Source organism: Hyla sarda, chromosome 1 (assembly GCF_029499605.1).
Source record: "Hyla sarda isolate aHylSar1 chromosome 1, aHylSar1.hap1, whole genome shotgun sequence".
Classification (NCBI taxonomy): Eukaryota; Metazoa; Chordata; class Amphibia; order Anura; family Hylidae; genus Hyla; species Hyla sarda.
This window is the reverse complement of record NC_079189.1, coordinates 177,846,066-177,915,766: the sequence shown is the minus strand read 5'-3', so window position 1 is coordinate 177,915,766 and position 69,701 is coordinate 177,846,066. Positions and strand designations below refer to the sequence as shown.

At 44.2% G+C, this 69,701-nt stretch overlaps 1 protein-coding gene across 1 annotated transcript; it reads left to right on the top strand.

Annotated features, from left to right (window-relative positions):
* Positions 1-17,841: 17,841 nt before the first annotated feature.
* On the top strand, positions 17,842-55,232 carry FAM241A (family with sequence similarity 241 member A). Its single transcript, XM_056551773.1, has 2 exons — positions 17,842-18,256; positions 54,831-55,232. Exons 1-2 carry the CDS (start codon positions 18,137-18,139, stop codon positions 55,074-55,076), a joined length of 366 nt encoding a protein of 121 aa, XP_056407748.1. The 5' UTR covers positions 17,842-18,136; the 3' UTR covers positions 55,077-55,232.
* Positions 55,233-69,701: the final 14,469 nt, after the last annotated feature.

The window sequence follows — 69,701 nt, the reverse complement described above, 5'->3', positions numbered from 1 at the left end:
GGAGCGTTTTTTGCACATCTGACCACTGTCACTTTAAACATTAATAACTCTGGAATGCTTTTAGTTATCATTCTGATTCCGAGATTGTTTTTTCGTGACATATTCTACTTTAACATAGTGGTAAATTTTTGTCGATACTTGCATCCTTTTTTGGTGAAAAATCCGTAAATTTGATGAAAAATTTGAAAATTTAGCATTTTTCTAACTTTGAAGCTTTCTGCTTGTAAGGAAAATGGATATTACGGATACATTTTTTTTTGGTTCACATATACAATATGTCTACTTTATATTTGCATCATAAAATTGATGAGTTTTTACTTTTGGAAGACACCAGAGGGCTTCAACGGTCAGCAGCAATTCACATAATTTTCAAACTCAGTATTTTTCAGGGACCAGTTCAGGTTTGAAGTGGATTTGAAGGGTCTTCATATTAGAAATACCCCATAAATGACCCCATTATAAAAACTACACCCCCCAAAGTATTCAAAATGACATTCAGTCAGCGTTTTAACCCTTTAGGTGTTTCACACGAATAGCAGCAAAGTGAAGGAGAAAATTCACAATCTTCATTTTTTACACTCACATGTTCTTGTAGACCCAATTTCTGAATTTTTACAAGGGGTAAAAGGACAACATTTTTACTTGTATTTGTAGCCCAATTTCTCTCGAGTAAGCACATACCTCATATGTCTATGTAAAGTGTTCGGCGGGCGCAGTAGAGGGCTCAGAAGGGAAGGAGCGACAAGGGGATTTTGGAGAGTACGTTTTTTTCTTGAAATGGTTTTTGGGGGGCATGTTACCTTTAGGAAGCCCTTATGGTGCCAGAACAGCAAAAAAAAACCACATGGCATACCATTTTGGAAACTAGACCCCTCGGGGAATGTAACATGGGATAAAGTGAACCTTAATACCCCACAGGTGTTTCACGACTTTTGCAAATGTAAAAAATAAATAAAAAATTTTACCTAAAATGCTTGTTTTCCCCAAAAAATTTTATTTTTAAAAAGAGTAATAGCAGAAAATACCCCTAAAAATTTGAAGCCCAATTTCTCCCGATTCAGAAAACACCCCATATGGGGGTGAAAAGTGCTCTGCTGGCGCACTACAGGTCTCAGAAGAGAAGGAGTCACATTTGGCTTTTTGAACGCAAATTTTGCTCTGGGGGCATGCCGCATTTAGGAAGCCCCTATGGTGCCAGGACAGCAAAAAAAAACACATGGCATACCATTTTGGAAACTAGACCCCTCGGGGAACGTAACAAGGGGTTAAGTGAACCTTTATACCCCACAGGTGTTTCACGACTTTTGCATATGTAAAAAAAATTTTTTTTTTTTACCTAAAATGCTTGTTTTCCCAAACATTTTACATTTTTAAAAAGGGTAAAAGCAGAAAATACCCCCCAAAATTTGTAACACAATTTCTCCCGAGTACGGCGATACCCCATATGTGACCCTAAACTGTTGCCTTGAAATACGACAGGGCTCCAAAGTGAGAGCGCCATGCGCATTTGAGGCCTAAATTAGGGACTTGCATAGGGGTGGACATAGGGGTATTCTACGCCAGTGATTCCCAAACAGGGTGCCTCCAGCTGTTGCAAAACTCCCAGCATGCCTGGACAGTCAACGGCTGTCCGACAATACTGGGAGTTGTTTTGCAACAGCTGGAGGCTCCGTTCTGGAAACAGTGGCGTACCAGACGTTTTTAATTTTTATTGGGGAGGGGGGCTGTGTAGGGGTATGTGTTTATGTAGTGTTTTTTACTTTTTATTTTATTTTTTGTGTTAGTGTAGTGTAGTGTTTTTAGGGTACAGTCACACGGGCGGGGGTTCACAGTAGTTTCTCGCTGGCAATTTGAGCTGCAGCAGAAAGTTTGCGGCAGCTCAAATTTGCAGCCCGATACTTACTGTAAGCCTCCGCCCATGTGAGTGTACCCTGTACGTTCACATTGGGGGGGGGGGGGGACATCCAGCTGTTGCATAACTACAACTCCCAGCATGCCCGTTGGCTGTCGGTGACTGCTGAGAGTTGCAGTTTTGTAACAACTGTAGGCACACTGGTTATGTATCACTGAGTTTGTGACCTAACTCGGTGTTTCACAACCAGTGTGCCTCCAGCTGTTGCAAAACTACAACTCCCAGCATGTACGGTGCATGGTGTACGGTGACTGCTGAGAGTTGTAGTTTGCAACAGCTGGAGGCACACCGGTCGTGAAACACTGAGTTAGGTAAAAAAAAACTCTGAGTTTCACAACCAGTGTGCCTTCAGCTGTTGCAAAACTACAACTCTCAGCAGTCACCGACAGCCAACGGGCATGCTGGGAGTTGTAGTTATGCAACCATCAGATGCACCACTACAACTCCCAGCATGCACTTTAGCTGTTTGTGCAAGCTGGGAGTTGTAGTTATACAACAGTTGAAGGTACACTTTTCCATAGAAAGAATGTGCCTCCAGCTGTTGCAAAACCATAAGTCCCAGCATGCCCATAAGGGAATGCTGGGAGTTGTGGTGGTCTGCCTCCTGCTGTTGCATAACTACAGCTCCCAGCATGCCCTTTTTGCATGCTGGGAGCTGTTGCTAAGCAACAGCAGGAGGCTGTCACTCACCTCCAACGATCCAGACGCTGCAGGTCAGTCCCTCGTCGTCTCCGCCGCCGCAGCTGCTCCTGGGGCCCCGATCCAAACAGGGGCGCCGGGGATCGGGGTCCCCAGCACCGGGGGGTCGTCTTCCCGCACCCGCTCACGTCCTCCAGAAGAGGGGCGGAGCGGGTGCGGGAGTGACACCCGCAGCAGGCGCCCTGATTGGTCGGCCGGTAATCCGGCCGACGAATCAGGGCGATCGTGAGGTGGCACCAGTGCCACCTCACCCCTGCAGGCTCTGGCTGTTCGGGGCCGTCAGAGACGGCCCCGAACAGCCAGTAATTCCGGGTCACCGGGTCACCGGAGACCCGATTGACCCGGAATCGCCGCAGATCGCTGGACTGAATTGTCCAGCGATCTGCGGCGATCGCCGACATGGGGGGGCATAATGACCCCCCTGGGCGATATGCCGGGATGCCTGCTGAACAATTTCAGCAGGCATCCGGCTCCGGTCCCCAACCGGCTAGCGGTGGGGGCCGGAATTCCCACGGGCGTATGGATACGCCCTCGGTCCTTAAGGACTCGGGATTCAGGGCGTATCCATACGCCCTATGTCCTGAAGAGGTTAAGGACCGGAGTGTTTTTTGCACATCTGACCACTGTCACTTTAAACATTAATAACTCTAGAATGCTTTTAGTTATCATTCTGATTCCGAGATTTTTTTTTCGTGACATATTCTACTTTAACATAGTGGTAAATTTTTGTCGATACTTGCATCCTTTCTTGGTGAAAAATCCGTAAATTTGATGAAAAATTGGAAAATTTAGAATTTTTCTAACTTTGAAGCTTTCTGCTTGTAAGGAAAATGGATATTACGAATAAATTTTTTTTTGGTTCACATATACAATATGTCTACTTTATGTATGCATCATAAAATTTATGAGTTTTTACTTTTGGAAGACACCAGAGGGCTTCAAAGTTTAGCAGCAATTTTCCGATTTTTCACAAAATTTTCAAAGTCAGTATTTTTCAGGGACCAGTTCAGGTTTGAAGTGGATTTGAAGGGTCTTCATATTAGAAATACCCCATAAATGACCCCATTATAAAAACGGCACCCCCCAAAGTATTCAAAATGACATTCAGTCAGCGTTTTAACCCTTTAGGTGTTTCACACGAATAGCAGCAAAGGGAAGGAGAAAATTCACAATCTTCATTTTTTACACTCACACGTTCTTGTAGACCCAATTTTTGAATTTTTACAAGGGGTAAAAGGAGAAAATTTTTACTTGTATTTGTAGCCCAATTGCTCTCGAGTAAGCACATACCTCATATGTCTATGTAAAGTGTTCGGCGGGCGCAGTAGAGGGCTCAGAAGCGAAGGAGCGACAAGGGGATTTTGGAGAGTACGTTTTTCTGAAACGGTTTTTGGGGGGCATGTTGCATTTAGGAAGCCCTTATGGTGCCAGAACAGCAAACAAAACCCACATGGCATATCATTTTGGAAACTAGACCCCTCGGGGAATGTAACAAGGGGTAAAGTGAGCCTTTATACCCCACAGGTGTTTCACGGCTTTTGCAAATGTTAAAAAAATATAATAATTTTTACCTAAAATGCTTGTTTTCCCAAAAATTTTACATTTTTAAAAAGTGTAATAGCAGAAAATACCCCTAAAAATTTGAAGCTCAATTTATCCCGATTCAGAAAACACCCCATATGGGGGTGAAAAGTGCTCTACTGGCGCACTACAGGTCTCGGAAGAGAAGGAGTCACATTTGGTTTTTTGAAAGCAAATTTTGCTGTGGGGGCATGCCGCATTTAGGAAGCCCCTATGGTGCCAGGACAGCAAAAAAAAAAAAAAAACACATCGCATACCATTTTGGAAACTAGACCCCTCGGGGAACGTAACAAGGGGTTAAGTGAACCTTTATACCCCACAGGTGTTTCACGACTTTTGCATATGTAAAAAAAAAATTTTTTTTTTTACCTAAAATGCTTGTTTTCCCAAAAATTTTACATTTTTTAAAAGGGTAAAAGCAGAAAATACCCCCCAAAATTTGTAACACAATTTCTCCCGAGTACGGCGATACCTCATATGTGACCCTAAACTGTTGCCTTGAAATACGACAGGGCTCCAAAGTGAGAGCGCCATGCCCATTTGAGGCCTAAATTAGCGACTTGCATAGGGGTGGACATAGGGGAATTCTACGCCAGTGATTCCCAAACAGGGTGCCTCCAGCTGTTGCAAAACTCCCAGCATGCCTGGACAGTCAACAGCTGTCCGACAATACTGGGAGTTGTTGTTTTGCAACAGCTGGAGGCTCCGTTTTGGAAACAGTGGAGTACCAGACGTTTTTCACTTTTATTGGGGAGGGGAGGGGGGTTGTATAGGGGTATGTGTATATGTAGTGTTTTTTACTTTTTATTTTATTTTTTGTTAGTGTAGTGTAGTGTTTTTAGGGTACAGTCACCTGGGCGGGGGGGTTCACAGTAGTTTCTCGCTGGCAGTTTGAGCTGCGACAGAAAATTTGCCGCAGCTCAAACTTGCAGCCAGATACTTGCTGTAAACCTCCGCCCATGTGAGTGTACCCTGTACATTCACATTGGGGGGGGGGGACGGACATCCAGCTGTTGCAAAACTACAACTCCCAGCATGCGCTGACAGACTGAACATGCTGAGAGTTTTAGTTTTGCAACAGCTGTAGGCACACTGGTTATGTATCACTGAGTTTGTGACCTAACTCGGTGTTTCACAACCAGTGTGCCTCCAGCTGTTGCAAAACTACAACTCCCAGCATGTACGGTGCATGGTGTACATTGACTGCTGAGAGTTGGAGTTTGCAACAGCTGGAGGCACACCGGTCGTGAAACACTGAGTTAGGTAAAAAAAAAAAAACTCTAAGTTTCACAACCAGTGTGCCTTCAGCTGTTGCAAAACTACAACTCTCAGCAGTCACCGACAGCCAACGGGCATCCTGGGAGTTGTAGTTATGCAACCAGCAGATGCACCACTACAACTCCCAGCATGCACTTTAGCTGTTTGTGCAAGCTGGGAGTTGTAGTTATACAACAGCTGAAGGTACACTTTTCCATAGAAAAAATGTGCCTCCAGCTGTTGCAAAACCATAAGTCCCAGCATGCCCATAAGGGAATGCTGGGAGTTGTGGTGGTCTGCCTCCTGCTGTTGCATAACTACAGCTCCCAGCATGCCCTTTTTGCATGCTGAGAGCTGTTGCTAAGCAACAGCAGGAGGCTGTCACTCACCTCCAACGATCCACGCCGCACAGGTCAGTCCCTCGTCGTCGCCGCCGCTGCTCCTGGGGCCCCGATCCCAACATTCACGCCAGGGATCGGGGTCCCCAGCACCCGGGGTGCACGTACCGCACCCGCTCACGTCCTCCGGAAGAGGGGCGGAGCGGGTGCGGGAGTGACACCCGCAGCAGGCGCCCTGATTGGTCGGCCGACGAATCAGGGCGATCGTGAGGTGGCACCAGTGCCACCTCACCCCTGCAGGCTCTGGCTGTTCGGGGCCGTCAGAGACGGCCCCGAACAGCCAGTAATTCCGGGTCACCGGGTCACTGGAGACCCAATTGACCCGGAATCGCCGTAGATCGCTGGATTGAATTGTCCGATCGCCGACATGGGGGGGCATAATGACCCCCCTGGGCGATATGCCGGGATGCCTGCTGAACGATTTCTGCAGGCATCCGGCTCCGGTCCCCAACCGGCTAGCGGTGGGGACCGGAATTCCCACGGGCGTATGGATACGCCCTCGGTCCTTAAGGACTCGGAATGCAGGGCGTATCCATACGCCCTATGTCCTGAAGAGGTTAAGGACGCAGGGCTTTTGGATACGCTCGTGGGAATTCCGGTCCCCGCCGCTAGCTGGTTGGGGACCGGATCGGGATGCCTGCTGAAATCATTCAGCCGGCACATCGCCCAGGGGGGTCCTGAGACCCCCCCCCCCCCCCCCCATGTCAATTCAGACATGCGATTTTCTCCAATTCCGGGCTGATCGGGTCTCTGGTGACCCGATCACCTGGAAAATAGGGCTAATCGGCGTTGTCAGCGACAGCCCCAATCAGCCTAAGGTATAGGAGTGAGGTCGCAGAGCTGCGATCTCCTCCTATCCCCTGCCATTAGCACGGAGTTCTGACCGATGGCAGCATGGGACATGGGGTTGCCATGGCAACCCCCTGTTCTGCCCGCCCCTGGATATCAAGGGAATCGTGGGAAGAAGGTGGAGGCCGTACTTGCAGGAGAAGATGCCTGGGGACCCGGGATCTTCGCTGGAGACTGCTGGATACTGGATCAGGTAGGGAATCGACGGTGGGGGGGATTTAAAGTGAAAGTAAAAGGCCCGTAAAGGCTGTCTGGGCATGCTGGGAGTTGTAGTTTTGCAACATCTGGAGAGTCACAGTTTGGAGATCACTGTTACAGTGGTGCCCAAACGGTAGCCCTCCACATGTTGCCAAACTACAACTCTCAGCATGCCTGGACTGCCCAGGCATGCTGGGAGTTGTAGTTCTGTAACATCTGTCCCTTCAGATTTAGCAATTTTCATGAATTTTTTTGAAAATTGCTGCTCTAATTTTAAGCAAAAATATGTCCATTTTATGATGCCAACATAAAGTGGACATATTGTATTTGTGAAGAAAAATAACATTTATTGTGAATATCCATTTTCCTTACAAGTAGAGAGCTTCAAAGTTAGAAAAATGCAAAATTTTCAAAATTTTCATGAAATTTTGGGGATTTTTCACCAAAAAAGGATGCAAGTAACGCCGAAAACTTACCACCAAAATAAAGTAGAATATGTCACGAAAAAACAGTCTCAGAATCAGAATATTCGGTAAAAGCATTTTCGCGTTATTAATTCGTAAAGTGACGGTGGTCAGAATTGCGAAAAAGGGCTCAGTCCTTAAGGTGAAAAAGGGCTGTGTCCTTAAGGAGTTAAAGAGTCACTCCTGGCAAAAAATTAAACTGTCAACTTTTAGCCAAAGGCAAGAAGCAATACATGAATTTGTTGAGGCATAAACTTCAGGAATGATAAACAATATTCTTCATCATGTGATTCCAAGTTTTTCAAGGAGAAGCTGACAAATCAACTTTACAGGATGGAGTTTTATCATCTCTGGCCAAAAAATTGAGATTTTGAACAGGGGATGACTTCTAATATCTTATAATTCCCTAACTGGTTATAAACAAGGCTTTACTGAACCAGACAACCCCTTTAAAATTAGTAGGGATGCACCGATATATCGGCGGCCGATACATATCGGCCGAAAATAGCTATTTCGGCAAAATGCCGAAACAACTAAAAATCTGCCGATAATGACCCACCTCCCCTGCCCGCCCACAGCACTCGTGGGCGGTGCAGGGGGGGCCGGCCGCAACATCTGGGGGGGGGGGTTGCGCTCTCCGGGATAGGATTAGGAATACTTCTTTTTATGTGCCCGGGCCGGCTCCTGTGTGTGGCTGCAGGCGGGGGCCGACCAGAGCATATAAAAACTAATACTGTGTACTAAAAACCAGGGGGCCTCCAGCTGTTGTGAAACTACAACTCCCAGCATGCCTGGACCGGCAAAGTCTGTCCGGGCATGCTGGGATTTGTAGTTTCACAACAGCTGGAGGCCCCCTGGTTTTTAGCATACAGTATTAGTTTTTATATGCTCTGGTCGGCCCCCGCCTGCAGCCACACACAAGAGCCGGCCCGGGCACATAAAAAGAAGTATTCCTAATCCTATCCCGGACATCCCTGTGTCCTGAAAAATCTTTTCGGGACATAAGGATGTCCGGCGGTCACTCACCATTCCCCGGCTTCTTCCTGCGATCCTTCCGCGATCCTCCTTCGGTTCTTCGCTTCTCCGCCTCTATGGTCGTACGCACGGGACGTCACTGACGTCCCGTGCGTACAACCATAGAGACGCAGGAGGACCGCAGGATCGTCGCAGGAGAACGCACGCCGGCCGGGGCCTGGTAAGTGGCCGCGTCATCTTCTTCAGTGTTCCGGTCATCGCTCCTCCGGTCCCGGCACCGGCACCTACTGCTATGGTCCATGGGCCATAGCAGTAGATGTGACCCCGGGCCGGTGGAGCGGTGACCGGAACACTGTGGGGGCAGCAGTACAGACATACAGCCTCCAGCCATACACTGTATTTGGCTGGAAGCTGTATGTCTGTGGGGTGGGGGAACTGCTGACCTAATGTGGGGGGGAGCTGCCTACAAATGTGTGTGTGTGTGGGGGGGGGGGGAGCTGCCTAATATTGTGGGGGGGAGCTGCCTAATATTGTGGGGGGGGGGTGCTGCCTAATATTGTGGGGGGGGGGAGCTGCCTGATATTGTGGGGGGGGGAGCTGCCTAATATTGTGGGGGGGGGGAGCTGCCTGATATTGTGTGGGGGGAGCTGCCTAATATTGTTGGGGGGAGCTGCCTGATATTGGGGGGGGGGCGGGAGCTGCCTACAAATGTGGGGGGAGCTGCCTAATATTGTTGGGGGGAGCTGCCTAATATTGTGTGGGAACTGCCTACTATTGTTGGGGGGAGCTGCCTACTATTGTGGGGGAAATGCTGACCTAATGTGAGGAACCTGCCTACTATTGTGGGGGAACTGCTGACCTAATGTGGGGGGAGCTGCCTAATATTGTGGGGGGGGGAGCTGCCTAATATTGTTGGGGGGAGCTGCCTAACATTGTGGGGGGAGCTGCCTAATATTGTTGGGGGGAGCTGCCTGATATTGGGGGGGGGGGGCGGGAGCTGCCTACAAATGTGGGGGGAGCTGCCTAATATTGTTGGGGGGAGCTGCCTAATATTGTGTGGGAACTGCCTACTATTGTTGGGGGGAGCTGCCTACTATTGTGGGGGAAATGCTGACCTAATGTGAGGAACCTGCCTACTATTGTGGGGGAACTGCTGACCTAATGTGGGGGGAGCTGCCTAATATTGTGGGGGGGGGGAGCTGCCTAATATTGTTGGGGGGAGCTGCCTGATATTGGGGGGGGGGCGGGAGCTGCCTACAAATGTGGGGGGAGCTGCCTAATATTGTTGGGGGGAGCTGCCTAATATTGTGTGGGAACTGCCTACTATTGTTGGGGGGGAGCTGCCTACTATTGTGGGGGAAATGCTGACCTAATGTGAGGAACCTGCCTACTATTGTGGGGGAACTGCTGACCTAATGTGGGGGGAGCTGCCTAATATTGTGGGGGGGGGGGGAGCTGCCTAATATTGTTGGGGGGAGCTGCCTAATATTGTGGGGGGAGCTGCCTAATATTGTTGGGGGGAGCTGCCTGATATTGGGGGGGGGGGGGGGGCGGGAGCTGACTACAAATGTGGGGGGAGCTGCCTAATATTGTTGGGGGGAGCTGCCTAATATTGTGTGGGAACTGCCTACTATTGTTGGGGGGAGCTGCCTACTATTGTGGGGGAAATGCTGACCTAATGTGAGGAACCTGCCTACTATTGTGGGGGAACTGCTGACCTAATGTGGGGGGAGCTGCCTAATATTGTGGGGGGGGGGAGCTGCCTAATATTGTTGGGGGGAGCTGCCTAATATTGTGGGGGGAGCTGCCTACAAATGTGGGGGGAGCTGCCTAATATTGTTGGGGGGAGCTGCCTGATATTGTGGGGGGGGGGCTGCCTACAAATGTGGGGGGAGCTACCTAATATTGTTGGGGGGAGCTGCCTAATATTGTGTGGGAACTGCCTACTATTGTTGGGGGAAACTGCCTACTATTGTGGGGGAAATGCTGACCTAATTTGGGAACCTGCCTACTGTTGTGGGGGAGCTGCCTACTATTGTGGGGGAGCTGCCTACTATTGTGGGGGAACTCCCGACCTAATGTGGGGGGAGCTGGCAATCTAATGTGGGGGAATCTAATCTAATGAGCGGAGCGCTGCATTTTACCAGAAGACGGGGAGAAGTCATTTTCGGTATCGGTATCGGTTTCGGCCAGACATTTTTTTTAATTTCGGTTTCGTTTCGGTTCTGAAATTTCCATTTCGGTGCACCTCTAAAAATTAGTTATATTGTTTAAGAGGTATTCCAACCTAATTATCCCCTATCCATAGAATGGGTGCCCAAGTCTCACTTTGAAATCGAGCTTTGAGAGGCACACATGCCCCACCACTTCATTTACTGTCTATGGAGCTGCTGCTCTGACAGCTCCATAGACTTACCCCTATCCTGTGGATAAGGGTTAAGTGTTATAAGGTAAAATACCACTTCAAAGATTGCATGGACATTTTAAAGCATGTGCCGACGTGTAAATCCGGCCTTATAATTTCAGACTTATTAGCATTTTTAAATTTACCCTGGTATTTATTTCAGAACTGAAAATTGAAGGGTGATTCCATGAGGTCCCCCCCCCCCCCCCCAGGAAATTATGCCAGTTCTGTAGTGTACAACAACAAAAAAAAACTTTACTCACCTCCTGAACTCCTGTGATGCCTCTGGGCCCTGCAGCGATCGTCTTCTTGAGCAGCAGCCTGATTTGTAGGATCCGGGAAGCACCCACATCCAGTATGTGATACTGCCACTGCCACAGGTGCTTCTTGGGCCCGACAGTCAAGCTGGAGCGCAGTAGGTGAGTAAGGTTTTGTTTTATGCTAAAGAATAGGAATACTTTTGAAAAGAAAAAAACTAAAAACAAACCGCTGCTGGATAACCTCTTTAAATGATACTTGCTGTGGTCGCTAAAAAGTGCCCTATGAGGACTGTAGTGTAAAAAAGAATAAAAACATTTTTTTTAATTATATAAAAGCCCCTCCCCTAGCAAAAATAACACTGAAGAGGCTATAGAAGCTGAAAAAAGTTTTAATAAAGACCTATGTAGAAACTGTTTTATTTTTCACTGACAAAGTTGTATTAGGGCTTCTTTTTTTGTAAAACTTGCTGTAATTTTTATTGGCATGCTTCATTTTATCATATAATGTATTACAGAGCCAGAAAAAAATATATGTAAGACAAAATTGAAAAAAGCATGGAATTGCGCAATTTTGTGGGGCAATAATTTTATCAGGGATCAGAATAATGTAAATCTGACATGCCATCTTTATTCTGTGGGCCAGTATGATTTCAATGATACCAAACTTAGATAATTTTTGTTTGGTTTTAAGGTAAAAAAAATATTGAAAAAGAAAAAGGTTTGTTGAATGCCATGTTCTGACCATTATAACTTTTTTATTTTTAAACCTAAGGAGGCTTATTTTTTTTGCCCCATGAGCTGTAGTTTTTAACTGTACCACCTTTGCGCATATATGACTTTTTGATCATTTTTTATTATGTTTTTCTGGGACGTGATGTGACCAAAAATCAGCAATTTTGCTCTTTGGATTTTTTGTGTTTACGTCTTTCAGTGTGCAGCATCAGGAACATCATAATTTTATAGTTAGGACCATTACGCATGTGGCAATACCAAATATGTTTACTATTTTTTTTACAGCGTTTTATTTGAAAATTGGAAAAGGTGATTTGAACATACTTTATTTTTTTATAAAACTTTTTTTAACTTTTTTTACAATTTTAAAATGTTTACAATGTTTTCGGTGCTCGATTGCTAAGGGCTGCCGGGTACTCCCGTGGACTTTTTCTTTTTATAAATCAACTGGTGCCAGAAATGTAAACAGATTTGTGAATTACTTCTATAAAAAATCTTAATCTTTCCAGTACTTATGTTACGCCGAGCACTCCGGTTCCCTGCTCCTCCCCGGAGCGCTCGCGGCGTTCACCTTCTTGCAGCGCCCCGGTCAGACCTGCTGACCGGGAGCGCTGCATTAATGTTACCGGCGGGGATGCGACCCGCGTAGCGGGACGCGCCCGCTCGCGGCTCGCATCCCGGTCTCCTCACCCGTCCTGTTCCCCGACGGCTCAGTCCCGCCGCGCGCGGCCCCGCTCCCTAGGGCGCGCGCGCGGGCTCTCTGCGATTTAAAGGGCATATGCGCCACTGATTGGCGCCTGGCCCAATTAGTGCTCACACCTGTGCCCTCTCTATATAACCTCACTTCCCCTTCCCAGTATTGCCGGATCTTGTTGCCTTGTGCCAGTGAAAGCGTTTCCTTGTATGTCCCAAGCCAGTGTTCCAGACCCTCTGCCGTTGCCCCTGACTACGATCCTTGCTGCCTGCCCAGACCTTCTGCTACGTCCGACCTTGCTCTTGCCTAATCCCTTGTACCGCACCTGTCTCAGCCGTCAGTTGGGGTTGAGTCGCTATCGGGTGGAACGACCTGGGGGTTACCTGCCGCTGCAAGTCCATCCCGCTTTGCGGCGGGCTCTGGTGAAAACCAGTAACCCCTTAGATTCCGTTCCCCTGGTACGGCCCACGTCATCACCCCACTGACACAGAGGATCCACCACCAGTATCCTCCCAGTATCCGGATCCTGAAAACTTATTAGCTGCGCAATACTACAAAGGAAATGATTTTCTTTTTGGAACACAGCGCTCTCTGCTGACATTATGACCACAGTGCTCGCTGCTGACATCTCTGTCCATTTTAAGAACTGTCCAGAGTAGGAGAAAATCTCCATAGAAAACATATGCTGCTCTGGACAGTTCCTAAAATGGACAGAGATGTCAGCAGAGAGCACTGTGGTCATGATGTCAGCAGAGAGCTCTGTCTTCCAAAAAGAAAACCATTTCCTTTGTAGTTTACAGACCCTAAAAATTACTGGAATGATTAAGATTTTTAATAGAAGTAATTTACAAATCTGTTTAACTTTCTGGCACCAGTTGATTTAAAAAAAAAAAAAAGGTTTTCCACGGGAGTACCCCTTTAACCAATCATCGATGCACCGATGACCAGGAAGAACGGGTTAGTCCCCGTTCTTCCACACCAACCCATCTGCAGCCTGCTATTAGAACACGGAGCTGCAGATGTGACTGGCGTTTAATGGGGTATTCCACTGGAAAAAAAATATCTTAAATCAACTGGTGCCAGAAAGTTAAACAGATTTGTAAATTAGCAAAATTTAAACAAAAGCCAACCCCTCAAAGCTAGCATCAGTTACCTGATACAGAGATGAAAAAATATTGAAAATGACTGGATCGTGCTTCAATTATAACATGAAAATGTCAAATTTATTTCACAATATAAAATATGAAAAATTTATAATTATTATTATTTTTTTTTTAAACAGTTAGTCCTCAAAGCACAGGGCCCTTGTGCTGAGGGAATTATGATATAGAATAAAATATATTAAATGAAATGGCAATGTCAACAAACACCGATAGCTAGCATTAGGAAATTTCAACAATGTGGTATCACTTTAGATAATTCGGCCCCCGGTAGTCCGAAAATGAACTCAAGTCCCATAAATGGTAAAAGTTCCAAAATGATGGAAATAGAAAAGATGTGTTATAGTTACCAGCCTGCAATAAGTCCCGACAGCAGGTCACCTTGAGTTAAAGTGTGAAGTCCGCACATCTAAGATGGTACCAGACGCTGGCGTGCGTCTTCTCGGCGGTCTGCCTGGCACAGACCAGCTGGAAAGATAGCCGCTTTCGGAGTTGTTGCTGTAGATGGTAACCGAGCGATGTAGCAGGTGCGGACCTCTAAGTAACTCGGTGGTAGGTGACGTCACAGGCGCTGGGCAGCGCTGCCTGGAAGCTGATCTCAGGAGAAATATGCTGGTTTGCAGAGTTTGATCGGAAGTCACCGGTATGGAGTCAGGTATCGGTGATATGAAGATGATATATGTACACCTACTACATATATCATCTTCATATATCATCTTCATATCACCGATACCTGACTCCATACCGGTGACTTCTGATCCAGCTCTGCAAACCAGCATATTTCTCCTGAGATCAGCTTCCAGGCAGCGCTGCCCAGCGCCTGTGACGTCACCTACCACCGAGTTACTTAGAGGTCCGCACCTGCTACATCGCTCGGTTACCATCTACAGCGAACAACTCCAAAAGCGGCTATCTTTCCAGCTGGTCTGTGGCAGGCAGACCGCCGCAAAGACGCACGCCAGCGTCTGGTACAATCTTAGATGTGCGGACTTCACACTTTAACTCAAGGTGACCTGCTGTCGGGACTTATTGCAGGCTGGTAACTATAACACATCTTTTCTATTTCCATCATTTTGGAACTTTTACCATTTATGGGACTTGAGTTCATTTTCGGACTACCGGAGGCCGGATTATCTAAAGTGATACCACATTGTTGAAATTTCCTAATGCTAGCTATCGATGTTTGTTGATATTGCTATTTCATTTAATATATTTTATTCTATATCATAATTCCCTCAGCACAAGGGCCCTGTGCTTTGAGGACTAACTGTTTAAAAAAAATAATTATATTTTTTTTTGAATATTTTATATTGTGAAATAAATTTTACATTTTCATGTTATAATTGAAGCATGATCTAATCATTTTCAATATTTTTTCATCTCTGTATCAGGTAACTGATGCTAGCTTTGAGGGGTTGGCTTTTGTTTAAATTTTGCCATTTTAATTCCAACAGTAGGTGTAGGTGTATAGCCCTCTTACCTCGGCTAGTTAATTGTGAGCTGCACATTCCCTGTTTTGTTTTACAGATTTGTAAATTAATTCTATTATATAATCTTAATCCTTCCAGTAGTTATCAGCTGCCGCATGATCCACAGGAAGTTGTTTCTTTTTTGAATTTCCTTTCTGCCTGACCACAATGCTCTCTGCTGACACCTCTGTCCATTTTAGAAACTGTCCAGAGTAGGAGCAAATCCCCATAGAAAACCTCTCCTGCTCTGGATAGTTCCTAAAATGGACAGAGGTGTCAGCAGAGAGCACTGTGGTCAGGCAGAAAGGAAATTCAAAAAGAAAAGAACTTCCTGTGGATCATAACGTCAGCTGATAAATACTGGAAGGATTAAGATTTTTTTTTTTAATAGCAGTGATTTACAATTATGTTTATCTTTCTGGCACCAGTTTATAAAAAAAAAAATGTTTTCCAGTGGAGTACCCCTTTAGGCTAGGTTCAGACTACGGAATCTTCGGGCAGAAAATTATAGACTGCTATGTGTTCCGCTCGGATTTCCGCCTGAAGAAAGAGCAACCCCTTTCTTCAGGCGGAAATTTTCTAGCGGATTTTGAAAGCCGATTTTCCGCTTCACAAATTCTTAAGTGTGAATTTGTGAACGGAAAACCATTCACTACACTAGACATTTTAGCAAGCGGAATTTCTGACGGAAATTTTACATCTGAATTTCTGTCGGAAATTCCGTAGTCTGAACCTAGCCTTAATGTTTAAATGCCATGATCGCTATTGATCACTGAATTTAACCATTTAAATGACCAACATCGGAACCAGCTCCAATGTGCATCCTTCCCGGAAGATGTCAGCTGCTTAAAGCAGCGGGGATCTGCCGGTTATGACGTGGACCCAACCCGTGGACCTGCACCATATTCCCCTCACCCGATCCATGACCTACTGGTACGTCATAGGTCGAGAAGGGGTTAAAGGGACCTATAAGCTAAGTTTACACAGCGGAATTTCTGCACAAATTCCGTTCAGCAAAGCAAAGTGAAATTGCAATGTAAGGAAGAGATGGCCAGGCCAGCCTGTATATTGGACCTGACTGTTGAATAAATCTATTGGAAATCTATAGCAGAGCTTCAGATGATGTCACGCCAGCTGGGGAACACCCCTTCCCAGTCTTTGGAGCTCAGTAAGACTGAGCAGAAGATACACACAACATCAAGGTAGAAAACTAACAAAGAAAAATTATAAAAATAAAGGCAGGGGTGGTTTATTATTATGATGGGAATGAACTGGGAGTATTATACATTTTATCAAGCACATGACAGGTACTCCAAAGTTTTTAGAACCTCTAGTGTAGTGATTATTGGAGCTTTCCAGCGAATCATACATGTACAGGGCCGGCTCCACCTATAGGCAAAATAGGCAGCAGTCTAGAACGCCCTCTTGATGGAGGCGCTGTTCTGCCCTCTGTAACAGAGTTAATTCGCCAGGTCCTGACAGCCGCTAAGCTGTCACCCCAGTAGTGAGGTGATTACATAAGAAGGGGGTTTGTTACAGTGTGTCACCCCAGTAGTGAGGTGATTACATAAGAAGGGGGTTTGTTACAGTGTGTCACCCCGGTAGTAAGGAGATTACATGAGGAGGGGGTTTGTTACAGTGTGTCACCCCAGTAGTAAGGAGATTACATGAGGAGGAGCATTGTTACAGTGTGTCACCCCAGTAGTAGGGAGATTACATGAGGAGGAGCATTGTTACAGCGTGTCACCCCAGTAGTAAGGAGATTACATGAGGAGGTAGTTTGTTACAGTGTATAACCAAAGTAGTAAGGAGACTACATGAGGAGGGAGTTTGTTACAGTGTATAACCAAAGTAGTAAGGCCCCTTTCACACTATAAAAACACTTCCATTATGAACGCCCGTTAGGAAATCGGCAGTTATACGGCCGGTACAAAATCACTAACGGCCGTTAGAAAATCCAATTATAGTCTATGGGACTTTTCTAATAGCCATTTTAACCTGTTATTGCCCGTTATTAATAACGGCCATTATTATGGGACAGTTGATAGTAACGGTAGAATTAGTGCATGCACTATTACTCCCGTTCATTTGCCCACGGGTTGAAACTGCTATTACAAAAATCCCATAGACTATAATGGGATTTTCTAACGGCGGTTAGTGATTTTGTACCGGCCGTATAACTGCCGATTTCCTAACGGGCGTTCATAACGGAAGTGTTTTTATAGTGTGAAAGGGGCCTTAGATAATTACATAAGAAGGCGGTTTGCTACAGTGTGCCACCCCAGTAGTAAGGAGATTACATGAGGAGGAGGTTTGTTACAGTGTGTCACCCCAGTAGTAAGGGGATTATATGAGGAGGAGGTTTGTTACAGTGTGCCACCCCAGTAGTAAGGAGATTACATGAGGAGGAGGTTTGTTACAGTGTGTCTCCCCAGTAGTAAGGAGATTATATGAGGAGGAGGTTTGTTACTTTGTGTCACCAGAGTAGTAAGGTAATTACATGATGAGGTTTGTTACAGTGTGTCACCCCAGTAGTAAGGGGATTATATGAGGAGGAGGGTGGTTACTTTGTGTCACCAGAGTAGTAAGGTAATTACATGAGGAGGTTTGTTACAGTGTGTCACCCCAGTAACAAGGTGGGGCGTGTTAAGGGAGGAGTCAAGGGGGAGGTAAAAGTAACTTTTGCCTAGGGTGGCAAAAATCCTTGCACCAGTCCTGTACGTGTATTACCTATCCTGAGGACAGGGCTTATGAGGAGAATATGACAGCTGACTGGTGGATTCCTCCTCTCCGTCACTGATCATGACGCCTCACTCAGCGAAGCGGCACATTCCTCTACCTGCGCGGGAGCAGCGGAGGCCGGCATGACGTCAGTGTGATGATGTCACCGCCAGGACGAGCCTGCTGCGCGCTATAAAGCCCGTTTCCTCACAGCCCCGAGTGACAGGCGCGCCCCTGTGCAGGAAGGAAGCAGTCTGTTCCGTGCCCCGGAGTAACTCGCTGCGGCTATCGGGAACCTCCAGTGACTGCGGCCGGGTGCGGCTCTGTGTGTAGAGGCGGAGGAATGATACACTGACTGGCGGCATGGAGAGAGCAGGAAGGTCCGCTCTGGAGCAGCACAGCCCGGGCTGCAGGCAGCAGAACGAGTGCGGACACATGAGCGCCCAGCAGGCAGCCGGGGACAGCGGCTTAGTACGGGCGCAGGTGAGAGAGACTGTGTATGCTGTAGTGGCTTTACACAGCGGCACTACAAGTCCCAGCGTGCCCCCTGGTAGTGACAGCTGGAGTGTCACCTGTTCAAACAGCGTGCTGCTCCTCTGTGTACCAACACGTTATTTACTATGAGCACAGTTCACATTGTTCGTTTTATTACCATAAAGTTTAATAGAAAGTTCTGTTCATGTGATCTGCTTGTTACTTTCCTTATACATGACCTGGATACTTAAAGGGGCTGTCCATTATCTGTCCAAATAGTGTGTTCCTCCTCTGTTGAAGAACTGTCACTCAGGAACAGTGTCGCCCAACCAGAGTGCCTCGAACTTTTGGGAAACTACAACTCCCAGCATGCCCGGACAGCCAAAGGCTGTCCGGGCATGCTGGGAGTTGTAGTTTCCCAAAGCTGGAGATTGGCTGGTTGGGAAACCCTGTTCTGCAGGACCTGTATCCCATCAGTGTATGATCACTGTGGTGGCGTTGCTGGGATATATAAGCGGAATCTCTGCTCTAAATTTCCGTAGCACTTACACAGGGAAAACCAAAATAGCAAATTTGCGCCTGTGGGTGCAGATTTTATTGCTACTTTTCTTGTTTCCCCCACCCAGCAATGGCGCATGGTCATGTGTGACGCCATCCATAGCTGTTCCATGGGATTTTCATGTCGCCAAAGACTCCCGTATGCAGTCCAGCAGGTACCTGAGAGATGTTAGGCCTTGTTCATATGGCGGAATCCGATGGAAAAATTCTGCTGTACTGTTGAGCAGAATTTCTGCACCGGGAAACCTCTCGCGCGGAAATTCAAATTCCTGCCGCTGCAGAAAGAATTGACGCACCAGGGCTTTCAGCAGAATCTGCTTGGAAATGCATTGCCTTCTATGCAGACGGCATGTTTCTGAGTGGTCCTTCTGCCGGTACCCGCTGGCTGCGGAATATCTGGCAGGAAATTTTCCAATAGAAGATTCAGCCGTGTGAACATGGCCCCACAGAAATGCTTTTGGGGAGACGTTAGTATACTTTGTTTGTTCTTATTTGTGGGGTTTGTTGCAAATCTGCAACAACAATGTAAAATCTCTACCGCCAATTGACTTGTATAGCGTAAAACATTGTTTCCCAACCAGGGTTCCTCCAGATGTTGCAAAACTACAACTCCCAGCATGCCTGGATAGCCTTTGGCTGTTCAGGCATGCTGAGAGTTGTAGTTTTGCAACACCTAGAGGCACCCTGGTTGGGAAACACTGGGGTAAAAGGATGGTTGCACAAAGGATTGTTGGATGGTCCATGCAGCCACTAACTTCCATCATTGTCGGAAGCGCATCCCCTGTTTAGAGTGTTGTGCTGCCTACTAAACTGAATACTCCTGTCCTAGATGTATATTTTTCATCTATTTAGTATGCACACTGCAATAAGCAAGTGTGTGGTGAATACTTCTGCGCTAGACCTTCATCTAAGCGATATGAAGTGTGAAGTTTTCTTCATTACTCATTTAGGCTGGGTTCCCATCACGCTTTTCCCCATACGGGAGGGCATACGGCAGGGGGGAGCTAAAAACTTGCGCTCCCATATGTAATTAATTTTAAAGGGGTACTCCGGGGAAAACCTTTTTTCTTTTAAATCTACTGGTGGCAGAAAGTTAAACATATTTGTAAATTACTTCTTCCTGTACTTATTAGCTGCTGAATACTACAGAGGAAATTCTTTTCTTTTTGGAATGCTCTCTGATGACATCACGAGCACAGTTCTCTCTGCTGACGTTATTATAATAATAATAATAACGCTTTATTTATTGTTGTCCTTAGTGGGATTTGAACCCAAGTCCCCATCACTGCAAGGCAGCAGTGCTAACCACTGAGCCACCATGCTGCCCTTAGCATACATCTGCTCTGCATGGTTGCTAAAATGGACAGAGATGTCAGCAGATCACTGTGCTCGTGATGTCATCAGTGTTCCAAAAAGAAAGGAATTTCCTCTGTAGCATTCAGCAGCTAATAAGTACTGGAAGGAATAAGATTTTTTAATAGAAGTAATTTACAAATATGTTTAAATTTCTACCACCAGTTGATTTAAAAGAAAAAAGGTTTTCACCGGCGTACCCCTTTAATAAGCCGACCGGAGGGAAACGTTCGGTCGGCTCATTTTTGCCCCGTATGCGCTTTTACAAACGTAATGGGGAAAAACGTAATGGGAACCCAGCCTTAGTTGGTGAGCTACATGGAGATTTTACTGTATAAAAGCACATATACAGTGATGGGATGTATCGTCTATATAACTTGCGTTGATCCTCCAGAAGGAGAGCAATCGAAAGGGGGCCTCAGGGCCTCCTTAGTTTTTGCCCTAGTTTATATTGAAAGAAAAAAATGTAAACTGATTTTAAAGGGGTCTTTATTCAATTAACATATAGCAGACTAGGTACTAGACGACTGGGAGTACCACTACTGGGACTTACTAATTGTTACTCCTTGCTGCCCCCCTGCAGTTAAGAGGAGGAGCTCCTATTGAGTGAATAGTGGTTGGGAACAGTACGCAGAAGCAAAGGCACAGTTGACTTACTCCAGTGATGCAGCGGTTCAGCTCTGACCTTTATAGCTGAATGTGCCAGAGTTGTTATTGAGTGGCAAACCAGTACACCACATCTCCATACAAGGGATTTACAATGGCTGCAATGGAGAGGCCCACAATCTTTTAGTCAGCTAGATTATACACAGAATAGAGGACATGCAAAAAAAAGTGCATCAGTGTTTGACGTTTGCTACGGCCCATCACTCTGACCCCACTGACCATATAGACTGTTGTTTTAAAACAACAAAAAAGGCTCTCTAGTATAAAGTATTCTACAGGACCGTAGTTTACAGCATATTCTATTACTTGCTGGTAGAATCCCCTTAAGGGTTGTTTTTTCTGTATATTAATCCCTATGGGGACAGAATGCATTTTCTGCTCTGAGGAAATGGTGTACACTCCGCTGATCTAGCACTAATATGAGCGGGGGCCTTCTTCATGCCATAACCTGGAGAGCTGTGTCTTGTGATCAGTTCCCTTCAGCATTTGGATGGCATATTCACTTCAGGCCAAATGTACGTTATAGCAGTGTTGTTTTGCTTCTTTACACTACATGTGAGTCAACATATGTGAAGCTGAGTTAAACATTAATAGTATACCGTATATCCTCGATTATAAGCCAAGTTTTCTGCACAATTTTCCTGCTGGAAACTCCAACCTCGGCTTATACTCAAGTGAACTCTCCGCCTGTCAATCCCTTCTCAGTGGTCTTCAACCTGCGGACCTCCAGATGTTTCAAAACTACAACTCCCAGCATGTCCGGGCATGCTGGGTGTTGTAGTTTTGAAACCTCTGGAGGTCCGCAGGTTGAAGACCACTGTGGCGTTCGTCATCATCCAGCCCCCCCCCCCCCCCTTTTTGTTTTGTACTCCCCTCAGCGGGAAGTTAGGGTGAGCTGGTCCGGGCCATCTATGCTGCAGGGACCGTCCGGTGGGGAGGATTAGTCGTTGCGGGCTGTCCATTTTCACCGGGGGGGGGGGGCCTCCGGGCCTGGCCTCGGACTAGTGACGTTGCCTTGACGACGACGCACAGGGATGTTGCTGCCCCCCCTCGTGAAAATGGACAGCCCGCAACGACTAACCCTCCCACCGGACGGTCCCTGCAGCATAGATGGCCCGGACCAGCTCACCCTAACTTCCCGCTGAGGGGAGGCGAGTACAAAACAAAAAGGTGGGGGGGGGGGGGGGGCTGGATGATGACGAAGGGTGCAGTTGTCTTCAACCTGCGGACCTCCAGTGGTTTCAAAACTTCAACTCCCAGCATGCCTGGACAGCTGATGGCTGTGCGGGCATGCTGGGAGTTGTAGTTTTGCAACATCTGGAGGTCCGTAGGTTGAAGACCACTGATGAAGAAATTGACAGGCGGTGATGATGACGGGGGTCTGGATGATGACATGGGGGGGGGGGGGATGATTTATTTCCCACCCTAGGCTTATAGTTGAGTCAATTATTATTATTATTTTTTTTTTCCTGGGTTTTTGGGGTGAAATTGGGGGCCTCGGCTTATATTTGGGTCGGCTTATACTCGAGTATATACGGTAAGTAACAAGACAGTAGCCTGACTTTATTTAGGCAGCAGCCTTCATGTTGCTTTGCAGATGTTTTATGGTGTTTGTTTCCTACCTGGGCACAAATTGGGGCACATTTATACATATGGCTAGTTTAGACTTGCTGAATGTGACATGTTTTAGCAAACATGTAATATGCAAAGTGACTCCGAGCAAGTACTCCATATTGCTGCATACCCACGAAAAGTCCCTAGTAAGCGTGGTGGACCGCTGCGGTGATTTGTGGAACCACGGGTGTTGCAGTGAGTGGTGGGATCAGATGTTGTTAATCCCGGGGGTCGGATGGTATTAACCCCTATGTGTTCGGGACGCCAATGTGGTTTTTGGGTTCCGGAACACCACACGCCTGGATTCTCCGCTATCCCACGGGCTAGTAGGGAATAGAGTCCACAACCAGTTAGGGGTAAACGGAGGCTTGACTGAATAGAAGACAGGTGTCATTATCTTCACAGCTATGGCCAGAATTCCCAGAGAGGTGACCAGTATCCAGAGGACCTGCAGCTTGCTGGACCAATACTTGTAATATACTTTACTTTGCCTTGTAATTAGACTTGACTAGTTGTAGTGACAGCAGACATAGACTCGTAGACTTACTGGAGAGTTGTAGCTTTGTGGCCTCCAGATGCTGAACACTTGTCTCTAAGGCCTCTGGTGCTTGCTGCCTCAGCAGAGACTTGTTCTCAGCTGCAGGTGGTGTAGCTAAGAGCAGATGGAATCTCCGAGAAACTGTATTGACCACCCCTTTATATAGTGGGGGGGGGGGGGGGAACTGGACTAAAGCCCATTGGTCAAGCTGTGGGTCATAGCTTAAACCTGGTGCTCTCTGGGAGTACATGTTACAACAAATCATATAGCTGCATAACATGTGACAGGTCCTTGAGTCCTCCAAAGGTCCTGTATACTATCTAGACACAAGGATCATGCCTATGCTTTTAAAGGAACATACACACATTTATTAAACCAACAGGAGAACAAGGGGACTCCTTGCAGGGGAGCCCCCAGGTCACTGAGGGACTCAACCTGACAGGGCCTACAGGTAGTACAGGAACGTGTACCTGTACTGGGACATCACATAAGCAAAAAGATCAGGCTATAGTACCAGACATAACCACTAAACATCTGAGGCTGTGCTTGGTAAACAATGAAGGGGACCGGGGGGATTTATCAAAACCTGTACAAAAGAAAAGTCGTGCAGTTGTCCATAGCAACCAGTCAGATTGCCTCTTTCATTTTTAAAAAGGGTTCTGGAAAATAAGTGATCTGATTGGTAGGCAATTGAACCACTTTTGCTTTGCACAGGTTTTGAGAAATCTCCCCTTAAGTGCTTGTTGGAGCAGATGATCAGCCAGGGTGCCAAGAGTTATTCTACCAATCAAAATTAAGGACCTATCTATAGGATAGGCCACTGATAATATAAGTTCTGGATACTCCACCGGCCAGCGTTCGGAACCCAATGTTCTAAATGCTGTTTTCGCACTGTGGGGGGGGGGTCAGCCACACCCCTCGTGACGTCATGGCTGCACCCGCTCAATGAAAGTCTATGGGCCTGTGGAGTACCCCTTTAACCCCTTAAGGACTCAGCCCATTTGGGCATTAAAGCGTACCCGTCAGAGCCAACAAAATTTTTTTTTTAAATATATCACTCAGTACCTAATCCTGACCACGTACATCTAATTTTTATGTGTCTAGCACCTTTATTTTTTTTATTACACTTTTAACTTAGCTCACTAGTCTGAACTCCTCTCAAAGGGAGGGGGCGTGGCCTCACTGTGCAGGTCTCCGCCCCCTCCCTCAGTATGCTGTCTGCTCACATCTCCCCTAGCATTAGGTAAACTACAACTCCCAGCTTGTCCTCACTGACAGTAGCGGGACACAAGCTGACAGTGGAAGGATTTTTCCTCCAGCTCTGAGCCCTGTGCTCACATCTGTCAATCGAGGAAGTGTGTCCATGACATAGGTGATGACAAGTGGACACAGCAGGACTAGCATGTGTCCAAGCAGGCAGGGGGGCAGTTGTCTGACTGGCTTTTTCAGTATGAAATACTGAAAATTTTCTAATGAAGCAATTGCAAAACCTTTTGGTTTTGCATGCTTTACAACATATCAAAAGTTTTTGTATCTGACAGTGCCCATTTAAAGGGGTACTCCGCCCCTAGGATAGGGGATAAGATCTCAGATCGCTGTGGTCCCGCCGCTGGGGACCCCCGCAATATAGCAAGCAGCACCCATCTGTAACTGCTTCCGTAAGCGCTGGAGGATCTCAGGCTAATTCCTCCCAACCACAGGGACGCCCTCGTGTGACGCCACACCCCCTCAATGCAAGTCTATAGGAGGGGGCGTGACAGCCGTCGTGGTCGGGAAGAATTAGCCTGAGATCCCCCAGCGCTTCCAGAAGCAGTTACAGGTTGGTGCTGCTTGCTATATTGCTGGGGTCCCCAGCGGCGGCCAGGACCTGCCGCGCATGATCCGAGCATCGCTCCTTTGCTCGCGGTGATGTACAGGACGTAAATGTACATCCAGGTGCATTAAGTTCCACCTCACCAGGACGTACATTTACGTCCTGTTTCGTTAAGGGGTTAAGCTCTCTTCACACCTGCATTTATTTTATTTTTTTAAAGCAACTGAGGCTGCTTACAGCATCTTTAATGCAGATGTGACCATATTCTATATTCTGTTAAAACACATTGTAATGTAATCTCCCTATAAATATGGTGCAGTCTCATGTTGCTGCCCATATGAGAACAATGGTTGCCCGGCCTGCCCTGTGTTTTCGTTTTGTTACATAATAGCAAAAAAATTCTGAATAAAATGTTTAAAGTCTGTGCAAAGCTCACCGTGCAGTGCTAACACACAGCAGGATTCATATAGGAAAGTCACTTTATGAGCTTTACAGTAATTTCATTACAATTATCCACTTATCCCTGGTGGATTCATTAGTGTTCTGTGTCCCAGATAATAGATTTCCATGGCCACAGCACTTGTTGCCTGTACAACAGCCATAGAAGAACCATAGCAGTTACAAAAAAAATGTAATTGTCTCTCAGAAAAGAATGTCATTGACATTTTTAGGCCAAAATCCTCCGAATATTTCAGAGGTGTGTGTGTGTGTGGTAAATAAGCCCACAGTCAGATGTGACAGAATGTCATAGTGGAATTTACAGTATATTGTAAATATGGTCATGTTGTGGACTTTCATAATGTTGTAGAAAAGCCACATATTTAATCCTTTGAAGTCCATAGGCCTTTTGATAAGCTGGGTTTGCACTACTTTTTTTTTTCAGCACATCTTGGGTATACCAGCCAACCTGTTAAAAAAATAAGTATATTTTGCTGACGTGTACTGGCAGCGGGCCCATTCGGTTTAATGGCCTGAATGTAGTCAAGTACAATTTCCTGAGCGTATTTGTTTTGGGAGACTGAAGTCCCACTAAATAGTTCTTTAAAAAATTTGTGACTGTGGAATTCTAGATCTTATCTGTCTTGACATTTTCTTACCACACTGGTTACATAAATTTATTAACTTTTTTTTATTATTTTTTTTTTTTATTGACCTGTAGTACATTTTAAAAATAAGTTTTTAATAACCTCTTTATAGCTCCAATGTCCAGACTCTAAGGGTGTGTTCACACGGAGTACTTGCTGATTATGCTGCATATTCCACCTCAGTTTCAGTGTAAATTCAACCCGGAGTCTGACACCCATGGATTCAGTAAGATTTCCACAACCTTGTTCACACGTTTTCAGCATGTAAATTTATATGCTGATTTGAATTATGTCTGAATAATTGACATTCCCACTCTTGAGGCAGAATCGGCAAGCAAACATCCCATTGAAGCAGAAAGAGGATTTCGGCTCCAAAATTTCAGTAAGCTAATTTTCCTGTGTTAGGGTATGTTCACACATATTCCGCTGCATATTTGAAAGTGGGCGGGCTCTTCTTGGCTGTCCGCTGCAGATTTTCCGCGGTGGTATTTACACTGAGGAAAATCCGCCGCAGTCCCTACTGACTTCAAAGGGGCTTGCGGCGGATTTTCCGCAGCGCAAAATTCTGCTGCGGAAAATCTGCTACAGACAGCCAAGAAGAGCCCGCCCACTTTCAAATACACAGAGGAAAACACGCAAAAAAATCCGCTCGTGTGAACGTACCCTTAGGGTGCTTTCACATATTTTTTTGCTGCAGATTTGTTTCTGCAGTCAATGGGCAGCAACATCTGCGGCAAAAATAAGCACGTGTGAACGCACTCTTGGGGTACGGTCACAAGGGCGGATTACCTGTGGAATTTCCACAGTGTATTTGCTGCAGAAGGAAAATCTGCTTCTGTTGAGGGTTTTCTGCTGACCCATTGAAGTCGAAATTCAACAGGTAATCCGCCTGTGTGAATGTGTACCCTAAGGGCTCGTTCACACAAGCGGATTTTCCGCAGCTGATCTGCTGCTTTTTTATTTTTTTTTTATTTTTTTTTAAGATGTTGAAAATCCTCACAGCAAAATCTACTAGTGTGAACGAGCCCTAAGGGTGTTTTTACTTCCTTGCTACCAATACCTACCCCTGATTCCAGATATGGGGATTTTAATATTTGTTGACTACCTGTACTCTTCACTGTATTGTCAGATGGGCAAGAACAATATGATTCATGTCCCCTTAACCTCCTAAGGTAAAGACATTTATTTGAGATTAAAGTCCTCAGTGACTGCTGCCAGCATTTGGATGTTCTTTGTTGTAATGGGTGTTTTCATAGAGAAGGTATAGTACATTTAGTAAAGTAGGCTTACAGTAAATCTAATTGTAAATAGGTGTTCCTGTTTATGCCGCTCACATCCCTAATTGTAGCTTTCATCCATTAATTATTTATTATTGTTGTGCCTGCATCATAGTGACAGGGCAGAGGTGTGTCCTCGATTATTAGTGGCTGATTCACTCAACGTTTCCTTATTTCACTATTAACACTGTCATTCTATTTCCAAGAAAATAAGCCACAGTGATGGTCCAAAGTTAAAATGAATCTGGTTGTAATAATCATAAGTAAGTAAAGTACAATTTAGAGAGCAACCCCCTCCCTTTCTAGTCACCGCATCATCTAGAGGACTTCAGTCTACTGGAGCCTTTAATCAGTGTTCACATGGTGCATTTGTGTGCAATTTGTTCTATTCATTTGGCAAAGCAATATATTGTGGGTTTTTTAGGCGTTCCTAAAGCCCTGTTTCAACATCTCCCCACAGTGGATACATTCCTTAATGGAGTGCATGTAGCTTTAGCCTTGTATACAAATAACCTAGCCCAAGCAGAGGAGCTTTCTTTTGCCCCTGCATCCTCTAGGTCACTTGTTTTACCAGCATCCCACCTAGATATGCCCCTGGTAAAAAAGTAAAAAATAAGACCTTGACCTTAAACTAGAGGGTGTCAAATTTGTTTTCGCCAAGGACCTTTTATGGTTGCCTCTTTATACTCTTCTGAAATTGTGAGATCCAGCAGGCCTTGTGTTTGACGTGTGCTGTATAACCTTTATGACAACATTTTGTTTTCCCATAGTCTCCTCAGCAGCACAATGTGGGGGCGTCTCCACCCCAGTGAGCTAAATAGGACCGGGATTTTTTTAATGATTAAACAAAACTACAGGCTGGAAAAGGTGGATACAGTCCTAGGAGAATCTCCTCCCTGCTTACACCTGAATCAATGTCAACTTGTACTCTAGAAAGCCAGGCTTTCATAGCTTTTAATTACCTCAAGAGGCACAACCTACAGCACTTTGACTGGAGGCTGTAGTGTAGGACCGTCTCAGTCACCTCAATACGACGATCCATAGGATCTTTTAAAGGGGTTCTCCGGTGCTTACACATCTTATCCCCTATCCAAAGGATAGGGGATAAGATGCCTGATTGCGGGAGTCCCGCAGCTGGGGATGCCCGTGATCATGCACGCGGCACCCCGTTCATAATCAGTCCCCGGAGCGTGTTCGCTCCGGGTCTGATTACGGGCGACTACAGGGCCGGCGGTGTGTGACGTCACGCCTCCGCCCCCCCCGTGTGATGTCACGCTCCGCCCCTCAATGCAAGCCTACGGGAGGAGCGGGGCGGAGTGTGACGTCACACAGGGGCGGAGGCGTGACGTCACATGCCGCCGGCCCTGTAGTCCCCCGTAATCAGACCCGGAGCGAACACGCTCCAGGGACTGATTACAAACGGGGTGCCGCGTGCATGATCACGGGCGTCCCCAGCTGCGGGACTCCCGCGATCAGACATCTTATCCCCTATCCTTTAGATAGGGGAGGGGATAAGATGTGCAAGCACCGGAGAACCCCCTTTAAACTTGAACCGTCATCAGATGGAATAATGGTTCTCTTGGAAAGTTTTGCAATTGCAAAATCTACTTTAGGAGGGTTGATCCACTCTATCCTTTGGATCAGTCCAAGTCTAAATTTTTTTTTTTTTTTTTTTTTAAGCGTCTGTTCAAAACTGGAGCTTTTTCAGGATATACCAACTCTGACTACCAATAAATCTTGGAAATTTTTCAGCAGGAAAATGTCTTTCCCTGGACCTCTTCATCTTCTGAAGTGGATGATTTAGTCTCATCCACTACTCTAAACTCCTCGTCAGAATGAACTATCATGGAAGTCTCGCCCCGTCTAGGCCACTTTCTTGCAGGAGGGGCAACAGCCAAGGAATCCTTTTTGACTCTCTTTAACCTGCTGTACGCCCTCAGTATTTCCGATCACCACTGTTCACCGGGCGGTGATCGGACCGGGATGACTGCTGATATCTATCAGCAGGCATCCCGTGGCAATGTCTAGGAAGGGTACTGAGCCACCTCCTCCTATCCCCTGCTATTGGTCGATCAGGACTGACCGACCAATGTTAATTTCCCCCGCTCTGCCCACCGATTGAAGTCCCGTCAGAGCGACGGGGAGGTGGGGGGGGGGGGGGGGTGGTAACAAGTGCGGCGAGGGGGTAGCTTTGCTGGCTTACTGGAGCAGCAGCATTGGAGGCAGAAACATTGGGCGGCGGCAGGAGGAGGCAGGTCGGAAAGTGCAGCGATGGAGGAGGCTGCAGTGAAGATAAGGGTAAGTGATCTTCACTGTGACCTCCAAAAAGTTGCGAAACTACAACTCCCAGTTGGGAGTTGTAGTTTTGCAACATCTGGAGGGCATGAAATACGTATGGCAGTGTTTCCTAAACAGAGCCTCCAGCTGTTGCAAAACAACTCCCAGTATTGCCGGACAGCCATTGACTGTCCTGACAGGCTGGGAGTTCTGCAACAACTGGAGGCACCCTGTTTGAGAAACCCTGCCATAGGGTTTTAGTGGAGACAAGCGCCATCCTTGTATCCCGGTCCGCCACTATTGCATTTCCCTAATTTTGGCCTCAAATGCGCATGGCGCTCTCTCACTTCGGAGCCCTGTCATATTTCAAGGCAACAGTTTAGGGCCACATATGAGGTATTTCCGTACTCGGGAGAAATTGTTACAAATTTTGGGGGATCTTTCTCCTCTTACCCCATATGAAAAGGACAAGTTAGGGGCTACACCAGCATGTTAGTGTGTGTAAAAATTCTACATTAACATGCTGGTGTTGCTCCATACTTTTCATTTTCACAAGAGGTAAAAGGACAAAGACCCCCAAAATTTGTACCACAATTTCTCCTGAGTATGGAAATACCCCATATGTGGACTAAAAATGATCTGCGGACGCAAAACAGGGCTCAGGAGTGAGAGCGGCATGTACATTTGAGGCCTAAATTGCAAAAAGAAAACGCTGCGGCCAGATGTTAGCTGTAATTCAGTGAGAAATCGCAAAATTCTTTTTCCACTTGGTGTTTTTCAGTTTGGCTTTTTTGAATTTTTTTTATTTTGTAGGGTACCATTAAAAAAAAAATAAAGATACAGTAGTGATGGAAAAAATTGTATTTAACGAAATGTATCTTTATTTATTTATTACGATCCTCCTGTAAAATTTATAGATGCGGCCTGCCGCTCTTCTATGGTCTCCTGCACTGCCGTATATATACACCTATTCATATTACCCGCAGAGAGCTGTGATTGGCCAGATGGTTCCAGTCAGTCACGACTCTCTCTGGGAAATATGAATAGGTGTGTGTGTGACATATATGTGTATATGTCACGATGCCGGCTGGCAGGAGGTGGATCCTCTGTGCCAGAGAGGGATAGGCGTGGACCGTGCTAGTGGACCGGTTCTAAGTCACTACTGGTGTTCACCAGAGCCCGCCGCAAAGCGGGATGGTCTTGCTGCGGCGGTAGTGACCAGGTCGTATCCACTAGCAACGGCTCAACCTCTCTGACTGCTGAAGATAGGCGCGGTACAAGGGAGTAGACAGAAGCAAGGTCGGACGTAGCAGAAGGTCGGGGCAGGCAGCAAGAATCGTAGTCAATAAGGCAATAGCAGGAGGTCAAGTACACAGTATGGACAAACACAGTAACGCTTTCACTAGGCTCTAAGGCAACAAGATCCGGCAGGGGAGTGCAGGGGCAGTGATCAGATATAGTCTGGGAGCAGGTGGAAGCCAATTAAGCTAATTGGGCCAGGCACCAATCATTGGTGCACTGGCCCTTTAAGTCTCAGGGAGCTGGCGCGCGCGCGCCCTAGAGAGCGGAGCCGCGCGCGCCAGCACATGACAGCAGGGGACCGGGACGGGTAAGTGACCTGGGATGCGATTCGCGAGCGGGCGCGTCCCGCTGTGCGAATCGCATCCCCGACGGCCATGACAGTGCAGCGCTCCCGGTCAGCGGGACCGACCGGGGCGCTGCGGAGAGAGAGACGCCGTAAGCGCTCCGGGGAGGAGCGGGGACCCGGAGCGCTAGGCGTAACAAAATATATATATATATATTTATTATATCTCTCCATAGAAGAGCATCCGGCTGCATCTATACATTATACAGGAGGATCACAGCAGGTGTCAGGAGTGACCTCCGCTGTGATATTTCCTTAACTGCAGGTACTACAGCTCCCAACATGGAGCAGAGCGTGCTCCATGATGGGAGTAATAGTACCTGCATTAATAGACAGATCACAGCGGGTTATCACTCCTGACACCCGATGCAATCATCCTATCTATTGCAGAGATGCGGAGCGGCTCTATACAGCGCTCGCGCCTCTGCACCATACTCTGGCCAGTAATGTGAATAGAACATTGCTCAATCATATTTCCCGCTGACGGGTAATTGGCTGCAACCATCCAGCCAGTCCCCACTCTGGGCGGAAAATATGAATGAGTGATGTTCTATTCACATCACTGGCCGGAGTACAGAGCAGAGATGGGAGCGCTGTATAGAGCCGCTCCACATCTCTGCTATATTATGGACTATCGCATTAGGTGTCACAACTGACACCCGGGGTGATATGTCGATTAGTACAGGTACTACAGCTCCCATCATGGGACAGTCGTTTATTTATTTTATTTTTTCAAACAAAAAAACAAGTAGAAATGTTAGCCTTACAGTACCTGTCCAAGAAGTCTCGGGGGGGCCCCCAAGGCCCGGACAGCTTCTCCTTACCTCTGTCCAATTCTAGCTCCTCATCTCTGCTTGCCCTGTTCCCTCTGCCAAGCACTGGCTAAATACTCTTCTTCTGCTGCATATAGAATACAGCATCTATAGAGGACACCGATAGAGGCAATGGGGTGGCATCTGCTCGGGGGTGGCTGCCTGGACCTCACAGGCCTCATAAAATGATGTGGTGGTTCAGATGTCTGACACATGCACTAGTTGAATGTAGCTTTCTCGCAGTCAGATGTGCATGGGGGCCTCCTTAACTGGTCCCCCAGTGGCATTTGTTGGGGAAACAAGAATGGGACATGTTGCTTAAGGTCAGTTGTCCACAGTGGCCTCATTGTATAGCAATCTTTATACCCATTTTCTTATGCCCCCCTCATCTGCACTGTATAAATATCGCCTTGGTGAGAGCAGCAGTAGATGACTATTCCATGGTTTTGTGTAATTTGAATGCCATATTTGTCAACCACTTAGCAATTGCTTGTCAAATGCACTTGGATAATACAAAATCCACTCCCTAATCCAACAACTTACTATTGTCAGATGCTCTCATGGATTTTCCATGTATGCATCCACTGAGGTGCAACTCAATATCCCAGCTGGGTAGAGTAAAGGCTTTTATAAAAAAAAAGTCTTTTAGTTTCCACTGCCTGCCACTGTAAGGTCATGTATAGAGAATTGGTTAAGCTTGGTTAGAGAGTGGGGGAGATTCTCAAAGAATTTTGTGCCAAAATGTTGGCATTAAAAGTATCTACCACATTTTCAAAGAGCTTTGTGTCGCGGTTTACACTGTTCACGTCCCTTTTTATTTTACCTTTTTGGGGACTGAGGGCGTACAAGTACATACTCGCGTCCCACTACCTAAGGACGTACTTGTACGCCCTCCGTATTTGCGATCACCACTGCTCCTAAGGCTGTGATTGGAACGGGAGGCCTGCTGAAATCATTCAGCAGGCATCCCATGGCAATGCCTAGGGGGGTCCTGAGACAAACGCCACCCCCCACAATAACGCTGATCGCTGTGATTTGCCAGTCATTTCTGACAGGCGAATCACTGTTATTCCAGGCTTGGTGACCTGATCGCCTAGAAAAATAAAGGGTGATCTGCGCTGTCTGAGACAGCACCGGTCACCCTGAAGGTTAGGAGTGAGGTGGCAGGCGTGCCACCTCCTCCTATCCCCTGCCATTGGTTGGTCGCAAGTGACCAACCAATATCAGATGTTTGACAGGGGGTTGAAAGGTTAGTTTGCTTGCTCTGCCCACCCATGTTAGTCCGGGCAGAGCGGGGGGAACCAGTACAGGAGTGGCGATCAGCGGTGCGGACGCACACTGGGGCCTTCCCAATGTTACAAAACTACAACAGCATGCCCTGGCAGCTGTTGAGTGTCTGGGCATGCTGGGAGTTGTAGTTTTGCAACTTCTGGAGGTCCACAATTTGGAGACCACTGTATAGTGGTCTGTAAACTGTGGCCCTCCAGATCCTGCAAAACTACAACTCTCAGCATGCCCAGACAGTCCATGCATGTTGGGAGTTGTAGTTCTGCAACATCTGTCACTCTTTGCAGTGGCCACACCTATTTTCCATTGTGTTTTTAAAAAGTGGCACAAAACTGCAATTTGGGCTCAAGAATTAAACATTTTGGCGTGAAAAAAGGTATTTTCAAAGTGAGACGAGCCAATAGAGAATGAGAAAAAAAAATTCAATACGTAAACGTTTAGCAGCAGTTTTTGAGAATCTCCCCCAGTGTGTGTCATCATCATGCTCTAATGTTGAATTTTGGCTAGCTTCACTGGTGTACAGCACATGTAAAGTTTTTCTTTGCATGTTTAATAAACAGTGACAGAACACCTTTTTCTAAATATTCCGTGTGTCCAGGGAATCGTCCAGTATTAAAACAGAATACTGTTTGTGCTATTTTTTTTTAATATATATTTATTTATTTTTATGGGAAAAAGTAGTGCATTTATCCTCCTAGCATATTTATCAGCCCAACTCCAGTGAAGCAACCGTATATCCATAGGCTATTTATGCTCCCCATTGCCAGGAAAACCAAACCTGCTACCACATCACTTGTAGGGCGATAAGTCTAAACAATATACATTCAACATACTTGCATGTACCCACTGCACTCCAACATTGAACTGGTAACACGTAAAAGTCATACCGTATACTCTAAAGAGTGTTGGTATGTTTACACCGGGGAACTGACAAGGAATCCTTTCGGTCAGGAAATTCAGCAAATCTGCCATCTTTTTAAGAGGAAATCAATGAAAGGATTAGGTAATGCTTTAGAGGAAGTTTAGCCATTTTGGGGTTTGGTCCACAGGCATATGGAATTTGACGCCCGGGACATGCAGTCCCTGGAGCCGGGCAGGGGATTTCTTCAAACATTTAGCCCTGCTTCGGGCAAGCAGCGCTAAATGCCGGTAGAGATTCACATGACAGGGCAACCAGTCTTGCCCTGTCACTAAACTGCTAGTAACTGCTACTTACGCCTGCCTGAGGAGGTGCACGTGATGGGTGACTCCATTGCAAGCGCCGGGACGCTGACGTCCTGCGCGGCGCGTGCATTGACATCACTTATAGCGCTCACCTCCACCAGGAAGTCCGTGCAGGCAGATGTAAGTAGCAGTTACTACATAAGGGAGGACCCACCTACTACCAGGGGCTAACCTTGTCTACTTAGGGGTGGTTATAATTGTTTTAAATGAGAGCCCTACCTGATCATCAGTAGTAGGTAGACAGGCCCCCAAATAGACATGACCCACATCGGTGATGGGGTCATATCTATCGGGGCATCTGACTACCTACTGGGGAGCCCTTCCTGATGGGGGTGTCAAATCTATCTGGGGGCCTGACTTAATATGGGGGGGCTCTCCCTAATGGGGGACATCTTTCTGGGGCTCTGTCTGCCTACTGGGGGAGCCCAGCCTTCCTACCAATTGGGGGTACATATCTATATGGGGCATTATTTACTTACTAGGGGAGCCCTACCTACCTTATGAGGAGACATACTGACCTGATAAAGGGACATACATTCCTAAAGGGGAATACCTACATAATGGGGTGAACTTATCAGGGGCCCTACCCACCTAATGGGGTGACATACTGGTCTGCCTATTAAGTTTTTATTAATAAGACCTTATTTACATATTTACTATTTTGGTTGAAATTATTTTATTTACCAGGACAAGTGGATTGTCATAAGGGACAAGTAGATTGTGCTCAATTTTAGTCCCTTGTTCAAGTAGTTTTTTAAAACCTTTCCACACCCCTGGTCTGTCACTTTTGACCTAAACTCATTTCATCAGGGAAAAAATAGTAGTCCCATTGAATTCATTGGGCTTTTGCTCATGGATTCTGCCAGAAGAATAAACGTGTTCAGTCTTCTGGCAGAATGATTTCACATCGGAATTTGTTCAACAGAAATTTTCCAGTGTGAACAGTGCCTCGGAAAGACCATAAGTCAATGGAACTTTTATCCTAAAAGAACTAAAATAATTAATTGGATATGTTAATTAGCTCAGAGATCTCATCTGACCCTGCAACGGATCATGGGGGTCCAATGAGCTAAAACTCTATCAGAGGATCCCTTAACCTGTCTCCTGCTGCCGGATTGCCTATCCTAGGCTTAGCTAAGTTGTATTAGTGGAGCGTCAACCTCACTGTATTATGTTATGCAATAGGCATAGCATTACGTAGTGAATGCAATCTGATTGCATATAAAAGCCCCCGTAGGGATACAAAAAGTGCAAAGTAAATGTTTGAAAAATGTATATAAAAGCCCCTCCTCTAATGAAAAATAAAATCCCTTTTCCCAATCTTACACAAGAATTTATATAATAAACATTTAGTATCGCCGCGTGTGCAATTGTCAGAAAAATGTTTATAATGCCGCACGGTGAACTGTATTAATGTAAAATAATAAAATTGTCAAAACAAATGATTTTTTTTTTTTTTTTTTGTTCACCTGATATATCTTAAAAAAAATAAGTGATCAAAAAGTCCCATCAAAACACAAAATGGTGTGTGTATGTATGTATATGTGTATGTATGTGTATATATTCTGGTATTGTGTTAATCTTATTGACCTAAAGAATAAATCTTATTTTTACCATAGAGTGCACTGTGTATCTGAATTCCCCCCCCCCCCCCCCCCCCCAAAGAAGGAAAGGCAGAATTGTGGTTTTCAATTCCCCCCCCCCCCTAAACACACACTAATATAAAAATAGAATTATTTTATTATTATTTCATTATTACATTTTATGGTAAAATTTGAGGTTTTCTAAGTACAATTGGTTTTCCAAAACAAACAAGCTCTCATATGGGGGTGTAGTTGGGGAATATAAGTGTCTCTTATAAAGGATGTCTCCGGTTTTCAGTTACATGCTTCAGATAGGGGATAGGGGTAGGGGATAGGGGTACATCCTGTTTACCTCTAGAGCTTTTTTCAGGAATGACATGCAGCAGTGTGCACAAACACTGTGGGGGACATGTATCAAAGATTTTACCCCTGTTTTGTGTGTATTTTTTTTTGCGCAAAATTTTGCGCAAGCCCTTTTTTTTGCGCAATTTTTTTGCACACGTTTTGGTAGAGCATGTCCTCCAGATGTGGTGATATGGGGTACCTTGGAGTGACATCTATAGTACACATGGATTTATTAACTGCGTACTTTTTTTTTTTACACCAAAAATTTTGCCGCAAGAGCTGTTTTTTTTTTTTTTTGCGCAAATATAAGCCATCTTGGACTTAACGTAGCAAGATGCTCTAAATCATTGATTCTATTTTCCAAAGAGTGGATTTAGGAGATGACTATATTTACCCCCAATTTATGAAGCTCATTGCACTTGATTGATAAATTTAGCGCTTCTGCACATAATTTAGAATTCGGGAAAAGGGGTAAAATGCTTCTACCATACACAAATAATGATACATGTCCCCCTGTGTGTCTAAATATGACCAATTGCATAATCAGCACCTAAATGACCAAACTGGGAGTTTTTCTCCTGGATGCTTTTACCCGTATGAGACGAGCATCCCACTGCGTCTTCATAGGACCCAGTGCTATAAAATTACATTACACTGGGTCTCTATGTAAATGTTTTTGCTTCTGCTTTGCTTCCTCATGCTGGGATTTTCCTGTGCATTAGCTGTTAGGGAGACATGCATGTGTTTTACTCACATAACTTTCAGCTGTTGAAAGGAATTATCACTTAAAATATTAAATACAAATTACATAAAATTAAAATCCAAAAAATCATGTGAACCTTGGTTCCACCTGCATTATTGGTGTAAAATATACTGACCACAGCATCCATGGCGTTAACACTGTGGCGATTGGCAACATCTAAATTTTGGCAGGTGCAGCAGGATCCCTGCTGTGATTACCAGCTGGTTCCCCACAGATCTCCTGCAGTGCATTAGGCTAAGTGTCTACTTGGTTTTTTGCCCTGCATTTTTTTTGGTTTGAAAAAACGGCAGTGCAATTTCCTGCGTCTGATGGTGATACCCGCTGTGATTTGTTCTTACCTGCAGGAAGCTTTAATACCTGCATTAATAGACAGATCGCAGCGAGTGTAAATTTGGACACCTGTTGCGATCTATTAATGCAGGTACTACAGCTCCCAGCATATAGCAGAGTGCTCCATGTTGGGAGTAGTAGTACCTGCAGTTAAGGAAAGATCACAGGGGATGTCACTCCTGACACCCGCTGTGATCCTCCTTTATAATTTATAGATCTTCTATGGTCTTTCACTGACGTGTGTGTGTGTGTGTGTGTGTGTGTGTGTGTGTGTGTGTGTATATATATATATATATATAATATATAATATATAATATATAATATATAATATATAATATATATTATATATACATATACACACACACATATACACACGTCAGTGAAAGACCATAGAAGAGCGGCCGGCCGCATCTATAAATTATACAGGAGGATCGTAATGGGCGATCTGTGTAGTAGTACTACCAAAAAAATAAATAGAGAATAAGTTAAAAACATACACACTACATTTTTATTATTGTCAGCTATATTTTTAGGTCCCCGATAGAGATGAGCGAACTTACAGTAAATTTGATTCGTCACGAACTTCTCGGCTCGGCAGTTGATGACTTTTCCTGCATAAATTAGTTCAGCTTTCAGGTGCTCCCGTTGGCTGGAAAAGGTGGATACAGTCCTAGGAGACTCTTTCCTAGGAATGTATCCACCTTTTCCAGCCCACCGGAGTACCTGAAGGCGGAACTAATTTACGCAGGATAAGTCATCAAATATCAACTGCTGAGCCGAGAAGTTCGTGACGAATCGAATTTACTGTAAGTTCGCTCATCTCTAGTCCCCGCCCATTTGCCCACATAAATTGATCCCTGTTTTAAAAATTAATAAAAATACATTTTTTTTTTCTTCACTATATCTTTTTATTTATTTATTTATTTTTTTTTAATGGTACCCTACGAAATTTTATAAAAAGTCTCCATCACTTTTTTGGATCGCTAAAGTCCAAAAAAGAATAAAACCACCTGAAAAAACGCCAAAGTTAAAACCCACGTATCATTTTTCTTGGCGTTTTTTCACTCCCATAGACTTCTATGGGAGAAAAAGCCACAATTTTGACTAAAAAAATTGCCAGTGGCTCAACATGCTGCAATTTTTGGAAAACTGCCAAGGAGCTGAAAAAATGCCAAAAGGATGTGAAAAACGCCAAGTGGAATAAGAATTTTGCGATTTCTCATTGATTTACAGCTAACATCTGGCCGCAGCATTTTTGGCCAAAAAAACGCCATGCGGCAGAATTGGCGTCTTTTCTTGGCGTTTTTCCCAAAAAATTAGAAACTTAGCCTTACGCAGATGAGTAGATCATCAGGACATATGCATGGGAACTTACCCGCAGATGGGACGTATGCATACTATAGTGTGAAGGGATAATGGTGTTTGTTTATACAGAATTAGTTGGGGGTTGAAATGGAATTGCCTTGTAGTTTTTTACTTTTAGTAACCCAAGTTAAAAACAAGAGATGCTTACAGAACACAGCATTCTCGGGAGCTTTGGGAAAGAAAACATGGGGTCAACTCTGAAAGATGCTATTTTGGAGTGCTACTAATTGTGTCCAAACTACATACAAAAAAACACACAAAACCAGAAGTACAAAGCACATACCCAAATATATTGAAATGTACATATAGTCAGAACCCCAAACAATAAAAAGCTAGCATAGAGCAGGAGACCACAAAATGAGGGGGCTACTGAATAGAAGCATGCCCTCACATGACAATTAGTGTAATTTAGATGTATAAGCCTTAAAAAAAAAAAAATTATATATGCACACCAAGATGCCATTTATTTAAAAAAAATGCCATAAGTCATGATCAAGGATTGTAAAGAAACCCTGAATCTGAATGATTAACCCTGGGCAGGCTGCCGGAAAGGAGTAATTAAGTCTGTCAAGAGTTGTGTAGCACGAACTTTTTTTTTTTTTTTTTTTTTTTTTCCATTTATTTTATTTATCAAAACACCACATAGTGTGTGTGAGAGAAGGCCTTGGGGTGCTTTCACGCAAACCATTTTGATTCAGCTTTAACCCCTTGACCAGACGTAAATTTACCTCCACACCAGGACTTACATGGATGATCGGATTGCCCACAGTGCTGCCGCGGGGATCCGATCATCTCAAATGGTGTCCGGAGGTCCCCTCACCTGCCTCCGTCCGTCTTCTGCACTGGTCTGAGATCAAGCGGACCAGAGCAGAAGATAACCAATAATACTGATCAGTGCTATGCAATCAGTATTAGCAATCAAGTGATTGCTATAGATAGTCCCCTATGGAGACATAAAAAGTGTGAAAGTAAATGTAAGAAAAATCCCCTCCCTCAATAAAAATTTAAATTGTCCCCTTTTCCCCCATTTTCCCCCCAAAAAGCATTAAAAAAATGAATAAATATTTGGTATCGCCACGTGCCCAAATGTCCAAGCTATCAAAATATAATGTTAATGACCCCGTACAGTGAACAGCGTAAACGTAAAAAATAAAAGTTCAAAATTGCGAATAAACGAAAATGCAAAAATAAAATTGGCCTGGTCCTTGATGTCAAAACAGGTTAAGCGCAAAAAAAAATTAGCATACAGTAAAGATCAATAGACTCCTTCAAAATAGGAAATACAACATATTAGGTAGGGGTGATTTACTAATGTGATTCTGACTTTGTTTTGTGCCCAAATTGCATTGCCAGATTTTGCAACCAAGAAACTGAACTGTTGGTTCTGCGCGTTCTACTATTGTTTTCACACAAAATGGAGTTCATTTGATCTCAGGAAAACCTGACCACTCAAAGCAGTTGTGAAAAACAGCAAAACCATGGGAAAAGTGCCAAATTAGTAAATACCAAGGGGGTGGGGGAGTAGACGTTCCACAATGAGAACTAAACTCCACTCCAATGATGGCAAAACTCCACTCCATAGTGTAGCAAAAGATGTTGGTGGTTCCAGGGGATGAAGATGTTCCCTAATGGAGCAGAACCAAAAGACAGTTCACACTGGTGAAAATAAATAGCCTGTAAACATCACACATTTTAGATTACAAAATGTCCTATTAAGTTTTAGTGGAATGTGAATTAAATATCTGATAACTTTCCAGTTTAATTGCAAAAATGTTTTCATTGGAAAGATTTCCTGTATTCTGAAACATGATTACACGCTTTCCCATGAAAATTGTTCCTAATTGCTTTATTTCCAGGAAGGGTGCAGCACTTTGTGTTCCATGAAAGCTTTCATTCATCCCGTACTCATTGTGGTTAGTTATACTATCTCACATGTATATTGCTTGACATTTGCTATCCGACTGCTTTCTACCATATGCCAGTGCAGTTCAAAACCATCAACACTGTAAAGCCGCCTATTAAAATGAACTGCTATAGTTCACATTTGCATTATAGCTTCTGTTTTTATAACAAGCCACAGCATTGTGGTTTATACAGTGAAATCTCCTTTAGAGGACCACCTCCCAATAGCGGACATTTTTTTTTTAATTCCCCGGCCCATAGGACTTAATGTATCTGTACCCTCCGAATAGGGGGCGTGGACACTCCCAATAGGAGACAAAGCACGCCCAAAAATGGGCCACCAGGCTTATGTGTCGCCATACCTTGTACACAGGGCTGCCGTCAGGGGGGTACAGCCAATACCCCAGTAAGTGGTTTAGGCCCGTGTAGCAGCGCCAGCACACCCCTTGTGCCAAATCATCATCCCCCCCCTCCCTCCCCAAATGCCAAAACCTTCCCCCATGCCAAATCATTTCCCTGTTCTTCTTACTTGGCCGGCCGGCAGTGGTGAGTAACTCTCCTCTGCACCTCACTCACTGAGGGCAGCGGCAGTATGGAGCGTCACTCGTCACTACCGGCAGCCGCTGCTGCCCTCATTGAGTGAAGCGCAGAGGAGTGTCACTCATTACTGCCAGGTTAGAAAGGGAATGGGGGAATGATTTGGTATGAATGATTTGGCATTACTTTTCCTACTTTTAAAGACTTATTACAGTGCAAAATTTATTTATATTTAGCTTATTATCATGTTTTGTAGGTAATTACATTCTGGAGTGAGTACAGTATTCCATCATTTAGAAAGATTTTATTTTATTTATTTTTTTCCCCAATAGTGGAGACTTTTTATTTATTTATTTTTTAATTCCACTGTGAGTGTCTGCTATTGGGAGATTCTACTGTAATATCTGCCAGGTACCTCCCAAGGTTTGCAATAGGGATGTCCTGATACTAGTATCGGTATCGGGGCAGATGCTAGCCATTTTAGCATATGGCTATGCACCTGCAGCCAACTCCTGCCAGTAATGACTGGCTCCATGCTGTATTCCTGCATATTTGAGGCAAGGCGATGCAGGATATCCTGACATGTGAAATCCGTATATAACAGGTTGTCAAGTTATATAGGGTAAAATACACTTGAGCAGTTCTCTTTATTACCACCATGGTGCTGTAATTAGTTACAGTACGTGAAATGGCTGTCACTCCCCCTCGCATAGACTTGTATTGAGGGGGCGGGGCAGGGCGTGACGTCACGATACTCTTGTCCCATGGTCGTGAGGCTTCAGACTCTGAGCCGCCAGCGCTGCGTGCAGCTCACACAGGTGGGTGCTGCATGAGAGATTGCAGGGGCCCCCAGCGGCAGGACCCCCGCGATCAGACATCTTATCCCCTATCCTTTTAGAGCTGTATCTCGAAGATAAGAAATATATATGAATAAAAAGTAGTTTATTGGATGTGCAGCAAATTTATAGTGACATGATCATTTGTAAATAAGTTCTGAGAAATGCCCCACAGTCTGCAAATAAAGGCCTTCATATGCCATCGTTTTAAAAGCGGTAGTATGTCTCATCATGCGTATTTGATTCTACGGTTTGCTATCCATAAAACTAGCTGGGACCTGTGTGTAGCTTAGCAGCCTCATGAGGTCTCTGACTGCAGACAGGTGCAGCTTGTACGCTCCACTGTATTTCCTCTTCATAACTGACTTTCAGCCACTTGTGGTGACCCAGCAACTCTATCTCTTTATATCCCAGAATGCAGTGGAACAGCTTAACAGCTGTAGTGAACAGTCAGACGCAATGAATTGTACCTTACTAAAAAAAAAAAATCTGTTTTTCTTTGCTCCTGCTGTTTGTAAAGTATACATTGTACAGTGTTTCAGCATGCAAAGACAGAGCTCACGTGATCTGTTTGTTTTGCCCTCGTTTGTATGCAAACACTAGATTTGGTTGGTGATATATTTGGCACAGCTGCACTTTGCAATGAAGTGTTTGTAGTAACTGGTATTATCAGTTTACAGTCTAAACATATGAAGATGGAGGGCACCTTATTTAAGTTCAAGTCGGGTCAGTGCAGATATTACAGGCATTGCTGTCATTTAACTGCATAAGTATTTCTGAACTACATACGAACATGTTTAGGAAATGGATCTGTAATGAAGTGGGTACTACATGGTAGCGGATGAGGACACACCCAATAGGGGACATCCAGGCTTATGTGCCAGGCCTACCTTATACACAGGGCCGCTGTCAGGGGGGTACAGCCAATACCCTAGTAAGGGGCCCAGGCTCCCGCTGCAGCAGCACAGAAGCAGAAGACCGCTGTTTAAACAGTGGCCTCCTGCTTCTGTATGTCTGCCGGCCACATCATTCACCCCCATGACCCCCACCCCTCCATGTTCCCTTTACCAAATCATCTCCCCTTTATTACCCCCTTGTGCCACATAATTTCCTTTTTGATTTCCCCCCCCATGCTGTTTTATTCTCCTTTATTACCCTTTGTGCAAATTCATCAACCCCTATTTACCACCACCTGTGCCATTTCTTGGCCCCTTTATCCCACCTTCTCTCCTCCCCCTTCTGTTCCTTTTACCTGGCCAGCAGGCTCAGGTGCAGGGGCTCTCAGCGGGTTTGATGTTCTTCTGACATCCTCTGCACTCACTGAGAGGCTGTGAGCAGTGGCTGTTGCGGGCACTGACTAGTGAAGCTCCTGACGTCTCAGTAAGTGCAGCGCAGAGGACGTCAGCAGAAGGTCAAACCCGCTGAGAGCCCCTGAGTCTACTGGCCAGGTAATAACAGGGGGAGGAGGAAGGGGAAAAAATTGTGGCACAAGGAGTGAGAGGGGGGATGATTTGGCACAGGGGGAATAAAGGGGAATGAAATTTCACAGGGGGATAAAGCGGAAATGTGGCATGGGGTATAGGGGGATGATTTGGCACAAGGAATAAAGTGGCACAGGGTATAAAAGGGGATAAAAGGCTACAGGGTATGGCACTGGGAGATTCTATTGTAATATCACTTATCGTGTTTTATAGGTAATAGCACCCTTTCTACTAAAAATGTGTTTCTATAGTGCTTCCCCCCCCCCCCCCCCCTCATGTGGAGCCTAAATCCTTTTCATTGGAAGAGTTTAAAAGGAAGGCTTTCTAACCTGACCTGTAAAATCAAGTGGTGGTGGTGGTGGTGGTGGTGGTGGTGGTGGTGGTGGTGATGATGATGATGATACATTTTTTCAGCTGATACCCGAAAGTTAAACAGATTAGAAGTAATTTACAATTTAAAAATCTTAATCCATACAGTACGTAACAGCTACTGTATGCTACAGAGGCAGTTCTCTTAGAATTTCCTTTGTCTGACCACGATGCTCTCTGCTGAGCTGACACCTCTGTCCATATCAGGAACTTTCCAGAGCAGGAGAGGTTTGCTATGGGGATTTGCTCCTACTCTGGACAGTTCCTAAAAGGGACAAAGGTGTCAGCAGAGAGCATTGTGGTCAAACAAAGGAAATTCAAAAAAGAGGAAAATAACTTTCTCTGTAGTATACAGCAGCTAATAAGTACTGGAAGGATTAAAAGTTTTAAATAGAAGTAATTTGCAAATTTTTTTTTCTTTAGCTTTCTGGCACCAGTTGTGTTTAAAAAAAAAAAAAATCTTGGAGATCCATATGTGTGGAGTTGGTGAACCGTAATTATAAAGGGGGGGGGGGGGGGGTAGGGAATAGCTCCCTTTTATGAAACAGTCCCTACAGAATGCCCAAAAGACTTGATACAGTAATGGAAATTGTGCACAGTCAATCTACACGCAATGAACAATTTATAACATGGCTTGTAGCATATCTTGTTCTTCTGTTACAAATTTATTTATATTTTTTTCCACTAGCAGGACACATTTCAGCAGATAGCCGTGATGGCGCTGCTGATGGTTATTTGTGAGTTGAGAAAGATGATGATTATATTGGAATAAAGAACATGATTTCATGTCCACATTTCATACCCATTATAATTGGCTACATTAAAATGATGGTACTCTTGACAAATGTGGGCACCTGTAATCGCCTTAAAGGGTACCTCTCATCAAATAAACTTTTGATATATTTTAGATTAATGAATGTTGAATAACTTTCTAATAGCATGTTAATGAAAAATATGCTTCTTTCTATTGTATTTTTCCCGATCCGTCCTGTCAGCAAGCATTTCTGACTCATGCTGGAGTCCTAAACACTCAGAGCTGCCAGCCTGCTTTGTTCAAAGCCAAACAGGCTGTGAACAAAGCAGGCTGGCAGCTCTGAGTGTTCTCCTTTGTGAACAAAGAAGACTGGCAGCTCGTAGTGTTTAGGACTCCGGCATGAGTCTGAAATGCTTGCTGCCAGGACTGGTAGGGAGACCCCTAGTGGTCATTTCTTCAAAGTGGAAAATTAAATAGAAAGAAGCATATTTTTTAATAACATGCAATTGTAAAGTTATTCTGCATACATTAATCTATAATATATCAAAAGTTTTTTTGATGAGAGGTACCCTTTAAAGCAATTGTGACGCTGTTTTGTTTTAATGATAGTTGTCCTGGTGATCATAGATTAAAGTAAGATCATATTGACATTAGATTTGAAGTGCTTTCATGGTTTTTTTTCTTTTTAAACTTCCTGTTCATAACAAACTCCTGTCTAGATTCTGACATGCGTAGTCTTCCTGTCTTCTATACCTGGAGCTCTCTAGATTTGGTAGTACTACTCTGTTGTGGCATATATACATTTGCTATATTTATTGTGTTCTTATAACCACTTCTTGAAGCACTGCGGTGCAGCACATTTAGCAGCTGCATAGTGTGATGCAGAAAGATAGTTATGCACTCTCCTTATTGTTGTGTACAGATTAAATCAATTATTAAAAGAAAGCATTTACTGTAAGAAGTATTAAGTGCTCTGACATGGGAGGGAAAGAGAGAAACTGACATGTCTGTCTGACACACAGGCATTTACTGAGGTATAATGCATCTCATCGGAGTCTAGGAGTAGAGAGGAGCTTGCTTAAAGGGGTACTCCGGTGGAAAACTTTTTTTTATTTTTTTTTGGATACTACAGGCTGATCCAACTTTGTAATGTCCTTTTAAAACAAGTCAAAATGAGGCTCAGTAGTTAGTATGACCGCCCTACAACACCTGGGTATGCTCCTGATGAGATGGCCTGAACAGTCTGTGGTGCAAGGCGGCGTTGGTGGATGGAGCGAGACATGATGTCCTAGATGTGCTCAATCGATTTCTGGTCTGGGAAATGGGCAAACCAGTCCATAGCATCAATGCCTTCCTCTTGCAGGAACTACTGACACACTCCAGCCACGTGAGGTCTAGTATTGTCTTGCATTTGGAGGAACCAAGGGCCAACTGCACCAGCATATGGTCTCACAAGGGGTCTGAGGATCTCGGTACCTAATGGCAGTCAGACTACCTCTGGCAAGTACATGTAGGGCTGTGCGCCCCCCAAAGAAATGCCTCTCCACACCATTGCTGACCCACCGCCAAACCTGTCATACTGGAGGATGTTGCAGGCAACAGAAAGTTCTCCACGGCGTCTCCAGATTCTCACGTCTGTCACATGTGCTCAGTGTGAACCTGCTTTCATCTGTGAAGAGCACAGAGCGCCAGTGGCGAATTTGCCAGTCTTGGTGTTCTCTGGCAAATGCCAAACGTCCTGCACTGGTTGGGCTGTAAGCACAACCCCCACACATGGATGTCAGGCCCTCATACTACCCTCATGAAGTCTGTTTCTGACAGTTTGAGTGGACACATGCACATTTATGGCCTGATGGAGGTCATTTTGCAGGGCTCTGGCAGTGCTCCTCCTTGCACAATGGGTGAGGTAGCGGTCCTGCTGCTGGGTTGTCTCCCTCCTATGGCCTCCTCCACGTCTCCTGGTAGCGCCTCCATTCTCTGGACACTACGTGGACAGACACAGCAAACCTTGCCACAGCTAGCATTGATGTGCCATCCTGGATGAGCTGCACTACCTGAGCCACTTGTGTGGATTGTAGACTCCCTCTCATGCTACCACTAGATTGAAAGCCCCACCAGCATTCAAAAGGGACCAAAACATCAGCCAGGAAGCTTAGGAACTAAGTCGTCTGTGGTTACCACCTGCAGAACCACTCCTTTATTGGGGGGTGTCTTGCTAATTGCCTATAATTTCCACCTGTTGTCTGTTCCATTTGCACAACAGCATGTGAAATTGATTGTCAATGAGTGTTGCTTCCTGAGTGGACAGTGTGATTTCACAGAATATGATTGCCTTGGAGTTACATTGTGTTGCTTAAGTGTTCCCTTTTTATATTTTTTTGAGCAGTGTATTGCTTTCTGGAGTTATTTTCTGTCTGACCAGTACTCTTTTGGCGCAGCAGAACCACCTACCTTCATTGGCAGCGAGGATTGGCTCAGCAGTCACGTGACTGCGCTCTCCTTCTGTGATTGGCGGCAGCATACATCAGTGAGGAGGTTTAACCCCTTAGGGCCAGCCTCCCTAAATAAACGACGCAGCCGTACGGCAAGTGTATGAAACGAGCTCAGGCTGGACATCACTGGCTAATGCCAGACCTCACCGATCCGGGTGATGTCCAGCATTAACCCTTTAGACTAAGCAATCAAAGTTGATCGTTGTGTCTAAAATGACAAAATCAAGTACCTGTAGCTCAGTGGAGCTGATCGGGACACCCGTGATAAAACCCATGGGGTGCCGATCAGCTGAGAGGACAGGCGGAGGTTCCCTACCTGCCTCCAATAATGCAGGGAGTCTCAGCAGCCTGTAGTAATGAAGCGCCGATAACACTAATTGTCTGTCTGCAATCACAAGATTGCATCTAATAGTCCCATAGCAGTGTTTTCCAAACAGTGGGCCTCCAGCTGTTGCAAAACTACTACTCCCAGCATGCCTGGACAGCTTTGGCTGTCCAGACATCCTGTGAGTTGTAGTTATGCAACAACTGGAGACGCACGGTTTGGAAACACTGCCCTTTGGGGACAAAAATTGTGAGGGGGGGGGGGGGGGGGAATGTAAAAACAAAAGGTAAATATTAAGCCCCTCACATAATAAATGTTGGAATCTCCACATGGTATTGCCGCGTGCGTAAATGTCAAAACTATTAACCAGTTAAGGACCCAGGGCGTACAGGTACACGACTGTGGGAATTTTGGTCCCCGAAATTCACACTGGCGATTCTGGGTCATACAGAAAAATAAGGGGATTCGGGGTTGTCCAAGACACCCACGATCCCTGTGAAGGGATAGGAGTTGGCAGGGGTGTCACCCCTCCTTATTCTATTGGTCGTCGCTTCTTAACGACCAATAGCAGATTGGGGGGGGGGGGTAAACTTTTGGTTCCCCCGTTGTGCCCACCCACATTAGGCTGGGCAGAACAGGGAAACCAACAGGGACCGGTACCAAAGTCCACTTACCCATCGGCAGTGGCGGAGGCGACGATCTGGATCCTACGGAAACCAGTGAGTTGCCTAGCAACATCTGGAGGGCTACAGTTTGGAGACCACTATACAGTGGTCTCTAAACTGTATCCCTCCAGATGTTGCAAATCACAGCATGCCCAAACAGCAAACCGCTGTCTCGGCATGCTGGGAGTTATAGTTGCGTACCTCCAGCTGTTATCACTACATCTCCAAGCATGCCCTTCGACGATCAGTACAAGTTGTAGTTTTAAAACAGCTGGAGGCACACTGGTTGGAAAATACGGAGTTTGGAAAACCTTCAGTTAGGTTCTGTTACCTAACTCGCTGTTTTCCAACCAGTGTGCCTCCAGCTGTTGCAAAAGTACAACCCCCAGCATGCACGGTCTGTCAGTACATGCTGGGAGTTGTAGTTTTGCAACAGCTGGAGGTCCCCCCCCCCTCCCACAAGGCATGCTGGGAGTTTAGCAACAGCTGGAGGCACCCTGTTTGGAAATCACTGGCGTAGAATACCCCTATGGCATCCCTAATTTAGTCCTCAAATGCGAATGGCGCTCTCTCACTTCGGAGTCCTGTCGTATTTCAAGGAAACCGTTTAGGGTCACATGGGGTATTTCTCCTTTTACCCTTTATGAAAAGGAAAAGTTGGGGTCTACACCAGCCTGTTAGTGTAAAAAAAAAAAAAATAAATAAATGTTTACATTAACGTGCTGGTGTTGCCCCATGCTTTTTTATTTTCACAAGCAGTAAAAGGAAAAAAAAGACCCCCAAAATTTGTAACGCAATTTCTCCTGAGTACGAAAATACCCCCAAATGTTGGCGTAAAATGCTCTACGGACGCAAAACATGGCTCAGGAGTGAGAGCGCACTATGTACATTTGAGGCCTAAATTGGTGACTTGCACAGGGGTGGCTGATTTTACAGCGGTTCTGACATAAATGCAAAAAAATTAATACCCACATGTGACCCCATTTTGGAAACTACTCCCCTCACGGAATGCAACAAGGGGTATAGTGAGCCTTAACACCCCACAGTTGTTTGAAGAATTTTCAATAAAGTTGGATGGGAAAATTAAGAAAAAAATTTTTTCACTAAAATGCTGGGGTTACCCTAAAGTTTTCATTTTCACAAGGGAAAATGGGGGGGGGGGGGGGGAAGCCCCACCAAAATTGAGTACATCCACATATGGGGTATATTCTTAAAGTGCTGTGCAAGCGAACTACAATGCTCAGAGAGGGAGCGCCATTGGGCTTTTGAAGAGAAAATTTGTCCGGAATTGAAGGCCACGTGTGTTTACATAGCCCCCATAGTGCCAGAACAATGGACCCCCCCCCCCCACATGTGACCCAATTTTGGAAACTACACCCCTCACGTAATGTACTAAGGGGTACAGTGAACATTTACACCTCATAGGTGTCGGACAGATTTTTGGAACAGTGGTCCATGAAAATGAAAAATTAAATTTTTTTTATTTGCACAGCCCACTGTTCCAAAGATGGGGTCCACTGTTCTGGCACCACAGGGGCTTTGTAAACGCACATGGCCCCTGATTTCCATAAATTCTCTCTCCAAAAGCTCAATGACACTCCTCCTCTTCTGAGCATTGTAGTGTGCCAGCAGAGCATTTGACGTCCACACACTGGGTATTTCTACACTCAGAAGAAGTGGGGTTACAAATTTTGGGGGTAATTTTCTCCTATTACCCCTTGTAAAATCTGGGGAAAAACCAGCATTTTAGTGAGAATTATATATTTTTTTTCATTTACACATCCATCTTTAACAAAAAAGTCGTCAAACACCTGTGGGGTGTTAAGGCTCACTGTAACCCTTGTTACATTCCTTGAGGGGTGTAGTTTCCAAAATAGTATGCCGTGTGTGTGTTATTTTTTTTTTTTTTTTTTTTTAATATTTATTGATTTTATTTTATTTCTGTTATGGCACCATAGGGGCTTCTTAAATGTGACATGCCCCCCAAAAACCATTTCAGAAAAACTTTCTCCAAAATCCCACTGTCGCTCCTTCCCTTCTGAGCCCTCTAGTGCACCCACAGAGCACTTAACATACACATATGAGGTATTTCCTTACTCGAGAGAAATTGGGTTACACATTTTAGGAAGATTTCTCTCCTTTTTACCCCTTGTAAGAAAAAAAAAAAAAAAAAAAACTGGGTCTACGAGAACATGCGAGTGTAAAAAATGAAGATTTAGAATTTTCTCCAATTTGCTGCTATTCCAGTGAAACACCTAAAGGGTTAACAAAGCTTTTGAATGTCATTTTGAATTTTGAGGGATGCAGTTTTTATAATGGGGGTCATTTGTGGGGTTTTTGTAATATGAAGGCCCTTCAAATCCACTTCAAAACTGAACTGGTCCTTGAAGAAAATTTTTTTTTTTTTTTTTTATTGGAAAATTGCTGCTGAACTTTGAAGCCCTCTGATGTCTTCCAAAAGTAAAAACATGTCAACTTTATGATGCCAACATAAAGTAGACATATTGCATATGTGAATCAATATATCATTTATTTGCAATATCCATTTTCCTTTATAAGCAGGGAGCTTCAAAGTATAAAAAAAAATGCAACAATTTCAATTTTTTTTTCCATCAAATTTTGGAATTTTTCACCAAGAAATTCTGCAAGTATCAACAATTTTACCACTAACCTAAAGTGGAATATGTCACAAAAAACTATCTCAGATTCAAAATGAAAAGTAAAAGCATCCCAGAGTTATTAATGCTTAAAGTGACCGTGGTCAGATGTGCAAAAAAATGGCCTGGTCCTACAGTGAAAATTGTCTGGGTCCTTAACGGGTTAAACTAGAACACTAATGAAACCACACTATCAATGGCGTAAACAAAAATAAAATAAAAATTTAAATTGCAAATTTTTGGTCCCTTCATTTACCAGAAACTTTTTTTTAAAGTGACCAAAAAGTTCCATCAAAACAAAAATGGTACTGATAAAAACTACAGCCCCGTATATGGAAAATAAAAGACAAAAGGTCAGAGGATCATTTTAATCATAGGAAGAAAAAAACAACCCCCCCCCCCCATACTCCCAGTGTTCCCTCCCGTGTGGCTGCGCTGCACAATAGAGCAACTCAACAATGCTGGAGAGGGTGGAGTCTACACTATAGCGGGCCAGGAGAGTATGCGGTCTACACTATAGCGGGCCAGGAGAGTATGCGGTCTACACTATACCGGGCCAGGAGAGTATGCGGTCTACACTATACCGGGCCAGGCGAGTATGCGGTCTACACTATACCGGGCCAGGCGAGTATGCGGTCTACACTATACCGGGCCAGGCGAGTATGCGGTCTACACTATACCGGGCCAGGCGAGTATGCGGTCTACACTATACCGGGCCAGGCGAGTATGCGGTCTACACTATACCGGGCCAGGCGAGTATGCGGTCTACACTATACCGGGCCAGGCGAGTATGCGGTCTACACTATACCGGGCCAGGCGAGTATGCGGTCTACACTATACCGGGCCAGGCAAATGAAATGCAGAGGAGGAATTGGGCTCATTTCTCGCCATTTCATATCCAATCCCCTCCATTTTATGTTCAATCAATGAACATAAAATTGGGCAAGTGGGGTTTATGAAATAGGGATAGGACATTTTAGGGGGGATTTCACCATTTGTTTATTAAATTGAAATCGCAATATTCACCTCCATAATCACGACTACACATTTTTCCCATATCGTGAAGCCCTAGTGTGCAGATAACACTGGTAGCTTCCACCCCCCCCCCCCCCCCCCCATCCTTCAGAATGACCGCTGAAAGCACAGTTCAGATCGCTTTTTTTTTTTTTTTTTTTTTTTTGCCAACATGACCATTCAGGGAAAAGTGCAGATAGCTCTTCGTTTGCATATGTGAAAACTTTTTAATTGCTCGACTTACAAGCAGAAGTTTGCCTGTGATCGGCACTATTAGTTACACTGTGAAACCCTTCCCTTTAACTCTTAAATTGTTATTACGCTGACAGAAAATCCTTGTAGCAAGACGTTTGAGCATTTAGTTTTATGTTCAAATATGTATGCACTATTGGCTATTGCCCCATATCTTAAGATGGAATAAGAGTTACACGTGATTAAGGAAAACTGAGTCTGATTCAGTTGTTTATGAGCTATTTGTCATCCTCTAGAGCAGGGTTGGCCAAATTGCAATAGTTTAGACACCAAATATTAAAGAACAGAATTCCATAAAATACGAATACATTATAAATCCAAGGCTAATGTAATTGGAGAGCATTGTTTTGAATTTGAGTACAATCCTTACTCTGAGGAGTATTCCACAGAAAGGTCCCATATTTTTTTTTTTTCCTTCAGGAAACTAGGTAAAGCATGTAACCGTTTACAAATATGAGTGGTTAGAAGTTTATAGTGAGTTTTATCTTTGCATGTCAGTGTTTGCTGACTTTGTCCACCACCTTCAAGGGCGTGTAAAATGGCCATCTGTAAACTTTCTATTTAGCAAGGGGGAGGGGAGAGAAGTTGGGAGAACAAGAAAACAAAGTTCCAGAACCTGTTTATAGATTGCTATCCCGCCAACAGGCTGTTAGACATTGAAGCACCTAAACAAGAAATTACAAGATCCATAATCTCTGGTACATCTAAGTAGTTGGTCATATACGAGAAAACACTTAGAATCTGGATTAAACATTAGATGCACACAGTCCTGGTGTATAAATATTGATATACAGTCATATGAACGTTGAGGACCCCTTATCAGATTATGTGGTCAATTGCTTTCCTCTGCAGGGAACAAGCATACCATATTTTTTAAAGGGGCACTTCGATGGAAAACACACTTTTTCAAGTCAACGTGCCAGAAATGTAAACAAATTTGTAAATTAGTGCATGAGAAGACAAAGAAAAGTCGGCACTCACCGGGTTTCCAATTCAGCAGATTTTATTGCACGTTGCTCACAGCCGTAGTACAATTCTCGGAGACGACGGATGGTACAAGGGGGGGTACCACAGAGAGGCTCTCTGCGGTACCCCCCTTGTACCATCCGTCGTCTCCCCGAGAATTGTACTACGGCTGTGAGCAACGTGCAATAAAATCTGCTGAATTGGAAACCCGGTGAGTGCTGACTTTTCTTTGTCTTCTCATGCACTGATGGTATATTCTACATGAGTCCGAGCACCACCGTATCCCCACTCCGCTACAGCGACTTAGTGTCCACCCGCTTTCAGGTTCAGAAATTAGCAGTGCCGAACTACTCATCTATACGCTACAAAATTTGTAAATTACTTCTATTTAAAAATCTTAATCCTTCCAGCACTTATCATCTGCTGTATACTAGAGGGAGTTATTTTCTTGTTGCATTTCCTTTGTCTGAGCACAGTGCTCTCTGCTGACACCTCTGTCCATGTCGGGAGCTGTCCAGAGTACATGCAAATCCCCATAGCAAACCTATACTGCTCTGGACAGTTCCTGACGTGGTCAGGCAGAAAAGATATATACAACAACTTCTGTAGTATACAGCAGGTAAGTACTGGAAGGATTAAGATTTTTAAATTAGACGTAATTTACAAATTTGTTTAAATTTCTGGCACCAGTTGATTTGAAAACCTTTTTCATAAAAATTACCTACCTCACTCCTGCCAGTCCTGTTGCACAGTGCTTCCTGTGTTTTGAGGTTGGTATGTGCATTGCCTGCTCAGCCACTTTTTGGCTCCACCACCTCAGCAGCTGTTTGGGATCGGCTTGTGCACGGTCTGCACGGCTAAACACCGCAAGTGCCGTGCAGCAGGACCAGCTGTGGGAAAACAGCAGTGGGTGTGAGGAAGCGAAGTGTATGTGGTATTTGATTTCCCCTGGACTGACCACATTTAAAACAAAATAAAAACCTCTTGGAATATCTTTTTCAGTTGTCACCTAAAGAGAAATTCTTAGGTTTGGGGCCTCTTACAAGGTCTCCAAGACCTGACAGGTGTATAAGAACCATGTTCCAATGCTGTTCTCATCAGCTATGTAAGTCCACAGCATAGAGCAACAAAAAAGGAACCTCTAATGGCGCTTGCCATGACTGTATCCAAGCCTTACTGGCAGGAGAGGAGCATGGCAGGAGTGACTGTAATTCCACGGATGACCGGATATTGGCCATGGTAAGCATGTTCACAGTTTGACATTGCATAGAGCTGAGGAGAACAGCTTTGGAAATCTGTCTAGGGGATGGTGTGTCATCTTATGCTTCTTGGTTACTATTTTTCAGTGTATAGCCCCTATCATTAGAAGACTCTTATCGTTTCACGTTGTCTTTTCTCCAACTCCAGTTTTCACACGTGTATATGTATATAGAAGTCCCCTAAGAAAATCATCCAGAAAATTTCTCTCTGGAGCCTTGGCTGGGTTTCATTGCTCATTCAGCTACTAATATATAACTAAATGTACAAAAAGGCTGAATTGTTATTGAGCCCCAAGCCGGGTGAAATACCTCTTGGAACAGAAATGTCTCTTTACATATTTTCTGAAATATGTATCCATTTCTGGTACTGCCATATTACGCTTTTCAGGTGAATAGGTCTGAGGTATTGATGAGCCACACTTGATCTTTAAGGTAAATCTTTGGAAAATCCCCCTTTTTAATTTCACTCTATCCTGTAATATACACATATCTACAACTGTGAAATAAAAACTAACATTTTGTGCAATCTGTCCCTCCAGACATCAACCATTCAGAACAACCGTCCGGAGCAGATCGTAAAGGATGACTATGAAAAATTGGGGACACTGTTTGGTGAAATCAATAAAATTCTACTTGACACTGGCTTCTCCCGAATGTACTTTGGTGAAAGGACTGTGGAACCTGTGCTCCTGTTGTTTTTTGGAGTCATGCTTTGGTTCCTTGGTTTACAAGCTCTAGGACTGGTGTCCATACTCTGCCTCGTAATTCTTCATATACAGTCATGATGACATGTGGGATTGGATTGTTTTATGGAAGAGTAATATATTTAAAAGAGAACCACCTATCTTAAAGAACATGGCACAAGCAATATTTTAAAGTCAGAAAATTTTCTGTTAGCACATTGTGTAAATGTTTTTTGCATTGAACAATTAAATTCTGTTTTAAAAAAATGGATAAATTTTTAGTAAATGTTTAATTGTGCGATTTTCTGTACACTATATATTAATGTATCCCATTGAGCCACTGGCAGTGCCATGCTATTTGACACTTGATCCAAAGCAATGCACTTTTAGATTTGCGTTTGCAATAACAAATGCTTCCTTTGGTGAATAACCCATTTAAGTGTTATTTACAATCAATCGGATAGTCGATAACAAGCTGATTTGGGAGGGGTGGGGGATCCAACCACCAATCATGAGAATGGAGGTCTTTTGTTTCCAGCGAGAATGGAGTGGGAGCACAAAAGCTCTGTCTCCACTCAATATACTCTCTATTGGACCTTTGAAGATAAGAGTTAAAGGGGTACTCCACTGTAAAACATTTTTTTTTTCTTTTAAATCAACTGGTGCCAGAAAGTTAAACAGATTTGTAATTTACTTCTGTTAAAAAAAATCCCAATCTTCCATTACTTATGAGCTGCTGTATACAATGGAAGTTCTTTTCTTTTTGAATTTCCTTTCTACCTGATCACAGTGCTCTCTGCTGACACCTCTGTCCATGTCAGGACAGAAGTGTCAGCGCAGAGTACTGTGGTCAGACAGAAAGGGAAATTCAAAAAGAAAAGAACTTCCATTGTATACAGCAGCTCTTAAGTAATGGAAGGATTGGGATTTTTTTAATAGAAGTAAATTTACAGATCTGTTTAAATCAACTGGTGCCAGAAAGTTAAAAGGAAATAAAATGTTTTACAGTGGAGTACCCCTTTAAGTTCTTGGCTATGTATATGATATTAATTTATTGCCACTTGCATTGTACAGTGTCTAGAAGGAATACTGGGGGAGATAAATAAAACCGTTTCTTGATATGGCTGTCACTGATAACCACTTTATTAGGTGAATGAAGATACTCTGTTAGTATACTTTATCATCTTGAATATGACTGAAAAGGACGTGTGGTATAAAATCATAAGATGCCTGAAAACTTTCTTGACCTAAGATGAGTTCAGTGTGTTGTGCACAGAGATCACTTGTGTTAATTAAAAATACAACTGTTTTGTTTCTCACAACGTATAACACAAGATGGATCTAAATGCATGAATTGTGTATTTGTAATATTAGAATGCACATTTAGAGATTGGAGACAAAGTGTACATTTGAAGACGGCTAACAAAATTATGCCTGTAGTATAAAGACTTGAGAGTATTAATACAGTACATTAGATCCATTTTACAGCAGCCAAGAATAACTAAGAGCGGTGTCATAACATCAATCCTGTATTGCAAAAGCTAGAGAAAGGTCCCTGTTGTGCTCACACTTAACACTGTTCAGCAGTAAATGTTTAAAGCACATTTACATCTTACGAAAGGGTTAAAATTTGCATTCTCATTACTAGAGGCAATGCAACTAGCACATTTTAGGTATACATTCCTTTTTTTGTATACATACAATTGATTCAATTGGATGGCTTACATGGAACCTGTTTAACATTTTTTTATTTTGCTTAAACCAGTCATTGGGGGCAGTCTCTGGTGGCTTCTCTCTGCCACGACAGCCCTGGAAAGAGACTTGCATAAGTAAGTCTACCCCTCACATTTTTTGCAAAATATTTCTTATATATTTTCATGTGGCGACAATGAAGAAATGACACTCTGCTACAATATAAGTAGTGAGTGCACAGCCTGTACAACAGTGTTTAATGTTGTGTCCTCACAAAATAACAGATATTTAATGTTTTATACCTTGCTGACAAAAGTGAGTAAACCCCTAAGTGAAAATGTCCAAATTGGGCCTAATCACTAATACTGGTCACTGAATGTTTATTGTGGCACCTCATGGCAAAAAACTTCTGAGGAACTAAAAGAAAAAAAACTTGCTCTACATATAAATGGCCTAGGCTATAAGAAGATTGCCATGACCCTTAAACTAAGCTGCAGTACAGGGAAAAGACCATATAGCAGTTTTATCGGAAATGTTCCTCTACAGGCCTCTCCAAGGCTGGCCAAAGAAGTTGAGTGCACATGCTCAGCGTCATATCCAGAGGTTGTCCTAGGAAAATAGACGTATGATTGCTGCAGAGGTTGAAGGGATGTTGGTTCAGCCTGTCTGTGCTCAGACCATAAACGGCAAACTGCATCAAATTGGTCTACATGTGGCTGTTATCACAGAAGGAAGCATTTTAAAGATGTCGCACAAGAAACCCAGAAGCAGACTAAATACATGGATTCCTCAAACCATGTCCTGTGCTCAGATGAGACCAAGTTAAAGGGGTACTCCGGCCCTAAAACATCTTTTACCCTATCCAAAGGATAGGGGATAAAATGGCAATCTTTCATGCAGCACTCTGCTATCGTCAACCTCCGGAGCGAACGTCTGAATCGCAGGGCCGGAGTATCGTGATGTCATGCTCCGCCCCCTCAATGCAAGCCTATGGGAGAGGGCGTGGTGGCTGTCACACCCCCTCCCATAGGCTTGCATTGAGGGGCGGAGCCCTGACATCACGATATTCCAGCCCCATCATGATTCATCAGACCTAGAGCGATGTTCGCTCAAGAGGCTGACAGCAGGGTGCTGCATGAAAGATTGTGGGGGTCCCCAGCGGCGGGACCCCCACGATCAGGCATCTTATCCCCTATCCTTCGGATAAGGGTTAAGATGTCTTAGGGCTACAGTGCCCCTTTAAATTTTTGTTTCGATGGGGTCAAGCGTGTGTAGCAGCAATTTGAGGAGTACAAAGACAAGTGTGTCTTGCCTACAGTTGAGCATGGTGGTGGGAGTGTCATGAGGCTGCATGAGTGCTGCTGACACTAGGGAGCTACAGTTCATTGAGGAAACCATAAATACCAACATGTACTGTGACATAATAAAGCACAGCATAATCCCCCTACCATTCAGAGACTAGGCTGCAGGTCATTATGGCAACATTATAATGACTAAAAACATACCCCCAAGATGACCACTGCCTTGTTAAAGAAGCTGAGGGTAAGGGAGATGGCCAAGCATGTCTCCGGACCTAAACCCAATTGAGCATCTGTGGGGCAGCCTTACATTGAAGGCTGGGGATCGCAAGCTCTCTAACCTACACCAGCTCTGTAATGTTGTCATGGAGAAGAGGACTCCAGGGAATACCTGTAAAGCTGTGGGGAACTCCATGCCCAAGAGGCTTAAATGGACACTGTCAGATACAAAAACTTTTGATATGTTGTAAAGCATGTATAACCAATAGGTTTTGCAATTGCTTTCATTAGAAAATTTTCAGTATTTCATACTGAAAAAGCCAGTCAATCAACTGCCCCCTACCCCCCGCCTGCCTGCCTGCCTGCACACATACTAGTCCTGCTGTGTCCATGCTTCATCACCTATGTCATGGACACACTTCCTTGATTGACAGCTGTGAGTGCAGGGCTCACAACTGGAGGAAAAATCCTCCCACTGTCAGCTTGTGTCCCTCTACTGTCAGTGAGGACAAGCTGGGAGTTGTAGTATATATTTCTGGTGCCAGAAAGTTAAACAGATTTGTAAACGACTTCTGTTTAAAAATCCTAATCCTTCCAGTACTTATGAGCTGCTGTATACTATAGAGGAAGTTCTTTTTCTTTTTGAATTTCTTTTCTGTCTGTCCACAGTGCTCTCTGCTGTCCATGTCAGGAACTGTCCAGAGCAGCAGAGGGGAAATTGTTCCTGCTCTGGACAGTTCCTAAAATGGACAGAGGTGTCAGCAGAGAGCACTGTGGACAGAAAATAAATTCAAAAAGAAAATAACTTCCTCTATAGTATACAGCAGCTGATAAGAACTGGAAGGTTTAAGATTTTTTAAATAGAAGTAATTTATAAATCTGTTTAACTTTCTGGCACCAGTTGATAAAAATGTTTTCCACTGCAGTACCCCTTTAAGGCAGTGGTAACATAGTTTGTTGAGTGAGGAATAACTCTTCTCTGTTAGTCTGATGGACAAGTCTGGATTTGGTTAATGTCAGAAGTACATTACCTGTCTGACTGCATTTTGTTTTACATATAGTCCTCTTAGGCTACATTCACACTGCCGTTTGTCTCCATTAGTGATGGGGCATAACGGTAGTGTGAAAGGGGCCTTGAGTACCTCTCATGATGTTAAATTTTATAATCCTCCCACTTCACTGCCCCCATCATGATAAACCACCCCCTGCCTTTATTTTTATCTTTCTACCTTGATATTGTTCTGTATTTTCTGCTCAGTCTCCCGTACTGGTAAGGGGCGTGACATCATCTGAAGCCATACAGGGGAGAACTCCCTGCCTCACAGTGTGTGAGATGAGCTATGATTGGCTAAGGCTGCACACACCCCCCTCAGCACTCCAGACTGCATACCTGATTTTGGACTTCTGCCAGGCCAGCAGGAGTCCAACATCTGCGCAGGAGATGGGGGGGGGGAGTGCTCTTGACAAGTAGGGAGGCACCTAGTGGCAGCTTTTTTTAAAATACAAATAAAACATTGAAAATTTCATTTTTTTTTTAACAAAGTACATTACATTAGATTTTTTTGCCATAAGGAGTGCAATAGCAAACATTTTTTAATGAGTGCCCATTTAACGATGTTTTGCACTTGCAGAGAAACAATATTGTTTGACTTGGTGGCAAGCTAAATATGACCCCATCTGCTGCTCTGAATTTTGCTTGGTGATGTAAGACTTGCATGTACCCGCTCAGCTGTGAAAACATATGCCATGAAGCTTGTGTTAAAGTTCTTTATTTAAATACAGAAAAGAGATAAGGTATGGAAAAGGTGAGCTTATACAAAGCAATGTGAGAAACTTAGCAGCATCCTGTAACAGTAGGTGTTGGCATATGTCATCTAAAATAAAGCAAGAGGCCCTAGAGGTGAGCCAAATTATTATAAACTAACAGGAACCCTTTGGAAATAAACCTGAAGAGACAGGTGATATATACAAAGCTCTTAAAGAGCTTTTTAAAGGAAACAAACAATGGGTTTATCCAGGATCTGCCAAACACAGATTAGTGGGGCAAATCACTGTTCACCCCAAGAATGACACTGCACTAGAAAAATAACACGTACATAAAGAGGGAGTAAGAGGGGATGCAAACTAAACCAGTGTGACGAGTTATACTCTTCAATAGCATGGAAACTCTCATGGCTTCCATGGGAGCCTATCATTATTTATTCAAATCTTTGAAAGTGGAGCACTTCAGTGATCCATTCTAACACTGATGAAGATTTGGTGTTCTTCCATTGCCTCGGTAGAATTTTCCTTGCTGCCAATAGTAAGAAGTAGGCAAGCATCTTGGCCGAAGCCTCAAGGACATTTGTAAGCATTGTCAACAAAAATGAAGTGGTCATGGGGAACTGCAACTTCGGTAATCGTGGATAAGAGAACTACCTTACTCAAAATAACATTAGAGGGGAACATGAAATTCATACGAGCCTCATAGTGCCTGGGTTACCCCACACTGCCAGCACAGAAGAGAAGGAAAAAACATTTTATACAGTGCTACTGGGACCCTGCACCAGTGTGACAGTATTTTGTAGTTTGTTACATGTGTTTTACACAAGATAGCATGTGACACAGGGTAAAAGGAGCTTTCCAATGCAAATTCTGAAAATACTTTTTTGTAAATCCTCCTCCCATGCCATTTCAAAATGATGGCAGGGCATCCAATAAACCCCTCTATCAGGATACTGTAGATCACTGATACAGCTGTGTTGACAGAGGTGAAGGAAATGCAAACCCTTTCAAACTGTTTGAGCTGAATATATGCCATGTATCTGACTGATGAGTCGAATGACTCTGGCAGTGGAAGTACCATCTATTTTAAAAAAAATAGGGAGAGAGCAAGGGTAGCCCTTCAAGGAAGTAAGCCTCAAGCTTGGTGTAAACGGGGTTACCAATAATCGGTGTATGGAGGCCATCAGGTGTGATAAGGGATGTTTTTGCGACATATATGCTAACCTAATTGCTGCCATCTCTCGAGTGACCAAGGCCAAAGCATCTTGCACTGTATGAGGGCCAGAAAGCTGGGGAATCAAGTCAGGCTGTATCGTGAAGGGTACCTCTAGGGCCGTCAACATTTAGAATCACTACAATGGAAGAAGTCCAACAGTCTTGTTAAGGCCAAAGCTAAACAGTAGGACAGAAAATCGGGTAATGCCAATCCGCTAAAGTGCATTTGCTATATCAATAATTTTGATATGTCAAGGTTTATGGCCTTATATATAAGAGCAGAACAGTTTGACCTTGGGGAAAAAAAGGGCTTAGGTAGAAAGACAGGGACATTGCAAATAGAGGCAGGAACCATTTATTTTCAGTATGTTGATCTGCCATAACCATGAAAAGGAAGTCCACCCCTGTTTCAATGCCGACAGAAGGGTCAGGAAGTTTACTGCGTTATTTTGAGAGAGATCAAAAGGGACCTCAAATATTTTACAACTGCCAAGAGAAAAGGTGCTCTGCACGAATCCTAGCAACCACGTCAGAGAGGAGACTTACATTTATCACATTTTTAGTCAGACCCTAAGACAGAAATGGAGCTATGAAGGAAGCAAATAGTCTGCAAATGGTGGCGATCACCTTGCTTGAAGCCACATATATGTAAATCAGACCTGATAGAGACTAACAGATGTTCCATACAAATAACATATAGCAAAGGGGATAGAGGGCATCCTTACCTGGTGACATTACATTATGAAGGCTGGAAGCTGCTAACACGTATCTGGGCCTGGGGATCTTGGTATAGGGCTTTAATTCAATGGAGCATAAGCAGGCATAGACATAGACCAGTGAGGTCTCCAGGAATCCCCAAATCTACCTGGTCAAATAGCTTCTAGGCAGCAAGAGACAGTAACATCATCAGGATCACCAGAAAAACATATCCCAGGTGGAACAGAGTACTCAGAGAGGGAGGGGTGAAGGTAATTTATGTAAAGAATAGTAATTCTCAAACACCTGTAGAATATCTATAAAATGAGTTTCCTATAAAAACTAAATGTTTACCCTCTGCTACCTGTTGAAGCCCTATGCGTTCAGGGCAGCTGTGTCGGGTATCCTGAAATTGCAGTGAGCCGACAGCCACACAAAAGCTGGCAGATCCTATTGAAACAAGAAAATAGCAATAACGCATAGAAGAAGAATCAAAATATAAAGTAGCCTTGTCTACATTGCACAACCTGTAACCAAGACATGCATATTACACATGGAGGCAATGTTTGCCTTCCAGGCAAAAAGAGACTTTGCTATTATAGAGTATCTCATTGATGTCAGCATAAATGTAAACCTGGACCATATATGTGGTTCAGCTGCTGGTCTGAGAAGGACAATAGCTCATGTGACCAATGCGTATAAAGGAAATAAGCTCTCATGGCTTCCATGGGAGCCTGCCATTATTTCTTCAAATGTCTGAAAGTGGAGCACTTCAGTGAACCATTCTAACACGGATGATGATTGGGTGTTCTTCCATTGCCTCGGTAGAATTGTTCTTGCTGCCATTAGTAAGAAGTAGGCAAGCATCTTGGCTGGAGCCTCAAGGACATTTGTAAGGATTGTCCAAAAAAATGAAGCTCATGTGACCAATGCGTATAAAGTGGGAATGGAGTCAGGAAAAGGGAAGGGGATGTAGGCAGAGCAAACTAGGTTGCAGGTGAGGCAACCAATATAAGTATATATTGCAAAAAGGATACAACCACATTAAACCTCCATTTCAGACTCAGCATTGCTTCTTTGTTGCCAGCACTGCTTGCAGGGAGGTAAAATGGATTTGTCCCTAGCATCATTGAGTGATCCGATGGGATTCACAAGGTTCCGTTCAAGCATATGGATCTTGCAAAAAGACCGATCATCAGGAAAAGACATAGATGGCAAGCCCAAAATGGCAAAGAAGGTCTGGAGGTCATCAGGAATGCACAAGGTGGCTGATTTGTCTACAGTGTGCGCAGTTAAGGCAAAAGGGAGTCCCCATCTGTATGGAATGAGTCGCTTTTGTAAGATGGCAAGTAATGCTTTCATGAGAGAGCGTAGTGGAGTGTAGCTCCATCAAAATCTATGTCCTCATGCGTCCTTGCTCTGTAAACCCTATCAATCTCAGTTACTGCTTCTACTTCCGGTAATCCACAGACTTGGATGATTCCATCATCTATATAATCAGTATGGTCAGCAAAAGTCTTGAGGTCATTGGTTTGATGAGAAACAGCGTGTTGCAAATCCTGCACCCTGGAAAGAACCAAGGGGGACAATCATAAAAGTGTTTACCCGTTTGTTTTTTCTTAGATTTGTCGCTAAAAAGTCGCAGTTGCGACTACACATTTTTCTTTGCGACAATCCTTCAGAGTGAGAAAAGCAAAAATAATGATTTCAGCTTTTGTAAGCAACTTTCACAAATCAGCTTACAGTAGTTAGAGATTTATAAAATGCCTATGTCGCAAAAAAGTCACAATAAAGTAAACGTTTGCTTACATTTACTCCAGGAAAATTCTGGCTTAGGTTTTTAATCTTTTTTGAACTTTAGCGATCCAAAAAAGTGAGATACCTTTCTTATTAAAATTTTGTAGTGTACCATTTAAAAATAATAATAATAAAGATACAGTAGTGATGGAAAAAATTGTATTTAATGAAATTTTTCTTTTTTATAACAACATTTTTATTCATTTTTAAACAGGGATCAATTTATGTGTGCGGGTAAGGCACTAAAAATGTAGCCGACAATAATAAAAATCTAGTGTGTGTGTGTGTGTTTTTTTCACTTTTTATTTTTTTTACATTTTTTAGGTAGTACTACTACTCCCAGCATGGAACACACTGATCCATGATTGGAGTAGTAGTTCCTGTACTAATAGACAGATCGCCCGTTGCGATCCTCCTGTATAATGTATAGATGCGGGCGGCCGCCGCATCTATACATTATACAGAAGAATCACAGAGTGACACTCGCTGTGATCTGTCTATTAATGCAGATACTACAACTCCCAGCATGGAGCATAGTGTGCTCCATGTTGGGAGCAGTAGTACCTGCAGTAAGGGCCAGATCACAGCGGATGTCACTCCTCCTGACACCCGCTGCAATCCTCCTGATGTGAATGTCGGGACTCAGCTGTTCTCAGGGCTACAGAGCTGGGAGCACAGCTGATGCTGAGCCGTAGGTATACATCGTATATCTACTGCCCAGCAAGAAATTACAGTGAGCCTGCAATTTGTATACAGTATACACATTGCTGGCTCACTTAACCCCTTGTTGAGCTGTGCGCTAAGCCAGCCCGGTAAGGAAAGAGTTAACTTACACTGCTGGACAGTGTAGGTTAACCCTTTGGGCAGTATACAATATATACAGCTATCTATAGATAGCTGTATATAGTGTATACAGAAGATGAAGAAGTCCCCTTACCGCCCTCCAGTCCCCGTGTAGCTCCGCCCCTAGTGATGATGTCATTAGGGGCGGAGCTACAACGGGATCCAGGCTGGTAAGTCTGAAGCTCTGTTAACATTGTCCATTTTGGAAAATGTGAACAGACCATTCTGCCAGTGTCTTCCCAGACAGGGAGACTCCAGCTGTTGCTTAACTAAAACCTCCAGCATGCCCAGACAGCCAAAGGCTGTCTGGGCATGCAGGGAGTTGTAGTTTTGCACCAATTGGATGCTCCCTGTTTTGGTAGACATTGCATTATGGGCGCTCTTCCCTGCGGAGAGCGCAAAAAATGTCCTAACCCATTTTTTTGTGTTTTTTTTTCTTCTCATTTCAGATCTGTGTATGCAGAGGATTACTTCAGATTCGATGGATTACGGCAGATGAACTGGATTTTTTAAATTTTAATAAAATGGTTAACGAGGGCTGTGGGGGAGTGTTTTTTTTAAATAAAATAATTTTTCCAATGTGTTGTGTTTTTTTTTTTATTATATTTTCAGGCTTAGTGATGGAGGCTGTCTAATAGACGGAATCCATTACTATGCCAGGGCTTAGCGTTAGTCCCAAAAACAGCTAGCGCTAACTGCCAATTATTACCCCGGTACCCACCACCACAGGGGTGTCGGGAAGAGCTGGTCCCAACAAGCCTGGAGCGTCAAAAATGGCGCTCCTGGGCCTAGGCGGTAACAGGCTGGCGTTATTTAGGCTGGGGAGAGCCATTAACAATTGTCCTCACCCACCCTGGTAACATCAGGCTGTTGCTTCTTTGTTGGTATCTGACTGATACTGAATATACAGGAAACCCTATGCGTTTTTTTTTCTCTTCATAAATAAAATAAAAAACGCATAGGGTTCCCCGTATTTTCATTCTCAGCCAGATACCAACCAAGCAGCAACAGCCTGACGTTACCAGGGTAGACGAGGACCATTGTTACTGGCCCTCCCCAGCCTAAATAACGCCAGCCTGTTACCGCCTAGGCCCAGGAGCGCCATTTTTGACGCTCCAGGCCTGTTGGCTCTGGCTCTTCCCGGCACTCCTGTGGCGGTGAGTACCAGGGTAATAATTGGGGGTTATCACTAGCTGTTTTTGGGGCTAACGCTAAGCTCTGGCATATTAATGGATTCCGTCTATTAGACAGCCTCCATTACTAAGCCTGGAAATTCAATAAAAAAAAAAACCAACACATTGGAAAAATTATTTTATTTACAGAAACACTCCCCCACAGCCTTTGTTAACCATTTTATTAAAATAAAAAAAAAATCCAGTTCATCCTTCGTAATCCATCGGATCCGCAGTAATCCTCTGCATACACGGATACAGCTGGAGTCTCTCTGTCTGGGAAGACACTGGCAGAAGGGTCTGTTCACATTATCCAAAACGGACAATGTTAACAGAGCTTCAGACTTACCAGCCTGGATCCTGTTGTAGCTCCCCCCCTAATGACATCATCACTAGGGGCAGAGCTACACGGACCCGGTGGGCTCAGGAATGAGGGAGGTAAGGGGATCTCCTTTTCTGTATACACTATATACAGCTATCTATAGATAGCTGTATATACTGTATACTGCCCAAAGGGGCTATAGGAGCAGGGAGTCCTGTCAGTCTGGTGACAGGATTCCCGACTCCTGTATAGTATACACGGGTACACTATGCCCCCCTGTATACTATACTGCCGGGGTAGGTGAGTAGTGATGCTATACATCACTCCTCATCTCCTTACACTCTGTGGACCGGGCGCTCAGCATCCGACCCACAGAGTGGTACCTGAAGACAGTGAGAAAACTGCCACAGGGGACAAAACTGGCTATTTCCACACACCAGGAAAAACGCCAGAAAAACTGCCAAAATGCAAGGAAAATTTGTGGCAGTTTTTCCTGGCGTTTTTGCTGGTGGGAAAAAATCTCAGTGGAAATCTAGCCTTACTAAAATACCTCACCTACTTTTGCTTACCTGTGGCAGATTTCAAGATTTTGCTTACGCGTGACAAATTTATTAAGGCAGTGGAACATAATAATAAATTTGTCGCACGTAAGCAAAACGGCAGTCGAAAAAAAATAACTAAAAACAAGAGGACTAAAGCAAGGTTTTCTAAATGTCCCCCCAAATCTTTAAATGTCAGGTCACAGAGCATAGGTTAGAAAGCCGCTTTAGGAAAGCGAAAGCAGTCTGTAGGTAGCTGTCTGACTGGATTTTCAGTGTCCCCCCTCTCTTTTTGAAGAAGAGCAATCCTGGTGCATTGCCTTTTGTGCCCTGTGCCTGGTTGGCGTGTCAAGGAGCTGCTTAATACACAAGGAAACATCCTCATCAGAGTAAAAAATGCATGGGCTCAGTGTGATCTGCTTCATAATTGCTAGGTGCAATTATACCCTTGGGCAGAGGACACGTCAATAGCAGAGGTAGGTTTGGCTTAAGTGGTGCTTCCCTTGACTCTGAGAGCTCAGCCAGCGGCAAGAGAAAGTTTGAAATGGGCACAGAAGTGACCAATAGGGTGAGGGTATTCATTGCAGACTGCTTGACCCTGGTCTTCCTTATACAGACGGATAAATGTCCGTGTTATTGGCATCTTGTGGCAGAGCACAGCTCAGGCATATCTAGCGTCCAGTGAGCCTAGCGTCCAGTGTCCCCCCCCCCTTTAAGCGGATTTTAATGCCATATGATGTCATCAGAGTGTTGGTAACTTTTATGTACTATGTGCCTCATCAATCGGTGACCCCACTCTTTACTATTATGAGTTGATTGGTTCCTAAATGCTTTTACTATTCAATAATACCACTCACAGTTGATCTTGGAAGATCTAGGAGAAAGAACGATCACAAACTGACTTGTTGCAGTGGTGGCTCCTATAACAGTATTACTTGGGAATTCTCAAGCTCTTTAGAACGACCCATTGTTTTCACAAATGTTTATAAAAACTTAATGCATTGGTAGGTGCTTGCTTTTGTGCACCATCTATGTAAAGATTAAAAAGTGAGGCCCAAGACTTTTATGCCTATAGTGTATTTAACACCTTAAGGATGCAGGGCCTACATGTACGTCCTGCGCCCACTCCCCTTCTATGAAGTGCGCTCAGCTCCTGTCATAGAGGGATGGTTAGCTAATAGCTGCTGTGACCTGAGTCTAATTCTCACCAGCGTCCTCGCTACCTGATATGCATGCCAATGCTCCAGTCAGCTATGGCAGGCTGGAGCAATGGAGCGTGATAACACTGATCAATTCTGTGCTATGGCATAGCATAGAACAATGTATGTAATCCAAGGATTGCTTGTAATAATCCCCTATGGGGATTTAAACAGTGCAACAAAAACAAAAAAATCCCATAACAAACCTATCTAGCTCCGAACAGTTCCTAAAATGGACAGAGGTGTCAACGGAGAGCACTGTGGTCAGACAGAAAGTAAATTAAAAAAGAAAAGAACTTCCTGTGGAGCATTTAGCAGCTGATAAGTACTGGAAGGATTAAGATTTTTTAATAGAAGTAATTTACATATCTGTTTAACTTTCTGGCACCAATTGATAAAAAAAAAAATATATATATATATATATATTTTTTTATTTTTTATTTTAATTTTTTTCCAGTGGAGTGCCCCTTCTTTAACCCCTTAACGACGCAGGACGTATATTTACGTCCTGCGCCGGCTCCCGCGATATGAAGCGGGATCGCGCTGCGGTCCCGCATCATATCGCGTCGGTCCCGGCGGTCATCAATGGCCGGGACCCGCGGCTAATACCACACATCGCCGATCGCGGCGATGTGCGGTATTAACCCTTTAGAAGCGGCGGTCAAAGCTGACCGCCGCTTCTAAAGTGAAAGAGAAAGTGACCCGTCTGCTCAGTCGGGCTGTTCGGGACCACCGCGGTGAAATCGCGGTGTCCCAAACAGCTGACAGGACACCGGGAGGGCCCTTACCTGCCTCCTCGGTGTCCGATCGGCGAATGACTGCTCCGTGCCTGAGATCCAGGCAGGAGCAGTCAAGCGCTGATAACACTGATCACAGGCGTGTTAATACACGCCTGTGATCAGCATTAGAGATCAGTGTGTGCAGTGTTATAGGTCCCTATGGGACCTATAACACTGCAAAAAAATTAAAAAAAAAAGTGTTGATAAAGGTCATTTAACCCCTTCCCTAATAAAAGTTTGAATCACCCCCCTTTTCCCATAAAAAAAATAAAACAGTGTAAAAAAAATAAAAATAAATATATGTGGTATCGCCACGTGCGTAAATGTCCGAACTATAAAAATATATCATTAATTAAACCGCACGGTCAATGGCGTACGCGCAAAAAAATTCCAAAGTCAAAAAAAGCGCATTTTTGGTCACTTTTTATACCATTAAAAAATGAATAAAAAGTGATCAAAAAGTCAGATCAAAACAAAAATCATACCGATTAAACTTCAGATCACTGCGCAAAAAATGAGTCCTCATACCGCCCTATACGTGGAAAAATAAAAAAGTTATATGGGTCAGAATATGACATTTTTAAACGTATAAAATTTCCTGCATGTAGTTATGATTTTTTCCAGAAGTGCGACAAAATCAAACCTATATAAGTAGGGTATCATTTTAACCGTATGGACCTACAGAATAATGAGAAGGTGTAATTTTTACCGAAATATGCACTGCGTAGAAACGGAAGCCCCCAAAAGTTACAAAATGGCGTTTTTTCTTCGATTTTGTGGCACAATGATTTTTTTTTCCGTTTCGCTGTGCATTTTTGGGTAAAATGACTAATGTCACTGCAAAGTAGAATTGGGGACGCAAAAAATAAGCCATAATATGGATTTTTAGGTGGAAAATTGAAAGGGTTATGATTTTTAAAAGGTAAGGAGGAAAAAACGAAAGTGCAAAAACGGAAAAACCCTGAGTCCTTAAGGGGTTAACAAAGGTGGAGAACAAGCAGTTCATGTGTAGAACAAAGAGACAGTTGAGCAGCCTCTTACAATTAAATATATCAGTATAAATAGGATGTTCGTTTATGTCATAAATGTATATACCGGTAATAAAATAATAATGACTTTTAAACACTGTAATTTCAAAATAATTTCAGAAAACTATTGACATGTCATACAGACATGCAAAAGTTTTCATCAG

Bases quoted from the DNA above. Each gene is read 5' to 3' on its own strand.
- FAM241A (XM_056551773.1), top strand. From the start codon at position 18,137: ATGGAGAGAGCAGGAAGGTCCGCTCTGGAGCAGCACAGCCCGGGCTGC. The intron at 18,257-54,830 runs GTGAGAGAGACT...CTGTCCCTCCAG, and splicing joins GCGGCTTAGTACGGGCGCAG to ACATCAACCATTCAGAACAA.